Source organism: Impatiens glandulifera, chromosome 1, assembly GCF_907164915.1.
Source record: "Impatiens glandulifera chromosome 1, dImpGla2.1, whole genome shotgun sequence".
Lineage (NCBI taxonomy): Eukaryota > Viridiplantae > Streptophyta > Magnoliopsida > Ericales > Balsaminaceae > Impatiens > Impatiens glandulifera.
The window spans coordinates 111,634,486-111,706,574 of NC_061862.1; the positions used below are offsets into that span (position 1 = coordinate 111,634,486).

The 72,089-nt window shown below is 31.1% G+C and overlaps 4 protein-coding genes across 5 annotated transcripts in view; 3 read left to right on the top strand and 1 right to left on the bottom strand.

The window, feature by feature from the left end:
* Positions 1–6,384: 6,384 nt before the first annotated feature.
* On the bottom strand, positions 6,385–24,883 carry LOC124919575 (probable 1-acyl-sn-glycerol-3-phosphate acyltransferase 5). Of its 2 annotated transcripts, none has more exons than XM_047459844.1 (4): positions 24,747–24,883; positions 21,706–22,490; positions 21,481–21,611; positions 6,385–6,995 (listed from the first exon to the last, which is right to left on the bottom strand). In XM_047459844.1, exons 2-4 carry the CDS (start codon positions 22,299–22,301, stop codon positions 6,610–6,612), a joined length of 1,113 nt encoding a protein of 370 aa, XP_047315800.1. In that variant the 5' UTR covers positions 22,302–22,490; positions 24,747–24,883; the 3' UTR covers positions 6,385–6,609. The 2 variants fall into 2 exon arrangements, with proteins under 2 accessions (XP_047315800.1, XP_047315799.1); XM_047459843.1 differs by lacking the exon at positions 6,385–6,995 and adding an exon at positions 18,297–18,904.
* Positions 24,884–37,899: 13,016 nt separating this feature from the next.
* Positions 37,900–57,078, top strand: LOC124919577 (phospholipase A-2-activating protein). The gene is made up of 23 exons (XM_047459845.1): positions 37,900–38,074; positions 38,270–38,601; positions 39,220–39,323; positions 39,529–39,597; positions 40,861–40,921; positions 42,610–42,749; positions 42,980–43,169; positions 44,545–44,606; positions 44,967–45,055; positions 47,691–47,763; positions 47,838–47,897; positions 48,651–48,797; positions 48,879–48,914; positions 49,031–49,071; positions 49,285–49,371; positions 49,631–49,796; positions 52,673–52,750; positions 52,992–53,128; positions 55,041–55,117; positions 55,221–55,290; positions 56,131–56,196; positions 56,542–56,679; positions 56,768–57,078. Exons 1-22 carry the CDS (start codon positions 38,009–38,011, stop codon positions 56,674–56,676), a joined length of 2,286 nt encoding a protein of 761 aa, XP_047315801.1. The 5' UTR covers positions 37,900–38,008; the 3' UTR covers positions 56,677–56,679; positions 56,768–57,078.
* Positions 57,079–64,234: 7,156 nt separating this feature from the next.
* On the top strand, positions 64,235–66,815 carry LOC124914311 (EEF1A lysine methyltransferase 4). The gene is made up of 7 exons (XM_047455205.1): positions 64,235–64,368; positions 64,446–64,542; positions 64,641–64,782; positions 65,556–65,638; positions 65,727–65,861; positions 66,233–66,337; positions 66,459–66,815. Exons 1-7 carry the CDS (start codon positions 64,280–64,282, stop codon positions 66,588–66,590), a joined length of 783 nt encoding a protein of 260 aa, XP_047311161.1. The 5' UTR covers positions 64,235–64,279; the 3' UTR covers positions 66,591–66,815.
* A 3,950-nt stretch (positions 66,816–70,765) lies between these two features.
* The window catches only part of LOC124919578 (probable E3 ubiquitin-protein ligase ARI2), a 4,594-nt gene continuing 3,270 nt past the window's right edge, over positions 70,766–72,089 (top strand). The window contains exons 1-3 of the mRNA XM_047459846.1: positions 70,766–71,298; positions 71,874–71,906; positions 72,004–72,089. The exon at positions 72,004–72,089 is cut by the window's right edge and continues 194 nt beyond it. Of these exons, the coding sequence (XP_047315802.1) occupies positions 71,185–71,298; positions 71,874–71,906; positions 72,004–72,089 (233 nt within the window). The 5' untranslated portion in view covers positions 70,766–71,184. The remainder of the gene's footprint in view (positions 71,299–71,873; positions 71,907–72,003) is intronic.

A 72,089-nucleotide genomic window follows, 5' to 3' on the forward strand; every position in this document is an offset into this window, starting at 1 on the left:
TATAACCTTCTCCATTTTGAAAGTCCAAAAATTTAATTGTTTGACAATTGCAATCAAATATTTGAGCATCTTTGGTTATCTCATCGGACATTTTATTACTTATATCCCATTCGAGCACGACCAGTCAGTCCTCCTCATACGACCTTTCCTTGAGATGCTTGCTAAAGAAATAGTAGACACTTGTATTTGCAATAAAAGCATAACTGCAAGGATTAAAGCCAAAAACCTTGAAATGATTATAGTAACTAAAAATTGTATTGTTCAAAGATAGTGTATTTTGAGGAATCGTGACTTTACAACAATCTAAACTGTCACACTTTCCTTCTTGAACATCGTGAGATTGGCACGGTAGGAAGTGTAGGCGTTGAAAAACATCGTGTCGTTCTGTTGGTTCACCATTTGACCATAAGTATCGCATAAAAAAATGACAACCATAAGTATCGCATAAAAAAATGTCAACTTGTTTTGGGTGGTTGACACAAAGAATGAACCGTGCTCATTATTTTAGGACGGATTGACTTTTCCCAGACTCATTATAAAAGTCTTCTAAAATGTTTCTCAATAAAACTTTGATATGACCAACAAAAATATTGATTTGACTGAGTTGGCCGATTTGTTGAATTAGTTATATTTTTAGTCCCGAATACAATTTTCCTTGGTCCTTACATGTCAAAAGAAAGTTTTGAGCACGATAGGTGTCGTTAGCTAAAATAGCATCCTTCTAGCAGTGCTAAACAGGTAAGGAATTACTATTTCCCTGCATTACGCAACTAATTCACAATCATATAAGATATTCTAGTTTAACAAATATTATCATCATAATAAATTGGGCTTATTTATTTAATATATTTTGGTGTAGAAATAGGGTGTTTATAGTAAGCAAACGAATAAATTCAAAAGAGATGCAAAGAGGAGTACAAATTTATTACAAATCATACATACAAATATTTGTTGTCTAGATATGAAAACAAGTAATTTTAAATACTTTATCACCTTTATTGACAATTTTTCATAATACATATATCTCTACTTTTATCGTTTTAAGGACGAAGCATTTGATGCCTTTACAGTTTTTAAAGTTGAAATAAAGAATCAATGTGGAAAGAAATTAACATCGTGAGATCAGATAGAGATGCAGAGTATTATGGTAGATACACTAAGAGCGGACAAATACCTTGTCCATTTGCTAAATTTCTTCAAGAACGTGGGATTGTTGTCAGATACACCATTAATTGACATGGTGAGAAGTATGAAGAGTAATTCGAAACTTCAAAAGTTTTTTTGTGGACTATAGCTTTAAAGAAAATTGTGTATATATTGACTAGAGATGGCAATGGGTATCTATGGGTACCCGATAGTAGGGTTCGGGTATTTCAAATCGGGTACGGGGTCGGGCATGGGTATGGGAGAAGGTACCCAATCAGGTACAGGGTCGGAGATGGGGAGTGTGTGAAACCCAAACCCGATACCCGACTATATATAAAAAATAAAATGTTTTTTATTAAAATTTAATGTGACATTTTAAATACATCATCATTACAAATATCATCATAAATATTTTGTTCTTATCCACACTCCACTACATCATTATTTTGTTTATATTCCCAAAAAAATTATGTCTCTTATCATTTTTTAGTTTTGTTTAATAACAAAATATATTTCCCTCTCTAAACTCTTCCTATTCAATCTTTAGATTGTTTGTTCCTTCAACATTCATTCTATATTTTTTTCATTTTAGCACAACAAAGTTGTTATCTTTTTCAAGATATACAGATAAGTAATGTTTTTGTTTATTTTTTAATCTTTCAATATTACTAATTTTATTATGTACTACAATTATGTGTCTTCTTCTTCAACCTTTACAAACTTTTAAGTTTTTAATCGGGTAATGGGGTACCTGTCAGGGATCGGATACCCTATGAATCGGGAATGGAGATAGAAATAGTGATACCCGTCAGGTTCGAGTAGTAAAATAGAAATCGGGTTTGGGGATGGGTACTGTACTACCCGACGGGTAGGGTAACTGTTTTCATCCCTATATTAAACCAAGTTCCATCAAAGGTTGTTCAAAAGATGCTATTTGAGTTATTTAAAGGATAGAAATTGAGTTTACAACATATACATGTTTGGGGTTGCCAATCTAAAATAAGAATTTATAATTCACAAGAAAAGAAACTAGATCCAAGGACCATAAATGGGTATTTCATTGGATATGCATACAGGTCTAAGGGATATAGACTCCATTGTCCGTCTCATACTATTAGAATTGTGGAATTAATAAATGCAAAGTTTTTTTAGAATGACTTGATTAATGGGAATGATCAATTACGAGAAGTAAATGTTGAAAATGATCATTTAGAAAATTTGTCCCATAATCAATTAAGTGTCATCCATACCCCTCAAATTGAAATGAATCTACAAGTTATGATATTGATTATATAGATCAAATTGTTTTAGAGAAACATAAAAAATATTGAACAATCTAATGTATAGTCGGTTGAACAACAAATTTCTCAAAATGATGAAACAATATTAAGAAAAAAAGTTATAAAGAGAAAATGAGCTATACCTAATGATTATGTTATGTTATTTACAAGAATCGGACTTTAACATTGGAGTCAAAAATGATCATGAAATGTTTTCTCAAGCTATAAGTTCTAAAGAATCAGACTTATGGTATAATGTTATGAAAGAAGAGTTGAATTCAATGAAATTTAATGAAGTCTAGGATCTCGTTGAGTTGTCTAATTGTATAAAATCAATTGGATGTAAGTGGTTCTATAAATAAATGAAAGATTCAGTAGGCAACATTGAGCGACATAAAGCAAGGCTCGTTGCTAAAGGGTTTACTCAAAGAGAAGGAGTTGACTATGTATAGACTTTTTCTCCTATATCAAAGAAAGACTCACTTCGAATAATTATGGCATTAATAGCTTATTTTGATTTAGAGTTACATCAAATGGATGTGAAAACGATATTCCTAAATAGTGATCTAGAGGAAAAAGTTTACATTAAATAACATAAACAATTCTTCTCGAGTAAAGGTGGGCATTTTGTTTGCAAGCTTAACAAATCCCTATATGGATTAAAAGAAAGCTCTCGTCAATGGTATTTGAAATTTAATGATGTAATCACTCCATTTGCTTTTGAAGAAAATATCAAGGATCAATGTATATACCAGAAGGTTAGTGGGAGTAGAGTTTATTTTCTCATACTTTATGTAGATGACATATTACTTGCAACCAATGATAAGGGATTTCTATATGACGTGTAAAAAATTCTATTAAATAATTTTGATTTAAAAGATATGGGTGATGCATCTTATCTCATTGGCATCAAGATCCACAGAGATAGATCTCGAGGCATTTTGGGTTTGTCTCAAAATTCTAGAGAAGTTTCAAATGAAAGATTGTTCACAAGTGTAGCACCCATTGTGAAAGGTGAAAATTTTAGTTTGGACCAATATACAAAGTATGACCTTGAACTTGAGCAAATGAGAAATATTCTTTATGCTTCAGTTGTTGGAAGTATATGTATGCTTAAGTTTGCACAAGACTTAGCATTATATTTGTCATCAGAATATTAGGAAGATATCGGAGTAATCCAAGTTTGGATCATTGAAGAGTTGTAAAGAAGGTGTTGAGATGTGTTCAAGGGACTAAAGATTACATGCTCATGTATAGACGAACCGATAATTTAGAAGTGTAAAGTAAACATTAACTACAACTTCCACTATGAAAGTTGAGTTTTTAACCCTGAAAAAACTCTTTTCTCAGTTTCCGTGAAAAGCCCGAGGTTCGAAAATTTCAATCTCGATTTGTGTATTAAAAATCTTCATTTTAAAATAAAACATTATTTTAAAAGATTTTTTAAATGATCCCTGACAGTTTTTGAAATTACTTAGAAATAATTTATTTGGGGTTCAATTTTAAATAATTCGGGGATTTGCGGTAATCAAATTATAATTTGATTTTTTTAAAACTTCGTTGTTTAAATAAATTAAAAATAATTAATTTAAAAAGATTATTTATTTGAAACAGAGTCATCAATTGATTTTTTTTTTAATCAATAAAAAGTGGCATACGTATACAAACGTCTTGGCCGGAGTTTTTTTTTTAATTCGTAGTTTGGTGATACTCGGGAAAATGGTTTTCGCGCTTCATTCTCCGTACCTGTTTTAAAAACGGTCTCTACTTATAAATTTGGCTTTTAAAATCAATTGTATGATGTTTTATTTTAACTAATTATTCTTCTAATCCTAGGCATGTATAAATTTTAACATTTTTTAAAATATTGTAACAATAATATTTAAATGCTACAACTTGTTGCTGATGATGTTAACTATGGAGAAAAATACCTGAAGAACATCAGTTTTTAGAAGCATTAAGGTTTAAACATAAATCCCAAACAGGCCTTTGTCAAAATATTTTTTGTGGAAACATCTCGAAAATATTTTGAAAATATTTTCTAATTTTTCAGTATTTTTAAAAAATGGTTTGAAATTCCAAAATTACTAAAATAAATTGAATTTTGAAAATGGGAACTAAACAGGCCTTAGGACCGGTAGTTCGTTTTCATCGGTCCGGACTAAGAAACCTCAGTTAGGGTGCTAAGGACTCTCGTTCCTTGGTTGGGATTATCAGTTAGACCCATCGGTCCGGGCTAAGAAGCCTCGATCGGGGTGCTAAGAACTCTCGACTTTGGCTGGGATTATTGGTCGGGGTGTAAAAACCACTAGTCCTAGGTTAGCCATATGTTAACTTTATCGGTCATAGGTTTAGGAATTTTTGGTCAGGGTCGAGATTCTTCGGTCCTATGTTTGACCTCTCGGTCCTAAATGAAAGCCATCGATCTTAGGTTCGGGAGTTCTCAGTCCTAGGTCTGAATTGTCGGTATGGTGTAAAAATCATCGGTCGGACCTCTCCGTCCTAGTTGAAAAATATCGGTCGGATCTCTCCATCCTCGATGAAGAACATCGGTCGGACCTCTCAGTCCTAGGTTAGGTTTTCTCGGTCTAGACCGAAGATCCTCGGTCGGATCTCTCGGTCGGTCTTACTAGTCCTCAATAGCATCAAAATTGCAAGTTTTGCAATTTTGATAGAGGCTTGGATTTTTCGATCCAAGGGCCTGAATAGCTTCACATAGCTCCTAAGAACATTTAGAACATCACCCCAAGGTATCAATCGACATGGGTGATGGTCAATTTGTTCAAAATAGTTTGTAACCAAAAATTGGATTTTTAGTTTTAAAGTTGCTTTGAAGTGTAAAGAGCTAATTTGGACAATTCAAAAACTCAAAAAAAAAAATTGAAATTTTTAATTTTAAAAATTTCAATAGATTTAATTTAAAATTTCATTTTTGTTTCATAGCTATTTTTAATCATTAATAAAAAAATTCTTCACCACCAATATATATATATATATATATATATATATATATATATATATATATATATATATATATATATATATATATATATATATATATATATATATATATATATATATATATATTTCTGGGCACATTTATAAAATTCTTGAAATAAATTTGCTGAGAAAAAATTATAAAAAAATCTAAATAATGTTTAATTAAGTTATATTTAACATTATTTAATCTGATCAATATTTATTCGGATAAAAAGAATGGTTATAAGAAAATTTTTCCACTGTATAGGCATTTAAAATATTGATATAAACCAATGTAGGGGTGAGCATTGGGTGGTTTAATCCGAAATTCAATCCAATCCGAATCTTAAATACTAATTCGGATTGGATATTTCGGATTGGACTGAGATCGGATCGGATTGAGTTCGGATTGAATTAAATCGGATTGAATTAGGATTATCCAAATTATCCAAACTATTTAAATAAAAATATATTTTTTAATTAATTTTCTTTAAATTAAATTTCATCTCAATATAATATATATTTTACTTAACATCACTTGACAGCGCGATATTTATTTTTATTTTTATTTGTTTTTATTTTTATTTTTTTTCAGATTCAAATTTAAAAATAATAAAAAATTCGAATTTAAAAAAAAATTAAAAAAAAAATTTTAAAAAAATTTAAAAAAAATTTAAAAAAAATTTTAAAAAAAAATTTTAAAAATTTTAAAAAAAATTGTTGACTAATTTCAAGCTGAAATATATAAATATTTTTTAGTTTGGATTATCCAAACCATTTTCAATTCCAATCCGTATCCGATCCGTATTAATTAGTAAAATGGTTTGAATTACGGATTGGATAAACTTAGTTTGGATTTAATACGGATCGGACAAAACGGATTGGTTTTACCCATTTGCTCACCCCTGAACCAATGTGCTCAAACAAGATTATTAAACACAGCTTATTTCGATAAATAAATTACATCCCATATCAAACCAGAATCTCAAATAAATCCCATACAAGACCTAAGATTACTTATATCATGAAAACTTAATAAAATTAAGGATTGGTGGTGTACATCTTTACAATCTTCAATTAGCAGATTATCATCTTAAGCACACATAACTTAAGTTTCTTCATATAATCCACAAGTACTATATATATATATATATATATATATTATTACATAAATCAATCAGACTACTTGATGAGTGGCACTGGCCTAACATGAAGGAAAGTGGCCGAAGCAAAGTAAGCACAAACCAGCAAGACGTAAATTCTGAACCAAACGGATGAGAAAAAACGTGAAGTATGTACCTATTCCGGTGAAAACAAGCACGATCAAACAGTTTAGTAGGCATGTGGCGGTTGACAAATGATGTTCTTTTGCATCATGGGAGAAATATCCTTGCGAGTAGAAATCCGTGAGCATTCTATCCTTCAGGGAGAATGTATTGACCAACCATGAACCAGTATCGTCTTCAGATATTGGGATTTCATTCACTGGGATTCGTCGAACATGAATGTGTACTTCCGCGGGTTCCACGCCAAATGCGTTGTCCAAGAATGACGGGCATCTATTCTTGTAACCTATTGTTAGGTCGTATACTGCCATAGCCAAAGATAAAGAATACATGGTTTCAATGAAATTTTCATTTTTTTAAAAAAAATCATAATAATCTTTCATAGGCAAAATAAGTCGAGAGATTTGCCTGCTAAAATACTAAAATATCAGGCCAAGGAGTCGAGGAATATTTTTGGGATCCTTTATATCTCTAAAGATTCCACTAGGGCAGTTCCATCAAACTCTTTAAGCCAAAACGATTGGCTTAATAAAAGTATTATTTTTGTTTAGTTTCATTATAAGAAAGGGAACAAGTTATAAGTATTTTATAATTTTAGGTTGATATATGGTACATAAGAATGTAGTATAAACATAAAAAAAAAAAGACAATTTTATCATTTTAATTAATTAAAATAAAAATATGAATTTGAAATTGAATTTTTTTTTTTTAATTATTAATAAGTTTTCTTAATTTATTTATTATTATAAATTATTGTCTCATTAGTACTTTATATTTTAATTATTATATTTAATAACAATGGAATTTTAATTATAATATAACTTTTGTGTTTTTCTTTAATTTTAAGAATTTCCCCTTTTAACTTAGGTAGTTCATAGTGTGACTTGAATTTTTTAACTAAGCCTTTTTTTTAAATTAAACTACCTTAATAGATTTATGTAAATTATATTTATTTAGTTTAAATGTTATTAATTGGTTGTGACAAAATAAAAACAAAATTTATAATATATATATATAAATAGATGATAATAATTAATAAAATTATCATCATTTTTATAAGTATAATTTTTTATAATAATTATATATATATAATAATATTAAAACTAAATAAAATATATGTTTAATATATTGTATAATAATATTATTAATAATGGATATAATAGGAAATTAGAAGTAAAAAGTATTAAAAAAACTTATAATAATAATAATAATGGGTATAATAGGAAATTAGAAGTAAAAGTATAAAAAAAAACTTATAATAGAGACTAGAAAAAAATTTATATCTCAGAACAATAAAATAAATAGTAAAGGTTTATTTAAATAAACTTGAATTTATTTTAAAAAAAATGTTGATGTGTAATAATTTTTAAAAGGTAGATATAATAAAAATTTTAATGATATTAATATATAATAATTTTTAAAAATATAAGTATTTTAATATTTTGATTAATGAAATAAGTGATATGATAAATTTATATTTGATTATGATTGAATTTAGAATAAAAATAACAACTAAACAAGGTTAATAATCATCCTATCAAAAAAAATTGTTTGGTATATAGCTTGTATGTTTTTTTTATTTGAAATAGCTTGTATGCCTTGTACCATACAAATAGGGCTACCCTATCCAAACACTTATAATTAATAGTTTATTTTTCTACGCTAAAAACATTTAATTTAAAATTATTACTAATATAAATAGTCAAATTAAATATTCTTATAATGAGTAAATAAAATAAACAAAAATAACCTTAAAATCATTTCATTTATTATTCTAACAAAAACAACTCATTATTAATAAATTAACTAATCTATTATAATATATAAAGAGTAAAGAAAGAATATTTAGGATAAATAAATATATTTTGATGACATAGTAAATACCATCTATGCCTTTAGCTAAAATTTAAATGTTTTAGCATAAAAAAAACATTCAAAATCGAGATAATGAATATATAATCACTTTAAAACATAAAAATTCATAAATGAAATAGGCTTTATGATTTGATTTTTTTTTTTTAAAGTTTAGTGTCATTTCATTAAAAAAAAAAAAACTCAAAAGTGAGATAATAGTTCCAGAGTTAGGATCAAACCTATAACTCTAGCTTTGACAAATAAACAAATAAAAAACTGGAATATATAATCACTTTAAAACAAAAAAACTCATAAATAAAATCAGAATATATAATCACTTTACAACAGAAAAGCTCATAAATGAAATGGGCTTAATTGATTTGATTTTATTTTTATTTTGAGAAAACATATTGTCATTTTCATTAAAAAAATAAAAAGGTAGGAGAATAGTTCTAGAGTTAAAATAAAAACGTATTAGTTCATAATTACTCAATCCATTGTCCAGCTCTAGTATCTGTCAAGACATTTGCATTTATAACCTTCTCCGTTTTGAATGTCCAAACATTCAATGTTTGACAATTGTAAGCAAATGTTTGAGCATCTTTGGCCGTCTCATCGGACATTTTATTACTTATAGCCCATTCGAGCACGACTAGTCGGTCCTCCTCATACATCAATGGATATCTATCTCGATGCACCAAAATCATATACTGCTACATAATTGTATTCTAAATATGGAAGTTTGAAAAAAAAAATATGTGCAAAATAACATTTAGAGTTGACAGGTCATGTGACTAGTTGTGCTCATTACAATTTGGATTTGTTTGTAGACTTGTGCTCGTGTTGTGTTCGTGTCGTGTCAACTCGTGATTGTTTAATGATCGTGTTAATTTGTAATTATGTCGTACTTGTGTCGTGTCAAACCCACAACCTGAGTGAAATATTATTCAATTGTGATATTCCGTATCAATATCTTGTTGAATTGTGTTGACCCAACTCATTTCCCAATTCTAGTACTCGAGGTCTTATTATCCGAGAGTGCACTGCACCATTGTCGATAATTCCATTGCATCAATGGATACCAATCTCGATGCACCAAAATCTTATACTTTGCGACATAATTTTATTTTAAATATGGAAGTTTGAAAAAAAAGAAATGTGTGCAAAATAAATAGATTTAGGGTTGACATGTAATGTGACTAGTTGTGCTGATTACAATTCAAATTCATTTGCAGACTTGTTCTCGTGTTGTGTTGTGTTGAGTTCGAGTCGTGTCGACTCATCATTGTGTCATGATCGTGTTAATTTGTAATTGTATCATTCTTGTGTCGTGTTCAACCCATAACTTGAGTGAAATATTATAGTATCGTGCAATTTTGTATCAATATCTTTTTGGATTGTGTTGACCCAATTTATTGTCCAACTCTAGTACTCGAGGTCTAGTCATCCGAGAGTGTATTGCACCATTGTCGATAATTCCAGTGCATCAAGGGGAGTCATTAGTGTTCTTGTCCTTGAGATATCATGACAATGGTAGGGAAGGTGGGACTGGTTGTTCAAGGGTTTTCTCATTGGTGGCTATATTTATAACATAAATAAATATAGAGTTGACATGTCATGTGACAAGTTGTTCTTATTTCGATTCATATTCGTTTGCAGACTTGTACTCGTGTTGTGTTCATGTCGTGCCCACTTGTGATCGTGTCATTATCGTGTTAATTTGTAAACATTTCATAATTGTATTGTCTCGAACTTGTGTCGTATCCAACTCACAACCCGAGTGAGATAATATCGTACCGTAGTCTTTTATACCAATATCGTGTTTGATCGTATTGATTCATATTGACCCAACCCATTGTCCAACTCTAGTATTCGTCAAGACATTTGCATTTATAACCTTCTCCATTTTGAAAGTCCAAACATTCAATGTTTTGACAATTGCAAGCAAATGTTTGAGAATCTTTTCCATCTCATTGGACATTTTATTACTTATAGCCCATTCGAGCACGACCAATCGGTCCTTCTCATACATCAATGGATACCAATCTTGATGCACCAAAATCATATACTTTGCAACATAATTTTATTCTAAATATGGAAGTTTGAAAAAAATGTGTGCAAAATAAATAGATTTAGAGTTGACATGTCATGTGACTAGTTGTGCTCATTACAATTTGAATTTGTTTACAAAGTTATGCTCGTGTTGTTTTGTGTAGTGTCGACTCATGACTCGTTCATGATCGTGTTTTTGTGTCGTTCGTGTGTCGTGTCCAACCCACAACTTGAATAAAATATTATCGTATTGTGTTGTTCTGTATCAATATCTTGTTGGATTGTGTTGACCCAACTCATTTCCAAATTTTAGTACTTGAGGTCTAGTTATCCGAGAGTGCACTGCACCATTGTCGATAATTCCATTACATCAATGGATACCAATCTCGATGCACCCAAATATTATACTTAGCGACATAATTTTATTTTAAATATGAAGTTTGAAAAAAAAGAAATGTGGCAAAATAAATAGATTTAGAGTTGACATGTCATGTGACAAATTGTGCTCATTACAATTCAGATTCTTTTGCAGACTTGTGCTTGTTTTGTGTTCGAGTCGTGTCGAATCGTAATTGTGTCATGATCGTGTTAATTTGTAATTGTGTCGTTCTTGTGTCGTGTCCATCCCATAACCTGAGTGAAATATTATCGTATCGTGCAATTCCGTATGAATATCTTTTTGGATTGTGTTGACACAACTCATTGTCCAACTCTAGTACTCGAGGTCTAGTCATCCGAGAGTGCATTGCACTATTGTCGATAATTTTATTGCATCAAGCGGACTTATCAGTGTTCTTGTCCTAGCGATATCATGACAATGGAAGAAATATGGGACTGGTTGTTCAAGTGTTTTCCCATTTGTGGCTATAGTTGTTCTCGGTAAGTTATAATTAACATTTGAAAACAATATTTGTTTGAAAATTAAATTTTATTAGACATATTTGAGTTGGATGCAAGTATTGGGATGGGCTTATTATTCTTATTCACAGTATTTATTTGGTTGTATCATTTGGTAAAAAAAATTAATGAAAATCAGACAAAGTTTCTTTCAACAAAATGGGGACTTCATTATGCGAAATCATCTCTCATCGTGTCAAGGGTCATCTTTTACAGAATCCACAAAGATATTTAGTGCCATGAGTTAGAGGTAGCAACCGAACTATACAACAAAACTAATATCCTCGGAGAAGACGGTTTTGAAACTATTTATAAAGACTTCTAAATAAAATTGTTGTTGTTAAGGTGTCGAAAAACATGCAGAAAGGCCACGTTGAACAATTCATCCCCGGCGAGAAGAAGGGTTAAAGTCAAAGAATTCATAAACATGGTCATTATTTTATCGCAAGTCATTCACCGACACATAGTTAAACTACTTGATGTTGTTAAGAGGAAGTGCCCTTATTTGTTTATGAGTAAATCTCAAACGTAACTTTACACGATCACATACATCCTAAAAACAATAAGACCAGTTCTCACCTCATGTCTTCTTGGGAAACCCGTTTGAGAATAGCCTCAGAAATTCATGTTAAAAAATTATTACTCTTATTTTTATTCATATAATATTTTTTTAATATTTATAAAATATATTTTACATTATTTATACTATTTAAGTTAATTTCTTTTAATCGAAATAGGAAATGTGAGTATAATATAAATAAATTTAGAGTTGACATGTCATGTGACAAGTTGTGCTAATTTTGATTCAAATTCGTTTGTAGACTTGTACTCGTGTTGTGTTCGTGTCGTTCCCACTCGTGATCGTGTCATTATCATGTTAATTTATAATCATTTCGTGATTGTATTGGCTCGAACTTGTGTCGTGTCCAACTCACAACCCGTGTGAGATAATATCGTACCGTAGTCTTTTGTACCAATATCGTGTTTGATCGTATTGGTTCATATTGACTCAACATATTGTCCAAATCTAGTATCCGTCAGACATTTGCATTTATAACCTTCTCCATTTTGAAAGTCCAAACATTCAATGTGTTGACAATTGCAATCAAATATTTGAGCATCTTTGGTTATCTCATCGGACATTTTATTACTTATATCCCATTCGAGCACGACCAGTCAGTCCTCCTCATACGACCTTTCCTTGAGATGCTTGCTAAAGAAATTGTAGACACTTGTATTCGCAATAAAAGCATAACTGCAAAGATTAAAGCCGAAAACCTTGAAATGATTATAGTAACTAAAAATTGTATTGTTCAAAGACAGTGTATTTTGAGGAATCGTGACTTTACAACAATCTAAACCGTCACACTTTCCGTCTTGAACATCGTGAGATTGGCACGGTAGGAAGTATAGGCGTTGAAAAATATCGTGTCGTTCTGTTGGTTCACCATTTGACCATAAGTATCGCATAAAAAAATGTCAACCATAAGTATCGCATAAAAAAAATGTCAACTTGTTTTGGGTGGTTGACACAAAGAATGAACCGTGCACATTATTTTGGGACGGATTGACTTTTCCCAAACTCATTAAATGTTTCTCAATAAAACTTTGATATGAACAACAAAAATATTGATTTGGCTGAGCTGGCCGATTTGTTGAATTAGTTATATTTTTAGTCCCGAATACAATTTTCCATGGTCCTTACATGTCAAAAGAAAGTTTTGAGCACGATAGGTGTCGTTAGCTAAAATAGCATCCTTCGGGCAGTGCTAAACAAGTAAGGAATTACTATTTCCCTGCATTACGCAACTAATTCACAATCATATAAGATATTCCAGTTTAACAAATATTATCATCATAATAAATTGGGCTTATTTATTTAATATATTTTTGTGTAGAAATAGGGTGTTTATAGTAAGCAAACGAATAAATTCAAAAGAGGTGCAAAGAGGAGTACAAATTTATTACAAATCATACATACAAATATTTGTTGTCTGGATATGAAAGCAAGTAATTTTAAATACTTTATCACCTTTATTGATAATTTTTCATAATACATGTATCTCTATTTTTATCGTTTTAAGGACGAAGCATTTGATGCCTTTACAGTTTTTAAAGTTGAAATAAAGAATCAATGTGGAAAGAAATTAACATTGTGAGATCAGATAGAGATGCAGCTAAAGAAAGTTGTGTGTATATATTAACTAGAAATGGCAGTGGGTATCTATGGGTACCCGATAGTAAGGTTCGGGTATTTCAAATAGGGTACGGGGTCGGGGTCGGGCATGGGTATGGGAGAAGGTACCCAATCGGGTACGGGGTCGGAGATGGGGAGTGTGTGAAACCCAAACCCGATACCCGACTATATATAAAAAATAAAATGTTTTTTATTAAAATTTAATGTGACATTTTAAATACATCATTATAAATATTTTGTTCTTATCCACACTCCACTACAACATTATTTTGTTTATATTCCCAAAAATAATATGTCTCTTATCATTTTCGAGTTTTGTTTAATAACAAAATGTACTTCCCTCTCTAAACTCTTCCTATTCAATCTTTAGATTGTTTGTTCCTTCAACATTCATTCTACATTTTTCTTTCACTTTAGCACAACAAAGTTGTTATCTTTTTCAAGATATACAGATAAGTAATGTTTTTGTTTATTTTTTAATCTTTCAATATTACTAATTTTATTATGTACTACAGTTATGTGTTTTCTTCTTCAACCTTTACAATCTTTTAAGTTTTTAATCGGGTAATGGGGTACCTGTCAAGGATCGGATACCCTATGAATCGGGAATGGAGATAGAAATAGTGATACCTGTCAGGTTCAAGTAGTAAAATAGAAATCGGGTTCGGGGATGGGTACTGCACTACCCGACGGGTAGGGTAACTGTTTTCATCCCTATATTAAACCAAGTTCCATCAAAGGTTGTTCAAAAGATGATGCTATTTGAGTTATTTAAAGGATAGAAATCGAGTTTACAACATATACATGTTTAGGGTTGCCCATCTAAAATAAGAATTTATAATTTACAAGAAAAAAAACTAGATCCAAGGACCATAAATGGGTATTTTATTGGATATGCATACAGGTCTAAGGGATATAGACTCCATTGTCCGTCTCATACTATTAGAATTATGGAATTAATAAATGCAAAGTATTTTTAGAATGACTTGATTAATGGGAATGATCAATTACGATAAGTAAATGTTGAAAATGATCATTTAAAAAATTTGTCCCATAATCAATTAAGTGTCATCCATACCCCTAAAATTGAAATGAATCTACAAGTTATGATATTGATTATATAGATCAAATTGTTTTAGAGAAATATAAAAAAAATATTGAACAACCTAATGTATAGTCGGTTGAACAACAAATTTCTCAAAATGATGAAACAATATTAAGAAAAAAAGTTATAAAGAGAAAATGAGCTATACCTAATGATTATGTTATTTACAAGAATCGGACTTCAACATTGGAGTCAAAAATGATCATGAAATGTTTTCTCAAGCTATAAGTTCTAAAGAATCAGACTTATGGTATAATGTTATGAAAGAAGAGTTGAATTCAATGGAATTTAATGAAGTCTAGGATCTCGTTGAGTTGTCTAATTGTATAAAATCAATTGGATGTAAGTGGTTCTATAAGTAAATGAAAGATTCAGTAGGCAACATTGAGCGACATAAAGCAAGGCTCGTTGCTAAAGGGTTTACTCAAAGAGAAGGAGTTGACTATGTATAGACTTTTTCTCATATATCAAAGAAAGACTCACTTCGAATAATTATGGCATTAATAGCTCATTTTGATTTAGAGTTATATCAAATGGATGTGAAAACGATATTCCTAAATAGTGATCTAGAGGAAAAAGTTTACATGAAATAACATAAACAATTCTTCTCAAGTAAAGGTGGGCATTTTGTTTGCAAGCTTAACAAATCCCTATATTTGAAATTTAATGATGTAATCACTCCATTTGCTTTTGAAGAAAATATCAAGGATCAATGTATATACCAGAAGGTTAGTGGGAGTAGAGTTTATTTTCTCATACTTTATGTGGATGACATATTACTTGCAACCAATGATAAGGGATTTCTATATGACGTGTAAAAAATTCTATTAAATAATTTTGATTTAAAAGATATGGGTGATGCATCTTATCTCATTGGCATCAAGATCCACAGAGATAGATCTCGAGGCATTTTGGGTTTGTCTCAAAATTCTAGAGAAGTTTCAAATGAAAGATTGTTCATAAGTGTAGCACCCATTGTGAAAGGTGAAAATTTTAGTTTGGACCAATATCCAAAGTATGACCTTGAACTTGAGTAAATGAGAAATATTCTTTATGCTTCAGTTGTTGGAAGTATATGTATGCTTAAGTTTGCAAAAGACATGGCATTGTATTTGTCATCAGAATATTAAGAAGATATCAGAGTAATCCAAGTTTGGATCATTAAAGAGTTGTAAAGAAGGTGTTGAGATGTGTTCAAGGGACTAAAGATTACATGATCATGTATAGACGAACCGATAATTTAGAAGGGTAAAGTAAACATTAACTACAACTTCCACTATGGAAGTTGAGTTTTTATCCCTGAAAAAACTCTTTTCTCAGTTTCCGTGAAAAGCTCGAGGTTCGAATGAGAAATATTCTTTATGCTTCAGTTGTTGGAAATATATGTATGCTTAAGTTTGCACAAGACATGGCATTGTATTTGTCATCAGAATATTAGGAAGATATCAGAGTAATCCAAGTTTGGATCATTGAAGAGTTGTAAAGAAGATGTTGAGATGTGTTCAAGGGACTAAAGATTACATGCTCATGTATAGACGAACAGATAATTTAGAAGTGTAAAGTAAACATTAACTACAACTTCCACTATGGAAGTTGAGTTTTTAACCCTGAAAAAACTCTTTTCTCAGTTTCCGTGAAAAACTCGAGGTTCGAAAATTTCAATCTCGATTTGCGTATTAGAAATCATCATTTTAAAATAAAACATTATTTTAAAAGATTTTTTAAATGATCCCTGACAGTTTTTGAAATTACTTAGAAATAATTTATTTAGGGTTCAATTTTAAATAATCCGGGGATTTGCGGTAATCAAATTATAATTTGATTTTTTTTAAACTTCGTTGTTTAAATAAATTAAAAATAATTAATTTAAAAAGATTATTTATTTGAAACAGAGTCATCAATTGATTTTTTTTTAAATCAACAAAAAGTGGCATACGTATACAAACGTCTTGCCGGAGTTTTTTTTAATTCGTAGTTTGGTGATACTCGGGAAAATGGTTTTCGCGCTTCATTATCCGTACTTGTTTTAAAAACGGTCCCTACTTATAAATTTGGCTTTTAAAAATCAGTTGTATGATGTTTTATTTTAACTAATTATTCTTCTGATCCTAGGCATGCATAAATTTTAATATTTTTTAAAATATTGTAATAACAATATTTAAATGTTGCAACTTGTTGCTGATGATGTTAACTATGGAGAAAAATACCTGAAAAACTTCAGTTTTTAGAAGCATTAAGGTTTAAACATAAATCCCAAACAGGCCTTTGTCAAAATATTTTTTGTGGAAACATCTCGAAAATATTTTGAAAATATTTTCTAATTTTTCAGTATTTTTAAAAAATGGTTTGAAATTCCAAAATTACTAAAATAATTTGAATTTTGAAAATGGGAACTAAACAGGCCTTAGGACCGGTGGTTCGTTTTCATCGGTCCGGACTAAGAAACCTCAGTCAGGGTGCTAAGGACTCTCGTTCCTTGGCTGGGATTATCAGTCAGACCCATCGGTCCGGGCTAAGAAGCCTCGATCGGGGTTCTAAGAACTCTCGTCTTTGGCTGGGATTATCGGTCGGGGTGTAAAAACCACTAGTCCTAGGTTAGCCATAGGTTAACTTTATCGGTCATAGGTTTGGGAATTTTTGGCCAGGGTCGAGATTCTTCGGTCATAGGTTTGACCTCTCGGTCCTAAATGAAAGCCATCGATCTTAGGTTCGGGAGTTCTCAGTCCTAGATCTAAATTGTCGGTATGGTGTAAAAATCCTCGGTCGGACCTCTCCGTCCTAGTTGAAAAATATCGGTCGGATCTCTCCATCCTCGATGAAGAACATCGGTCGGACCTCTCAGTCCTAGGTTAGGTTTTCTCGGTCTAGACCGAAGATCCTCGGTCGGATCTCTCGGTGGGTCTTACTAGTCCTCAATAGCATCAAAATTGCAAGTTTTGTAATTTTGTTAGAGGCTTGGATTTTTCGATTTTAGAACATCACCCCAAGGTATCAATCGACATGGGTGATGGTCAATTTGTTCAAAATAGTTTGTAAGCAAAAATCGAGTTTTTAGTTTTTAAGTTGCTTGAAGTGTAAAGTGCTAATTGTTAGTTTGGACAATTCAAAAACTCAAAAAAAAATAAAAATTTTAATTTTAAAAATTTCAATAGATTTAATTATTTAATTTAAAATTTCATTTTTGTTTCATAGCTATTTTTAATCATTAATAAAAAAAATTCTTCTCCACCAATAAATATATATATATATATATGGGCACATTTAAAAAATTCTTGAAATAAATTTGCTGAGAAAAAATTATAAAAAAATCTGAATGATGTTTAATTAAGTTATATTTAACATTATTTTGACTGATCAATATCTATTCGGATAAAAAGAATGTTTATAAGAAAATTTATCCACTGTATAGGCATTTAAAATATTGATCTAAACCAATGTGCTCAAACAAGATTATTAAACACAACTTATTTCGATAAATAAATTACATCCCATATCAAACCAGAATCTCAAATAAATCCCATACAAGACCTAAGATTACTTATATCATGAAAACTTAGTAAAATTAAGGATTGGTGGTGTACATCTTTACAATCTTCAATTAGCAGATTATCATCTTAAGCACACATAACTTAAGTTTCTTCATATAATCCACAAGTACTATATATATATATATATATATATTATTACATAAATCAATCAGACTACTTGATGAGTGGCACTGGCCTAACATGAAGGAAAGTGGCCGAAGCAAAGTAAGCACAAACCAGCAAGACGTAAATTCTGAACCAAACGGATGAGAAAAACGTGAAGTATGTACCTATTCCGGTGAAAACAAGCACGATCAAACAGTTTAGTAGGCATGTGGCGGTTGACAAATGGAGTTCTTTTGCATCATGGGAGAAATATCCTTGCGAGTAGAAATCCGTGAGCATTCTATCCTTCAGGGAGAATGTATTGACCAACCATGAACCAGTATCGTCTTCAGATATTGGGATTTCATTCACTGGGATTCGTCGAACATGAATGTGTACTTCCGCGGGCTCCACGCCAAATGCGTTGTCCAAGAATGAGGGGCATCTATTCTTGTAACCTATTGTTAGGTCGTATACTGCCATAGCCAAAGATAAAGAATACATGGTTTCAATGAAATTTTCATTTTTTTAAAAAAAATCATAATAATCTTTCATAGGCAAAATAAGTCGGAGAGATTTGCCTGCTAAACTACTAAAATATCAGGCAAGGAGTCGAGGAATATTTTTGGGATCCTTTATATCTCTAAAGATTCCACTAGGGCAGTCCCATCAAACTCTTTAAGCCAAAACAAATGGCTAAATAAAAGTATTATTTTTGTTTAGTTTGCATTATAAGAAAGGGAACAAGTTATAAATATTTTATAATTTTAGGTGTACATAAGAATGTAGTATAATGTAGTATTAACATAAAAAAGACAATTTTATCATTTTAATTAATTAAAATAAAAATAAAAATAAAAATATGAATTTGAAATTGTTTTTTTTTTGTATTATTAATAAGTTCTCTTAATTTATTTATTATTATAAATTATTGTCTCATTAGTATTTTATATTTTAATCATTATATTTAATAACCATGGAATTTTAATTATAATATAACTTTTGTGTTTTTCTTTAATTTTAAGAATTTCCCCCCACATTTTAACTTGGGTAGTTCATAGTGTGACTTGAATTTTTTAACTAAGCCTTTTTTTTAATTAAACTACCTTAATAGATTTATGTAAATTATATTTATTTAGTTGTGACAAAATAAAAACAAAATTTATAATATATATATATATATAAATAGATGATGATAATTAATAATTTTTTATAATAATTATATATATATATAATAATATTAAAACTAAATAAAATATATGTTTAATATATTATATAATAATATTATTAATAATGGATATAATAGGAAATTAGAAGTAAAAAGTATTAAAAAAACTTATAATAATAATAATAATAATAATAATAATGGGTATAATAGGAAATTAGAAGTAAAAATATAAAAAAAAACTTATAATAGAGACTAGAAAAAATTTATATCTCAATTGTCTGAACAATAAAATAAATAGTAAAGGTTTATTTAAATAAACTTGAATTTATTTTTAAAAAAATGTTGATGTGTAATAATTTTTAAAAGGTAGATATAATAAAAATTTAAATGATATTAATATATAATAATTTTTAAAAATATAAGTATTTTAATATTTTGATTAATGAAATAAGTGATATGATAAATTTATATTTGATTATGATTGAATTTAGAATAAAAATAACAACTAAACAAGGTTAATAATCATCTTATCAAAAAAATTGTTTGGTATATAGCTTGTATGTTTTATTTATTTATTTGAAATAGCTTGTATGCCTTGTACCATACAAATAGGGCTACCCTATCCAAAAAAAATTTATTTGGTATATAGCTTGTATGTTTTTTTTTTATTTGAAATAGCTTGTATGCCTTGTACTATACAAATAGGGCTACCCTATCCAAACACTTATAATTAATAGTTTATTTTTCTACGCTAAAAACATTTAATTTAAAATTATTACTAATATAAATAGTCAAACTAAATATTCTTATAATGATTAAATAAAATAAACAAAAATAACCTTAAAATCATTTCATTTATTATTCTAACAAAAACAACTCATTATTAATAAATTAACTAATCTATTATAATATATATAAAGAGTAAAGAAAGAATATTTAGGATAAATAAATATATTTTGATGACATAGTAAATACCATCTATGCCTTTAGCTAAAATTTAAATGTTTTAGCATAAAAAAACATTCAAAATCGAGATAATGAATATATAATCACTTTAAAACATAAAAACTCATAAATGAAATAGGCTTATGATTTGATTTTTTTTTAACAGTTTAGTGTCATTTTATTAAAAAAAAAAAAAAAAACTCAAAAGTGAGATAATAGTTCAGAGTTAGGATCAAACCTATACTCTAGCTTTGACAAATAAACAAATAAAAAACTGGAATATATAATCACTTTAAAACAAAAAAACTCATAAATAAAATCAGAATATATAATCACTTTACAACAGAAAAGCTCATAAATGAAATGGGCTTAATTGATTTGATTTTATTTTTATTTTGAGAAAACATATTGTCATTTTCATTAAAAAAATAAAAAGGTAGGAGAATAGTTCTAGAGTTAAAAGATCAAATCTAGACAAATTCTAGTTTTAACAAATAAACAAACAACAAACCAGAATTACAAACAACAAAGAAAATTACAACAAACAAAAATTGTTTAAAGCATTTTGAATTGAATCTAATTTTGCCGATGACTATTCCATATGAGATATCACAATTAGACTGTATACACATTTACAAATTGCAAGGCTTGCATCTACAACAACTATGTTGACATGCATGAGATTTTTCAGATCAAATAAAATGTCTGTCACTTGAAACTTTCAAAAGTAGATTTCAAATGTGTCTATTATATAACTTTCATCCAAAAATATAGCACCATTGATCTGATCATCTCAAATTATCTCAAGTAAGAATCTTTGGTTATGTTATAAAAACAATTTTTCTGCCTAATTAGAAATTAACATCCTTATCAACATTTACTGGAATTCAGACCATCATGAAGATTCAGCAAACAAAAGAATTAACAGGAATGACTAACCTGCATCCAGTGAGAAGCTCAGTTCTTCCAAGCATGCCAAGAAACCTTTTGTTTTGGGAAGGAGGACATTCTTGAAGACAGGCAGTCCATTTTCAGCAGCATATTTCTGACTCCTAATGCACTTCTGTTCACTGTATATTAATGGAACAACTTATTGCACATATAATTGGTTTTGACAAACAAAAAAAAATATTTAACATAAAAGGGGAAAAGGGAGAAATTTACGTGAAATCTGTGCCTTCAGGGAAGACTGCAAGCCAAAGAGAATCACGAGGATCCTTAAAAGTCGAAAGAATTTGATGCATGTTTGTTTCATCGACTTCCCATCTCCTTGCCACAGGAATGAATTCCAAGATATGAAATGCCCAACCGAATATAGGCAATTTCATCAAACTGTTCTTAAGAATATACTTGACATATCCGAGTCGTTCTTTGCGAAGGGCAAGGTCCCAGATATACATCCAATCAACCTCGGTTCTATGGTTGGAAATTAGTAACGCTCGCTCTCTTGAGGGAACATCATCTCCAGAGAAGATAACTTTAGTTTTGTTTATCTTTTCAAAGAGGAAAGGCCATAATGCAAGCCAAGTACCAAACAAGAAACATGTACCATTCCTGCTGTGATGTACACTAAAAAAACGTAGAATCACAGCTGAGAAGAAGGCAAAATACACTAACATCATGAATGATGTATACAATAAAACCAGCAGACATAATGCTCCTCTCAATACCCTTAAGGGGCTTAAACCATATTTTATTGGTTTGTCATTTGGATTGTGAGGAACTTCAATTCCTTCGTGCAGAAGCGCATGCTCTGCCATCTGATTGGTTCCTTTTCTATATACCAAGTAAATTCAACAGTCCAGAATGGTAATAATCAATGGCTGATGAGATTTCAGAGCAGAATCTTTTATTTCATTTCTGCCTCTTAAGATAAATTATACACTCTTAATAATAAAGCTTGCATTTGACCTTCCAATTGAGTTTTGCTACAAAACTCAACCTTGTTTCTGCAATTAAAATGTAGACTAAACAAGTAAATCTCAAATACCAGCACAGTACAGCATAACACTAAATAATGCACAAGAAGAGTGTCTCAGACAAGTAAAAGAATTGAATAATGCACAAGAAGAGTGTCTCAGACAATATATACTTAAATCAACACCTGGTGAAGTGAAATGGTATGACAACATCGGAATTTGAGTAAAAGGAAATCTCAGCCTATCAACGAAAACTTTAGTTGAATAAGGAAAAATGAAGCGCCAAATGGAACATGCACGATCATATATTCCTATATGAACAGTGGAGATAATCTACCGACAGTTGATTCACGCAACAGAGAGATGAAAGTTGGAAAAAGAAAAAGAAAACACAGAAGAAGACAGTAAGAACCGAGTGATTGATCGAATTGAAACGAAAATCGATCGTCACAGTCAATAAGATTACTCAACCTGGAAAGTCGTACAGGTGTGCATCAGCAATGTTGTATACAACAGATGATCTGAGGCTTCTTATCTTCTTCTTCTTTTTCGGAGAAGAGAATGAATTAGGGTTCTTTGAAGCTTAGCTGAATTCGTATACTTGGATTCAGAGCTGAGAAACTCACTTTTTTATTCGTACTAGCAGTTTAGATTTCTTAGAAGAGAGAGAACTTTCAAACGGACGTTCTAGATTTATATGTAACGTACGGGTTATTTATTTATTTATTTATTTATTTATTTGTTTTTGCTTAAATATGTAAATAGACATTTCAAAATAAATATAGATATAGTTCTATTTATAATTAAGTTACTTTATTATTTTTAATTTTTTTTTATAGAATTTTATAAAGTCTAATTTAATAAATTAAATTTCTTTAAAATTAGACATTTTCTCCATCAATATCATCTACATTTGTCAAAGTAAAATTTCAAATATTATAAGGCCTTCTTCGTTATAAATTTTTTAAAAAACTCATACAAAATCAAACATCACCCCACCCCTTTTTATTCATTATATCACTTAAATCATTGACTAAAATACTAAAATACCCTCTAATTTAAATTATTATTTTATATTTTATTTATATATATCAATATCTTTTAAGTCTTTTTACCAAAAAATAATCATTACCTTCTCAAAATATCACTATCATTCAATTTTTCTCTCTCTTCATTTTTTACATAACCGAATAGGTCTCGGAATCACTTTATTTCTTAATTAAATTTTATTTGGTAGTACTTATCTCTTTGTATATCATTTTATTTTTTGTGTATTACTTATTTCTTTGTATATCAAATAAAAATATTACACGTTTTGTTTGACAAATCTATTCACCAAAATAAAAGATTAAGATATACACGTATTAATATTAATAAAATATTACTAAAATAGTCAGTAGATTATAAGAAATATTGTAACTTTAAATTAAAATAATTAAAAATATATATTTTTTAAATTTTAATAAATGTTAAAAGTTTTATAAATTTAATTCAATTAAATTTGAATTGTTTAAAAAGCTTATAAGACTTGTAATTTAAAAAAATTGGAAAAAGTTAAATGGGTTACGATGGTGAAATATTCACCTCTCTTACCCACTTTAATGTATAGAAATTGGTGTCTTTTATTTGGTTAATAAAGATAACTTTTTCCACTTAATATTTTTTTTATTTATTTTTTAAAAAGAGTTAAAATCAATAATAGAGTGAAAAAATGTCAATTATTTTTTATGTATTATAATAAAAAAACATTAATAAAATGATGAAAACTACTTTGATATGTTAACATTTTGAATTTATTTTTAAAATATTTTGATTTTATAATTTATTTATTTTTCAATAATTTTTTTGTCTTTAAAGAACTACTATTGTCATTTAAAATAAAAAAAATATATTATTTAAATTTTTAGGATTTTAAATTTAACATAATTTTATAAATTATTTGATTTTATAAAAATAACAAAAATTTTATATTTATAAATTCAAAATTAAGTTATTACTTATTTAAATAAATAATTTTAGTATAATACATTTATAATTATTATTTTTTTCTTACAATAATACAAATAATAATAACAATGTAATTTTGGAGTGATAAAATACATATAACAAGTTAATGAAATTATTCACACTCATAAAGCCTAAATATTGTTAATTTTGAAGCAACATTTTAATTAGGAAAGGAATATGAGATCTGAAAATAAAGAAAACTAAGAAAACATTATATACAAATATCATCACTTGGGCAAGAGAAAGAACATAAGAAACATGAAAATGTTTTGCATGTACCTGGTGTTCTAAGATGGGTGTTGCCGGCGATGGTGGTCTATGGAAGAAGATGAAGTTCTCTCTCTAGAATTGATCTCTCTCCATTGTATTATAAATAATGATATGAAGGGAAGTGATTCATGTTCTCAATAAGCAAGTGTGAATTAAGTTGCAGGAAACTTCCTTGGGAGAAGCATCCTAGTTTGGACATTTGTATGAGTATTATTTACAAATGGGGTGCATAATAGTACTACTCTCTTGAACTTGACTATTAATTAATTAAACTTATTAATATTCTAAATTTATAATACAATTGGGAAAAATAATTATCATTACATAAAGCACTGGAATGCATTTTGATCCCAAATGGGTTATTGGGCTGAAAAGGAATATAATAACTTTAATTAAAAATTGGGCAAGAATGAAATAAAATATAAAGAATTCAATCTTAATATTTTGGTTGATGTAGTCTATAGACTAAAGGGTCTATGAACCTTTTATATGCAATTTTAACAAAGTGACCAAATCATGCTAAAAACAAAGAAGATATTATTTTAACAAATTTATTAATATATATTAGACGTCTATTTAGCATATTTGAGTTGAGAAATAATTTTTGAATGTTAGTAGAAAATTTTAGTTGGATGAGATATATATATCTTTAAAATTAATTTTTAATTTATATATTTTTAATATAGGAAGACAATATAATCTTACCTTAGTAATAATTTAAAATATTTTATGTTTTAAGTGAAAGTTGAACTGACATTCAAAAGTATTTTCAATTAAATTAACTTAGTAAGCTTTATATTTATATATTATTATTATTTATTCTTTTATTCAATAAACTTATATCAAATAATATAGACATTTTATTTTGTGTACTGAGAATAGGGAGCATGAAACATTAGTAGCAGAGAAACTCATCTCCAATTCTTATAGTATTAAATGTTTATATATATATATATTACTTTGAAACTCATTATTATTATTATTATTATCAAAAATTAAAAATATATTTTTTTTTAATATAAGAAGTTAGTATGATTTTTATAGTGATGATTTTTAATTTCATTTAAAATATTCAGAGTGAAATTTGAATTTGTAATAATTAATTTTTAGAAATCACTCTTTATCACTTATAATACATACATTTTTCACTTGTATAAATATTTTGTTTTTGTTAATAAAATTATTTCTTAAGTTTATTTTTTTTAAACGTTTAATTTTTAATTAAACTATTTTTTAAACATTTCATATTAACCTATATATTATTTTAAAACTCATTATCATTATTATTATTATTATTATTATCATTAAAATTTAATTTTTATTTTAATATAGAAAGTTAGCAAGATCCTCATAGTCATGATTTTTACTTTTATTTGTTTGAGAATTGTCGTAATTTTTTGCCTCTAAGAAACAATTATTGTCACTTAAAATACATATTATAACGTCTAAAAACGGTTGACATCTTAAAGCGTTTATTCGACTTGATAATTTTCTTCTCATAACTTACTTTCCTCTCAAATTCTGAGTGGGATGAGAAACCAAAATGATGGGTTAAACTAGAGTCTCTAACGTAATGTTGATTTCATTAAATCTTGTGCCTTATCTTTCTCTCGAACCTCGTAAAACGAAATGAGAGTATGACTTTCTCAAAAATCGTCAAGTATAAAATGAGGTGAGGAACCGATATATGATTTGTAACCCCCAGAAAAACTCTTTGGTTCCGTGGCAAGCTTGAGGTTTGAGAAATTTCAACCTCGGTTTGTGTGTCATAAATCTTTTTAAAACAAAACATTATTTTAAAAGATTTTCAAATGATCTCTGACAAATTTTGAAATTAATTATAAAAATAATTAATTTTGTTCAAATTTAAATAATTCGTGGATTTACATTTAATGACAATTTGATTTTTTTTAAAATTCGTTGTTTAAATTAATTTAAAAGATTATTTATTTGAAATATAATCGGCAATAAAAAATGGCATACGTATACAAACGTATTGTCTAGAGTTTATTTTAGTTTGTAGTTTGGTGATACTCGAGAAAAGGCTTTCGTGGTTCATCCTCTGTACTCGTTTTGAAAATAGTCTCTACTTATAAATTTGACTTTCGAAAATCGATTGTATAAAATTTTATTTTTACCGATTATTCTTCCAGTTCTAAGCATGCATAAGGTTTGTGCGTTATTTAAAAAATTGTAAAACAATTATTTAAATACTAGTACGTGTTAATGATAATAACTTAGGGAGGAAAGTACCTGAAGAACATCAATCATTTATAGGCATTAAGGTTTAAACATAAATCCAAACAAGTCTTTATCAAAATATTATTTTGTAGAAATATCCCAAAAATGTTTTTAAATTATTTTCTAATTTTTTGAGATTTTTAGAAAATGTTTTGAGTTTCTAAAATTATAAAAATAATTTTTGAATTTTAAAATGGGAACCAAACAGGCCTTAGGACCGGTGTCCTAGGTCTTGGATTCATTTTAATCGGTCATGGTCCAAGACCCTCGGTTGGACCCATCTGTCCGGGCTAAGAAGCCACGTTCGAGATGCTAAGGACTCTTGGTCCTTGACTAGGATTATCGGTTAGGGTGTAAAAACCACCGGTCCTATATTATCCCTAGGTTAAATTTATCGGTCTTAGGTTTGAGAATTATTGTTCGGGGTCGAGACTCCTCGGTCCTAAGTATGACCTCTTGGTCGAACCTCTCGATCATGGGTGGAATCCATCGGTTCTAAGTTCTGGAGTTCTTGGTCATAGGTTTGACATTTCGGTCGGATATAAAAATCTCCGGTTAGACATCTCGGTCCTAGTTGAAGAATATCGGCCGGACCTCTTGGTTCTGGCTAACAAGCCTTGGTCGGATCTATCAGACATGTTTTAAGTTTCTCGGTCGGATCTCTCGGTCATGTGTTAAGTTTTTCAGTCGGACATTTCGGTCCTAGGTTGGACCTACCGATCTTCAAGAATATCAAAATGGAAGGTTTTGCAATTTTGACGAAGGCTTTGATTCTTCAATCCAAGGGTCTAGGTAGCTTCACAAAGCTCCTAGGAACATTTAAAACATCACTCCAATGTATCAATCGAACTAGGTGATGATCAATATTCAAAACAGTTTGTAGCCAAAAATCGGGTTTTTGATTTTAAAGTTGTTTTGAAGTGTAAGGAGTTAGCCAATAACTTTCTTATACTCCATATACTTGATTGGTATCAAAACAAGAACAATGACCGTTCGTTTGGACCAATTCAAGAACTAAAATATTTCAATTATTTTGAAAATTTTGATTTTGATAAAAAAATGATCGGGATGGATCAAACATGATCCAAATAGTTGTCCAACATCATTAAATCATATTGAAAAACTTTCTGGGTAACTGCTCTTGAGGAATAACCCAAGAACAAAAAACTCGATTTTTTTATTTTTTAAAATTCAAATTTGGGTTTTTCTGTTTAAGGTTGATTGATTGATTCTAACATAAATAGAAAGTTTGGAAATGATCTTATGATCAATTTTCGATCCTAAAATTCAATAACTAGACAACATACAAACTTATAAAAACTGAAATATAATTTTTTTTTAAATTCAAACTGGAAGTATGAATTAAATGATTATTAAAAACATACCAAGGATTGGAGAAACACTCCTTAGACCTTAGAGAAGCTTTTGGAATGCCTAGATCCAAGATTTATAGCCTTATACGAAATTTCGAAAAATCCAGAAGTTTAAAACTTCAATGGCGGATTTTCTGTAAATTTTGATTTGGAGCTTGAGATGTTATTTCTGGCTTTCGAATTTGTTCAGGGAGGCTATTTATAACCTTCTTAAGTCGATGGAGGCTTCAAGTGGATCAAATCAGTCAAAAGTCATTAATAGCATTTTGACTGTTCTTTATCCCACTTGTTGGAATACACTTTGATTGTGCCTAATTGTGTAGGGGAAATGATCATCATTTCACTTGTTGAATCAACTAATTTGGTTGACTAACAATTGTATTTTAATTTGGAAAATCAAAGGATGAGACATCATCCTTATCTCTCTGGTGTCGCGATGAGGAAGACGGTGGCGGTCAAAATGACGTTGGTTCATGCATGTTAGCGCGTTCTGTCAGCGATCCTTCAAGCGTAGTTGGCGATCGGGCGCTCCGTTAGCATTCCAACTAACGGGCGTTAGCTGATCTGGTGAGACACTAACGCTCTCCTTTGGTTACAACTGGTTACGCGGGCGTGTCTGGAGCCATGGATGAAAATTCAACACTGATCCAATGGGCATGGTTGCGGCTCTAACTTTATCTTCAGATTTCGTCTACACCCGATTACTAATTTTATTTTTATTTTAAAACCTTAAAGGTTTGTTTAAAATTGATTTTTCTTTCACCTTTTGGCTTAATTTTGATCATTTTAAAATACATAAAATATTAAAATAAATATGACAAATATTTTGCCAATTTTTTATTTATTTGTTTTTTGTGTGTGTATATTTTAGAGTTAAATAAATAATTTTTGGGATGAAATGAGTACCTCATTTCATCCTAAATTATTTGTTTTAATCACTTGATTTTTTCTAAAATTATTTGAAGATAAAATGAGTACAACATTTATCTCAAATAATTTTAATTTTTTTGTTTTGACCATTTTCCTTGATTAATTAGGCTTTAATTATCAATAAGTAATCTAATTAATTATTTTAATTAGGTTTTGACCTTGTGATTAATTATTTTGATTTTATTTATTCGAAAATAAATCAAAATAATTATTTTAATTTATAAATTGAGTGTGTAGATTTTAAAACGGGTACGAAGGATGAAGCGCAAAAACCCTTTCTCGAGTATCACTAAACTACAAACTAAAAGAAACTATAGTAAATACATTTGTACAAGTACGCTACTTTTATTGATTTTCAAAAACTAATTGACGATTCTATTTTTGAATAAATAATCTTCTTCAAATTAATTATTTTTAATTAATTTAAACAACGAATTTAAAAAAAAATTAAATTGTCATTTGATTAAAAGCAATTATTCAAATTTGAAAGAAATTAATTATTTTCATAACTAATTTCAAAAGCTATCAGGAATTATCAAAATCTTTTAAAATAATTTTTTATTTTAAAAAGATTCCTAACACGCAAACCGATGTTGAAATTCTCGAATCTCGAGCTTTTCCAAGGAACCAAAACTTGAGGGTTTTTCCAGGGTTACAACTTTCTGACGACTCTACTGTGAATCAAATGCTTAACTCGAAAATATAAAATTGGTTTTTGAAACATTTGTATCACGTTTTCAACTTAATAGACTTGTCTCAAAAGGTATAACACCTAGAGACGCATACATTATACTCCATTAAATATTTTTTGTAAAGAAGTACACGGCCGGATTCAGTACTTCTACACATGTGTGCAAAGATTATCAATGAAGAATTAAAACTTATTAAAATACGAGTGATGTTGCAAGAGGAAAAACTAGAATGCACGAGATCGACCCCACCCTTTGGTGATGAGCCGTACGATAGGACATAGGTATTGTAGAGGCGGGAGAAATTCCTAGATGAGTTGTTATTCCCTGGTTTATGATGGCAGTTTTATCCCCTCCACTATCGACGAATGATACACTCTTATGATTTCTCTTAAAACAAAAAATCTGGATACTATCACCAAGCCAGTTGTTTGTCGTGTCTAGACAACCAAAACCTTGTCACTACGACCCTTATGTGACTACTATACATGTATTATGTGTATACATTTATAGTCTAAGTGAGTATCTCAAACATGTTCCCTATTTTCAAAACAAACGCATTTTGTTAAATGTTGTGAATTTCCAATCATAAACGATGTCCATGTTGACGAATGTTGAGCTGGTTTTGTGAATTGATGCTTTCCACGAAAACGAGTGGAATTATCGATCATATGAACTCATTCCCATCATGAGGTTCATAAAATTCAAGATAAACCCCACCTTCATGATGAAAATTCAAAGAAGGTGGAACCCCGTAAAACGGGCCTACTTCATGGGAGAAAGGCATATGTGCCCGATCATAAAAAATTCCGATCAATCTTAATGATGGACAATAAGAACGTTCTACATCTAAAACTATTTGTAGAATCAATGTCCTTGAGGAAACTCTTGCAATAAGAGTACGGATATGCCAAGACAATATCCAATATTATCCTTGCAAATACATACATCGACTTCCAGAAATGGAGCAAGATGGAAGTAAGAAATGGAGAAGTCCCTTTGACTTTAGGATTGTCCATGATGATAGTAACGATCCTACTAGCTCACTTCTTCCTAACGCCAGCAAATGGTAAACCCTCCTCAAGAATCTTGGAGGTAGCATACCACATGGGTCGAAGGAACAATGACCCCTTATGTATCATTTTGACTGAAAACGTTGATGGGTTTGAATAATTCATGCCTAGCTTCTATTTTGAGCAAAAGTGGTTCACCCTTGATTCTCTACATCTAGCTACTCAACAAGCTTAAACGTTTTCCGCCAGTATGTCCTAAAGACATCTTGTCCCCTTCTCTTCAGTATCGAAGAATGAAGAAAGCTTCGCCTAGACCTCTTGTACAGAGTGACAACGAAATCAAGGGAATACTCACATGGTATCCCATCAAGAAAATGACATTCATGATGGATGACATGATTATTCTTATGTCTTTGGAGTGGGTTACTTGTTATTACACTCATAGTATGTTCAAGCAATTCAGCTATAGTTTCATAGAGGCTGTTTTCGCTATAGATATGCCAATCGACCACAAGGCCTATGTGGGATATCTCGAGAAATGGGACTACGCCTTCCAAATAAATATCCTAGAAAAGCAAAGAAAGTACCTGACTTTCATTCTCCAAGAATACGAGTAGGTCCAGGAAAGTGAAGAGGAGGAAGTTTTCAGTGTGGAAATAGGCTACAGTTGGACCTAAAGCATGTGACATTCATCAACACTTTTTCCCTTTTAGACTCTCTTTATAAAATATCAACAAGAGAACTATGTTTGTAACAAACTTAATGAGTATGTTTATATAACAACTCTATCTTTTATTGATGTTCACTCTCTATGATTCATCTTATGTGCATTTGCATTGTACTTTGTTACAATTACAAATTCTCACCTCTTTCTCTTTGCAACATTCCACAACTGCGACAACTGACACGACCCCCAGAAAGAGAGACCCAAAAATCGGACGTTTTATACGCCATCAAATGGCCGAAGAACTCTAGTACCTAAAATGGTCTCTACTACCGAATTCAGGGAAATGAAGGTAGCTTTGCAACATGTGACGGAACAACTCACGTTGATCATATCTTATTTAACTAATTAGCAAATCCTGTCTACAACTCAAAACGTGCCTTCTTCCTCTCGATTTCCTAACAAGCATATCCCAGTTATGTTCACCCCCATTAACCCCCATCCTACTAGTCAACAAGTTCAAGATGAAGTCTCTCTCTATGAAGACTCCGAAGAGTATATCGACCAAACCACACGGGCATAACATGAGGAGGTACTCAACCCCTTAGGATCACAAGAAAAACCAATTATAGTGTCTGATCAACCACCGTTAACGGAATATGAATGACATATGGCTCAAGTTCAAGCCATACATGAAGAAATGCAAGCCCAGCTAAACAAAATGGCTAAGGGAAAAAGCATTGAGGAACACTATGAATGGAAAGATACTATGAAAGTTGTAGAACGAGCAGCCATTCCATTACACGTCAAGCTTCCATCCATATCCAAGTACATAAGAAAAAGTGACCCGTTAGTCTTTCTTAAAATGTACACTTATACAATTACCCCATTGCGACTCGGAGAACCGACCATTCTCTATTTATTCCTTTAGTACCTCGATGACATTGATCTACGTTAGTATCACCAATAAAAGATATTATATTTACATAGCACATAGGAACTAGCTACATCGTTCATAGAACGTTTCTCAATGCATCTCAACCTCGAACGACCAGAAAAGAGGTTGAAGAACATCAAACAAGGAGAAAATGAGAAATTCTTTGTGTTTATCGAAAGATAAAAAGATGTCGCCAAGGAAATCAATTCCCACTTGAGCAAACATCGACATATCGCTATGATCTTGGAAAGCATTAACGGATGATATTCTATTGAATTTTCCGTCAAAATCTTTCAAAATATAAAGAAATTACTGGAAAATGGCAATAACCTTGATGACGCCATCGAAAAAGAAGGTAGAGAGGGAAAAGTAGTCAAAGTTACCCCACCTCCAAGTTTTTTTCGAAGAAAGGAAAAGATAGAAGTACACTAGGTAATCACTGCTTCGTAGGAATGTCCTTCTCAAAAGGCGAGCCCAAGCAAGCCTTCGTAGGATAAGGTAGTTACAACCACTCCTACCAAAATCACACCTCCAAAGGCACCTAGACCTTCTAAAGTCTTTGACGACCTAGGAATGCTTTTAAGTCAAATGATGAATACTTTTTAAGAAAAGAATCTTATCAAACCCTCTCCCCAATAACAGACAGACCATTCTTGGGAAAGTATGAGAACGTTTGGTGCGACTACGTCCAAGAAAAGGGCCACACTACCGATAGTTGTAGATCCCTCAAACATCTGTTCTCAAACTTGATTGATCTGAATGTGATCTTCAAGCCGAAAATAGAAAAGAATCTACTACCAGATCATCAAGTCAACATGCTCACAACCGACGAACCATCCTTTGATGCTGACGCGTTACTAGACCTGATCCATGATATTGAACCAAAAATCAACATGATTGATCCATGGCCCAAAAAGAAGTCCAAAACCTATGCTGGTAAAACTTTTGAATTGTGAAAGTCAAAGACGACATCCCACATTTACGCTCCGATAGACATCGCAACAACACGTGGTGGAACGTATTTTCAACCCAATTCATTAAAACTACACCGGCCAATGTGCCATCCATGTCCCAACCACCAGTAAGGACCAACAGGGAAAATGAGCCCAAAGCTTTTAAATTAAAAAGGACAAATACTAATATTTCCATCAAGTAAATCCTAATGTACTCCATTGAGTACAAGAAAGTAGTCCTCAATGAGTTAATCAAGGTTAATGTCTCTACTAACACTACCCTCGAAGAACTAGTAGGGATCATATCCTCTAATTCGCAACATATCATGATCGACTTTGAAGACAAGGATTTTCTATCAGTCAAATCAAACCATGATAAATCCCTTTACATTTATGTGCATATGGAAGTAAGATTGTTTTAATGGTCTTAATAGACGATGGATCCACCCTCAACATATTGTCCTTAGATGACTTTTGAGAAAATATGTGTATCTTGAGACAAGATCATACCATCTAACTTGTGTGTTAGAGGCTTCAACAACTCTTGCTGGGAGATAATGGGTTGCCTCAAGTGCACTGTCCATGTGGCTGACATACTCTTTCAAGTTGACTTTTATGTCATCATCATGCAACCTTCCTATAACTTGATCTTATGAAGACCATGGTTGAATCAAGACAAGACTTTATCCTCTACATTGCACCAAAAGTTTTCATCGCCAACGACTAAGTTATCACAGTCAACGGTGAAATTGACACTACATTAGGTCATTGGGTCTACCCATATTGATACCCCTAAAGTTGAACTAAGCGGGTTTGAGATATGTCCAATCCTCTCGAAAGATATAGGCTCTTCCAAACACCATGACTTTAGTATGTTTAGCCTCCCCTCCATTAGAATGATGCACAAACATGGGATATTTCTGTGGCATGGATTTAGGCCCAAACGCCAATGGCATTCCATCATTCCTGCAACCATATTGTAACATAAATCGCCATAGTCTAGGATACATCCCTACATGATTTGAAAAAATCCAGAAGGAAAGGATATCCAAACAACGCATAATTGTTCCACCAACTTTGAATGGACAGTTCATTCGCGAGGGACAAAGCACTTTATGTTTTGACTTCCCCCAAACCCTTTACCAATCTAGATTTACAAAGACATTTTACAGGCCTCTAAATCTTTTCATATTGTCCTCATAATCCTAACCCTTCTGTTTGCATGATTAGGAAAAGAACGGACTATAAATGCAACTCCCTGGAAAACTTGGCTCAGATTCCCAAGACAGCTAATCTAGCTTAAGAACCCAACTCTCTCGGTTCCCTATAAATCGATTCCATTTCATCCATCGATATTGTGATCGACGAAAGTAAACTCTTTCTCCTCTTATATGTAGAGAGATATTAAATAATGTAATTGTAAGAAATTAAGAACAATGATCTTGTTAGATCATCTTTTTCTTACATGTAATAAATCCCTCGATGTAACACAAGATATTGACTTCGAATCTATGAGTAAAAAAGATCTTTCATTTTACTATAACTTAAACTTTGAAACCAAACACTTCTTAGAAACTAAGGACGAGATTGTCTCCGCATTGGAATAGACAATCAAACCAATTTAAACACGGTCAACGACCTCATATCATATTGAACGACCAAAGTTTAAACTCATGAGAACGTCTAGAGTTAGTTGAGTTATTAAAGGCCAACAAAGACGTCTTCGCCTGGTCATACAAGGACATGCCATACATTGATCCAAATATCACACGATATCACATTTCTCTATATCTTGATGCTAAGCCAATAAAGCAAAAGCTCAAATTGATGAAAGAGGAAGTCGTGAATAAAATTCGAGAAGAAGTTTAAAAGCAACTCGAAGCTGGATTTCTCGAGGTAGTGGAATATTCCACTTAGATAGCTAATGTAGTCCCCGTCCTAAAGAAAGACGAGAAAATATGTGTGTGCGTAGATTGTCGGGATTTGAATAAGGACATCCGTAAAGATCACTTCCCGCTACCACACATCAACATACGGGTCGATCATGTTGTCGGTCATGAACTGTTATTATTCATGGACCGATTTACAGGATACAACCAAATCCTGATACCCCCGCAAGATAAGGAAAAAACCATGTTTATAATAGAAGTATGAAACTTCTGTTATAGGGTCATGTCTTTTGGTTTTAAGAACACGGGAGCCACCTATCAAAGGAAACCACCATGATTCTTCACGACATGATCCATAAGGAATTAGAAGTATATGTCGACGACATGATTGTCAAATCGAAGGATCAAGAAGGGCATGTCCTAAACCTCAAGAAATTCCTACAAAGAATCATGAAATATCAGCTACGACTCAACCCAAAGAAATGTACCTTCAGAGAATTATCATCGTCTACAATTAGAGAATTATGCCGAAGCTCCCATTAAGACTATAATAGTTTTCCACTCAATGGAGTACATCAACTCTCGGTTTTTTGTACCGAGTTAGCATTTTCCGCATGCTTATTTATCTATAATCCATTGATCCATTGCTGCATATTTAACTTTTATAATCGTCTCTCTTGTTCCGCTAAATTACAAGATTATTCAAGAAGGAATTTATTCGAGTCTTTGTTGAACATGTTGGCATGTAAGACTTTGAGGAATCATGTTCGTTCTCATCTTTGTGTTCCTTTCAATTATTGAGTGGGTCAAAGAATGTCCTCATCTTGACAATGTGAATGTCGCAACCCCGAAGTGAAAGAAAAATTGTCATGTATGCACCTTCCAAGGTAATGACCCTTCGATGCCTAATGTACAATGTGACATGAATCTTGATCTAAATGATGCACATGCGTTCTCCCAAGATTTGTCATCTCGTCTCTAGCTCGTTGCATGAGACTTCAAGAATCGATAATGGGGAACAAAAGAAGTGGATTTCACAATTAAAGAATAACATGTGTTATCCTTATGCATGTACGTGTTCGTAAGAGATGAGTGCCCATTTTCCATTTGTCATTTTTTTATTCAAGAATGCATTGAACGCGGGGTTAGTAATAAACAAGATAAAATATTTTCAAGCCTCGTATCCCTCTTTTCCTCACTTACAAATGCACACATTCGTTTGTAGAATATAAGCAAGGAAATTACATTCAACACATTACAAAGAAAATAAAAAAAAAATCAGAATCTTTTTTCCTTGTCCTTCGGACTTTCATCATTCTCATTTGTGTTAACTCGTCTTTCATAGGTGTTTATCCATAAAAAAGATCGACACCTGTCTCGGTCGAGGTCTTCACTTTCTTCATGTCGTTCCACTTGGCAAAGTAGGAGACGTACAATTCGTCTTCGATCACGACCTTTATGGCTAAGACTTGTCTCTCAGAGGAAGGAATCTTGTCCAACCCAATTTTTTTTGGTTCTACCCACACTTTGGCAATGAGATGTCCAAATGGTAGAGATTGTGGTATCGAATATAGACCTACATACATGACAAACACTAAAGATAAGCAAATTTGTGTCGTTTATTTTTCATTTTTTTTCAAAATGTACTCATGAGCGTCTATATAACTATAAGACATACACTTATTTACATAAGTATAGTAGGCACGTAAACAAACCTCCGGCATGACAATCAATGAATAGAAGTGATCTGGGTTTTTCATCTAATTAATTAAATCTTAAGAGAATGTTAGCTCTCTGACATCTCAAGAAGCCTATGATGTAAGAAAGCATACCACAAATTGAGAATTTCACCCCCTGTTAGCACTACCTCTAAAAGGTAAACACACTTGGAAGAGGGGATCGATCCTGAAACTGAAGTCAAAACTCACAGAACATCACTCAAGTATTTGGAACAAATCGACATTTCTCATTGGTTAATTTTTGCACATAATATTATAGGTGTACATATGATGTCGCACAACACACATCATGTAATACTTTAAAACAAAGGGCAGTATGCTCAAGATTAGAACTAATGCACGTAAAAAGGGCGAAGGTGGATGATGTACCCTTTTTTGCCCTTATTATTTTTTGTTAGGATTGTTTTTGGTCTTTTAGAAAAAAATTTAAAGTGTAAAAGAATATTTTAAAATGTCTAAGAGTTTATTTAGAGAAGAATTTGGATACATTTTGTTGATTTTTTTTTTAATTAACAGTGAATTATTATTGTATTTTCTCACCTGTAATAAATATATATCATTTTGACTAAAATAAAAAACTAAACCTAAAAATCAAATAATTTTCCTGAAAAAAATGAAATAATTTTCAAAGGCAGTTAGGTTTAAGGAAAATTTAACTCCTAATAGAGTTTGAGGGTAAAATATCAAAATATTCTATATTTGACTACATTTCTGACTCGACTTCTGATATTTCAGGATCGATTCAGCTGCCGCTTCTTTTATACATTCATTTCTTTGAAGTTACGCCAAACTCTTGTATTCCATTCTTCTCTCTCCCCTCCGAATCCCCACTCTTGCTCGCCAATGGCAATGGACATTGATTTCACAGAGTACAGATTGAGCCGTGAACTTCGAGGTCACGAAGACGATGTAAGATCTTTAACTTCTCACTTATCATCTCGATGTTCAATTTTATTGTCGGATTTTCCCTAGTTCCCTAGGTTCGCTTTTTCTTCTTCTTACATGCTTTTACTTGATTATCAGCTTTGAACATTGTTGGACTTTATAGTAGTGAATGATTCTATCCCTTAACCCCTAACATTCATGTCGTGATTGATATAATAGGTTCGTGGCATATGCGTTTGTGGAAATGTTGGAATAGCGACTTCCTCCAGGGACAAAACTGTTAGGTTTTGGCAATTCGATCCTTCAGACAGTCGCAATTATGCTTCTTCAAAGATTTTGTTGGGGCATACTAGCTTTGTGGGACCACTGGCTTGGATTTCACCCAATGAGAAGTTTCCAGAAGGTGGGATTGTGTCGGGTGGGATGGACACACTTGTTATTGTTTGGGACCTTAGGACTGGTGAGGCAATACAGAAGCTAAAGGGTCATAAGCTGCAAGTTACTGGCATTGTGCTTGACGATTCTGATATTGTGTCATCATCTGTTGATTGGTGAGTTTGCTATTTTCTCTTGATTATGGGGAGTTTGGAAATAACACATTGGGAGCTGATTTTACCGTCATATCTGAAAATAATTCACCTGGAATTGTAGCATGCTAGTGTAAGGTTGCATTTCCAAAAAGAGCAGCATCTATCACTTGAACTTCAAGTTGAATGCTGAAACACAGTTTCCTATAGAGTACAGGAAATGGTAGAAACAAGTGTTCTGATTTCTTTCTGTACCATGTGTAATTGTTCTCGACATAGTTGATTTTGGTATGGAGTGGATGCAGATTCCATTTTCTGTCACTCTCAACAGTGTTGTATTTTCATAAATTAAGAATTTTCAACTTCTCTGGTTGGTTGTGCTCTTGTGGATTGATATTTCCCATTTATTTCACATCTACTTTTTGGTTGACAAAATTAAATCATGCCCTGTGAAAGAACAATCATGAGTACATAAAAACAGTGAAGAATAGGATAATGAGTTAATGTAAAATAATTCCTGTTGCACTGCAGCAGGATTAAGGTTTACATAGCTCCTTCTTTTGGATGCTTAACAATTGGTGCTATTTACTTTGTCCTGTTGGACACTACATGTTCTCTTTACAATTCCCATCCTTGTTATAGCACGCTAAGAAGATGGAGAAATGGTCAAGTTGTTGAAGAATGGGAGGCTCATAACATCGCAATACAAGCTGTTATAAAATTGCCGTCAGGGGAACTTGTCACAGGTTAGCTTATAACACTTTTTTTGAATTATATGCTATGGTTTGATCACATTGTGGAATCACAGAGAAGACATTGCTTCTCCCTTTTTACTCCATCATTATCATATAAACCTTATGATATTTTTATCGCTCTGTTTTAATACAACATTGCCTTTAAGATGAAGAAATCATCTTATTACAATCTTATGTTTTTTTCTCTGCAATTGAGGTTCAAGTGACGCCACACTGAAGCTTTGGAAAGGAAAGACACATGTACATACTTTTTCTGGGCATACAGGTGTGCTTCTTTCTCGCTCTTTATATATGGTTGTCACCCTGGATAGTTTTGAACATTAGTTTGGATTTTAGTAGATGTGCCGTGCTTTTTTCTTAGTGTTTTGTTTGTAATGATGGGCGGGTTGCTATTATATCTGCTTGGTCATATTTTGGCCTTTTCTACTGCCAAATGATCATGCAAGCTTCTTAGCTTTCAAAGTGGCAAGAATTTGCAGATTTAATAGTGCTCAGGGCGGAAGTTTGGGTTTCAAATTTCAATAGCCTAAGACAGATCGTTTTGCTATTTAAATACATATTTTGAGAAAAATTAATTAAGTTGTCATGTAAATATCTAGAGTAAAAGTAGAATCATCTTGTTGCAAAAAAGTTATGAGAAGTGGGTTACTGGGATAAACTGAATGGTTGACCTACAATTGGCAAACTTCTCTATACTGGAAACCACATTGGCCTATGATCTGCGAGAAATTAAATGAAGCAATTAATTTCATCCAAAAACATTTCCTTCAACAATAAAAAAAGTTACTGAAATGTGAGCAAAAGAAGAAAAAAAGTTACTGAAGAATTCCAGCTGTGACTCTTAAATCTATTAATACCCACACCAGGATTATGCAACCTAAATATGTATTCTATAGATTCTTTCTCATAGTCAAAGCTTTTTGAATTATCCAACAATTGGATCTCTTGCTGTATCATTTATTCATGAATTGAAGATAGTTACTGATCAGATAAATTGTCCAATAAGTTCAAGCTAGCAAGTCATATTATTGCTTGTGGATCTTTGATGTTATGTCTTGAAATCTATATGTAGATGCAATGAGAAATTCTGTAAATCAGTATTACAAAGCCTCTCAACATACAATATTATCTGGAAAAGTTCCTTTATCAAATTCATGATCCTCATTGAGAATTCAAACAGTAAGCAAAAAGCAACAAGTTGCTGAATTTAGAAACTAGAAAACTAATTGGCACTAAATAGGCTAAGTTGTAGTGGCTGTTCACGCTAGGTTGGCTCTGTGATCCTTAATTGTCACATGTTTTGTATCACCTATATGGTAATCTACTATTTGCTAATGATCATTTTAAAGGGGTTTTGTTCATTTTCTATCTCTTAGCTTTCACCAACTCATGATTCACATTCCTTTGTTATGCTTGTATTAATAGTAGTCATGCCAGGCTTGTGTTTTTCTCACAACTTCTCCTTCTCTTCTAAAATGATTTGCGGGGTCCTCTTCACTATGACAATGTGCTTCTGGCAAACCTGCAGATACAGTTCGAGGTTTGGCTGTGATCCCTGATCTTGGAATCCTTTCTGCTTCACATGATGGGTAAGTTGTTTTACTGTCTTTATATCATATTTGTTTTGTTAAAGATCATTATATTATTGTTATGCTGCATTAATGGTCTCTGTGATGCTTTTTCTGTTCCACTTTGGGTTTTTGTTTGAACCCATCTTTGCTCGAAGTGTTATTCCTATTTTTCATTTCCTAACTCGAAATAAGCAACGGCTATCATTGTACTAATTTCAAGAATTCATATATATGTTGATGTTCCTGATAATTGACAGAAGATATTTCTTTGATGTTTTTATTTTTTGCATATAGATGAACAAAAGAAAAAACTGCTATGGCGGATAGTTATTGTTTTTGCTATCTGCCTAGTTAAAAAGCAACAAGTACAATCCATATATTGTGAATAGTAGACCACAACTTTCTCTCTTAATATTGACGTATTATGATGCCTGTGTGCCTCTACCATAAATAACTTCCATCACCTCCATAACCATTAACTTTCACATCATTACCGCCTACTTCAACCGCCATACAAATGTCAATATTCACACCTGCTAAAACTATTCCTATACACCATGGCATCATTTTGTGTTTCCAAGATATTAATTCATTTAACAACAAATTATTAGCCACGTACCACCATAATTATGTTTTGGATAACACATGAAGCTCCCACAGACATCAACAGTTATGGTCATAAGTAGTGGCCAATAGTTGATTCCAAATGAAACCCTACTTTAAGCACCTATTAATGTACATACTATATCAAATCCCTAAGCCTTTATTTTAATGTTCAATCAGGAGAAATAGTTATTAGCTTCCTCGTGTAATATTTAGTCTCTCTACATATTTTCTTGTAGAACCAAGATGGGAGGTGGAAAAATATTTTCTGAAGTAAAATACAACCTCATTAATATAAAGATATGAGAATTGCCTATATACAATATTAGATGGATGCTACCTTTAATGATGTTGCAAAATATCTCTATCGTGTTTTTTCCCAATATCATAGAACTTTTTATAATTTATTTATCATCTATTTATTATATACGTGTGAATTGGTTTGGAGGCAAAATTAAATAGTAAGTGGACACAAGAGGTCTTGCTACTTTGTCCTTTTTAAAGCTACAGCATTGGTAATTATGAATTCTACTACCGATGAGTTTGTTTGCAAATGCAGAGTATAACATAAAAGAGTCTGCTAATGCTTTCTTCTGATATATTTAAATCTTAAGTCTAGACTCTAGAGTTGGTTATTGTACTTCATAATATCACAAGTTTTAACAAAAAAAGAGCTGATGATGGTTGATTTTCTTTATTATTGTGAAAATTGCAGACATAATTGTTTGAGTGGGTTAGCTTGGTTTATGATCCTCTTAGCTTAGATTTGCTCTTGAGCTCTATACATTTGCGTTGGCTCTTTGGAATTTTTGGAATTTTTTATTCTCTTATGATGTCATGGTACTTGTGGACAATTCTGATCTGTTTCCTGGTATTGGTCGATAAAAAAAAGTTTACTAGTGCTTATGTTTAAATTTTATAATAATGTTTAATTATCCATGTTGGTTATTGACAAAGTGATGATGGTCATCCATTGTGCATAATGCCCATTTCTGTAACACTTCATTATTTTTGTTGGAGAATTTCTGTATTTCTGGGCCTTTCAACATTGTTTTCTCCGATCCATTTAGTTTAAACTATTGCATGTGGTTTTATGATGACAGCTCCTTAAGGTTATGGGCACTTGGTGGTGAAGTTTTAGTAGAGATGGTTGGTCACACATCTATTGTTTATTCAGTTGATTCACATATTTCTGGGCTAATAGTCAGTGGCAGTGAGGACTGTTCTGCCAAGATATGGAAAGGTACTTCTTCTCTGAAATGTTTTCACATCCTTAAACTTCATGTTTCTATATCCATACAAACTCTATTTTTATGCCAGAGGCACCAAAAATCTGAAATCTTACTGTTACTACTACTTGTAAACATAAGCCTATAAGTGGCAGTTACGTCTCACCTTAAATCTTTCTTTACTGGCTGGGATTTATTTGTTGCGTCCATTCCATTCTCTTAATCAGAAAATGTTGTCTTCCAGATGGGGTTTGTATACAGAGCATAGATCATCCTGGCTGTGTTTGGGATGCTAAGTTCTTGGAAAATGGTGACATTGTCACTGCATGTTCTGATGGAGCTGTGCGTATTTGGACAACACATAAAGATAAAATAGCTGATCCACAGGAGCTTGAATCATTTTCTGCCCAACTTTCTCACTACAAGGGTAGTAGGTAAAACTTCATACATGACTTGTTCAAAGAGTGTGTTTTGATAACTGTTTTATGGAGCATATGTAGTTTATAAGTGACATTTCAACAATAATTGATCATACCCAGAAGCCTGACACCTCTCTTTTTGTTGTGTATCTTTGTGATTTGCTTCTATGCCTACTTGAAAGTACTAAGGGACTGTGTGAGTAGCTGCTTACATATATGAGTTCATAGCAATAAGAATCTAGGCTAACTTAATGTTGAATTACTGGTGTCCATGGAAGCTACAACGAGGTGGAGAGATTAAATGTTAGAAGCATGACTCCAAAGAGAGTTAATTTGCATGGATGTATGACTGGATGAAAGGCCACATAAATCTTGTTTCAATGCACAACAATATGTCAGGACTTTTAGTCTTTCAGATACACATACTATCTATTTAATGAGCATTTGAGACTATTAACAGGCTCAACTTAAGTGCATAACTAGATGATCCTCATGCAAGGGTTGTGGGAGGGCTAGGATAGTTCTCTGAGGTCATGTTAAAATAAGATGCATTGAAGGTGTGTTATTGATCATGTGGCGTAGATCTCATGTATAGGATATAAAAGTTTGGTTATATTGTTCTTCAAATTCAAACTACTCTCTGGAATTTAACTTCTGGACCTTGAAAAAGAGTTAGAATTCATAAAAGAAATGTATTGGAAACTGGATGTGATAAAATGCAAAAATATCTAATTGGCGCTATAATGTCGCTGCTTCAACTCGGAACTGGAAACCTAGATTAAGACCTTGTTTGATAGTGGGTTATCTAAATAATCAAATTAAGTATTGAGTTATTTTGATTGATGGATGTTGTTTGGTGAAAAATGTCCAAAATACCGTTCTATTTATTTTTTTTTCATTTTTAGAAGGGAAGATTTTTGTAATTTTTCAATTTTAAAAGTTTTAAAGAATAAAAAGATATTTTGGTATTTTAATTGATGGTATGCTGGATTATCTAGGCATTGCTTGATCTGTAGTTATTTGAATAACCAAGTCTGTTTCATATAGGTTATTTGAGTAAAAAGACATAAGGGTATAATTGTGTGTATATATATATATGATGTAATATATATAATAAAGGGTATTTTGGTTGATGATTTGGATAATGTAATTGGCGAGTAGATTGTTGTTTGGATAGTTTCTTACAAATAACCCACATCATTTAAAGCCTTGGATAATTGATTTGAATCCAATTGATACATATAAAAACAAGGCCGAAGTAATGAAATTCATTAGGTATTCTATAAGTTCCATATCAACAATATGACTTATTAATCTCTAATTCAAACTATCATGGACTCATTGGTTGTTAATGTATAGAACAATATTGAATTATTGTTGGTTGTCTCAGGAAGAAAGTAGGTGGACTGAAACTAGAAGAATTGCCAGGTCTAGATGCATTAAACGTTCCAGGTTCGTTCTTATTTTATATCCACATTCTATTCGAGGTCATTTTGATGCAAGGATGCAATATGCCCATTTATAAATGGATGTTTGTATTTTCACTCATTGCTAGAGTGCTTTAAAACTGTTGAGGATTTATTAAAATTTCTCAGAAAAGTAAACAATGTAGTTCTTTTTGTGTGATTCCAACCCGTCATGAGTATCCAGAATAAAATTTACACTAAATGTTTTGCCTTGGTTATGAGATTGAAAATAAAACTACTAGTCAAAACAACAATAATATGGAACATAAATTGGAGGAAGAATAGACTGGGAAAAATATGAAATAAGCTTTTACTACTATTGACTGGCTACTGTTTTATTGATAAGGGACTAGCGATGGTGAGACAAAGGTGATAAGGGAAGGGGACAATGGCATGGCATATGGATGGAATATGAGAGAACAAAGATGGGATAAGGTAACAATCGTTTGCATATTGCAATCCATTACCTTTTTGCCTAATCCACTTTTATCCTTCATTTCCTACGTATTCCTTCTATGCTTTGCTTGGCTTTCAAGTGCTGTTTGTCTTTTAGATTCACTTAATCGCATCTTGCGTTTTCTTTCTAATGAAAAGTTGACATTTTTCAAAAGAAAAAGATATCTATCTGGTGTAGTCATGTAAATCATATTGGGACAAAGGGCATATTTATACATGAAAACTTTTCCAATATGGGCAAAAAATTACCCATGAATGCCTAGAGGAACATACACATCCATCAATTTCTTTAATTAGGTGCAACATTGCACTATCGTAATTTAAATATCATTTTGTCTCATGTAATAATAGGAGAGGTACACCATAAGGGCATAAACTAGTAAGTAGGGATAGATACAGTGTAACTTCTATTGGTATATAATAAGCTAGCTGAGACAGTTAGGAGTTGTGGATGTGAAATGTCTAGTCTTTCTCCTCCTCTAGGTCTCATCCCCTTCTATATTGTAAATCCTAACCATTAAGTATTTTATTGATGACGGCTAGGGTTTACAATATAGAAGGGGATGCGACCTAGAGAAGGGGGAGAGAGACTGCATATTTCACTAAAAAATTCATCCACAACTCCTAACTATCTCAGCTAGCTTATTATATACTCATAGAAGTTACATTGTATTTATTACCTACTTGCTATCCTATGCCCTTACAGTCTACCTCTCCTACTATTACTCGTGTGACATGACACATTTCCCGGTGACATATATTTCTGTTATGTTAACTGTTCATTTTTGCTGTTAACAATTCTCACTATTTCCTACATATGCACGCCCCTCCCAGGGTTAATGTTTCCTTTACATTATGTAAATATTTTTCAATGGCGTAAATGGAAATAATAGAAAGAATATTTAATTTAACGTTTGGACATTGTTGCACCAAATTTTTAAACGTTTGAGGGCATTTATGCTCCTTAAGGTGTTCATGGGTATATTTGACCCTATTGAATAAGTTCATGTATAATGTCATGTTTCAATCATATTAGTAATTTCACTGTGATAATAAAATTGTGAAACTCACCAGAGTAGTTCAAGTGAAAGAATCTTGCATAAGAGACGAACAGTCTCATGTTTGATTCCTATTAAGAACGCCCTGATTGAAGTGAGGGTTCATGTCTCTGGTTCTTGTTAGCTTCCTCCAGGGAATAAACCCCGGTTTGCAAAAATAAAATAAAAAAATTGTGAATATTTTTCTCTTAATTTTAGTAGATAGCAGTGTTTAGGAAATAGATAATGAGGAAATTACATTCAAGCTAGTAAATTGATATCTTAGGATAGTTTGACTAGATTTAGTTTATAAATAGTGATTATTTTGATTACAGGTATTTGTGTTTTTGGAGGGTTAGGTAGGCATCCACCTCTAGCAATTAATTCCCTTCCTGTCATCTATTCATTTACATCAAAGTTTTTTACTCAAAATGTTTTTGCTTGTGTCAAATGGTTGAAATTCCTCATGATGCTCCTGATTGAATTATTTATTTGTATTTAATTTCCAATGTGATTGTCTGTCTCCTTGGGAGAGATGTATGTATTCGCTTTCAGTTGCTAGAGTTGACTCTACTATAGATTGATCTTTTTAGTTATTTAGGGTTTTCTTGTTTGAATTTTGTAAAGGTTCTCATGAAGTCTAATTTTTGAGATTATCAGCTTCTAGTGTTGGCTTATAACTAAATTGCTGTACTGGTGTGCTGCAATTTCTTAGAGTAATAGGATTTTTTGGGGTGCATCCCTTTTAGGATGTGGGTTTGGTGCTTAATTCTGTATACTTGTAGTTTTTATTTGCTTCTTCATTCCCCTGCATCTTTTACAATTATACTATTGCACCCTTTTCCAACTTTGTGTTAATTTATTTCTTAAGAGTTATAGTGTCTCTTTGGGTTTCAATACTTTTAGGACGTGGGTTTGGTGCTTAATGTTGTATCCTTGTAATTTTTCTTTGCTTCTTCAACACCCTGTTTCTTTTGTGTTGTACTATAGGGCCCTTTGCTTACCTCTGGTTACCACATCTGTGTTGATTTAAATGATGATTGTTTTGAGAATTATACAAGTCTAGCAGGTTTGAATTAGTTTCTTGTTAGAAGTGATTTCCTTTGTTCTTAGGGTTATGCAGGATGATGGGTAACTGAAGTTACATTCTTGAAGTTGTTTGTCGTCAATTGATGACCCAGTTAGAGTAGCAAAATGAATGGTCACTTTGCATTAGTGGTACCCTTAGATGACATGCTTGTTTTTTGAACTGGTTAAGATTGTTTTTTTCCTTCCCTCGGAACAAAAATAAGTCCAGCATTAAGTCCCTATCTACTGCCTGTTAAGGATAAGTCAAAAGAATAATCTAGTTATGACATGCAAATCTTCCAGAATCCATCATAGTTTATTGAGGAATTCTGTGTACTGAAAATTTGCAGATATCTTCCAATTTTGTCATCTGAATTCAACTGAAGTATTCTGATATGCTTTGTGTTTACTTCCCTCCTCATGCTTCTGTAATTTGTTTCAGTAATTTGGGCCTCCAACTTTCTCCTAAGAAGTCCTATCTGATATTCTGTTGCTCTTTGTCCCTTCAGATTGGTGAAGTAGTTGATGGGCCTGATGATAGCATGTCACGTACTACTCTTGATGGGGTTCAGTATGATTATGGTTAGTTTTTATCTTTCTTACAATGCTTCCTACCCTGCATTTTCACAAATATAAGATTTATTATGTCTTTTCAGTGTTTGATGTTGATATTGGAGATGGTGAACCTATCCGCAAATTGCCATACAACCGATCAGGTACATTGCGTTAATATTGGTGCTGCTCTTTTGTCATGTTGCATTTTTTTTAAAGATCAACTTTCATTAAAAGGAATCATGTTGCAATGTAAACCATGCTCTGTCTACTAATCTGAACTCGACACGTATATATTAGACCACTTAAAACTGGGATTCAAGTTCTGAACAAGGATCACATCTTGGCATTTCCAAATCTTTTGTACCTGTGATAACCTCAGAAATAAAGACTCCAATTCAGAACTGTAATTATAGAATAATCAGATGTTGAACCATTTTGTAAACATGTATTTTGTCACAACATTTGCAATAATCATGATCATGATCCAGATTATAGTGTTCGTTTTGGCTTCATTTGGTATATAAGTCATTATCCCTGGATCATGATCCAATTTCTTATTTAGATCATTGTAATTTTTGGAAAATATAACAAATATAGATGTTCTGGATCATGATTCGGATAATAAAACGTGATAACAAATAGGCTCATATTATTGTTGCCTGTAATATATAGCTCGATTGTTTCCTATGTGACGCAAAATATTTTCTTTGTAGTATGTGAACTTCTAGAAGACTTGACCTCCTAACATCTGATATGACACCATATTATAACATAGATCCTTATACTTGGAATGGATAGCAGGGGATATTTGAAGTGAAAATTGTGTCCCTCAACTTCTTATGTCTTTATTTTTCCAATTCATGATGAAGAACGTGTTTCTACAACACAAATAGCTAATTACTAGTTCTTTCCAGATAATCCTTATGATGCAGCTGATAAATGGCTTATCAAGGAGAATCTTCCTCTTTCATATCGCCAACAAATTGTTGAGTTTATACATCAAAATACTGGACAGAATAATTTTATTCCTGATCCTAATTTCCGTGATCCTTATACTGGTGGTAAGTAACATCTATTTTTCATTCCTCTGTTTCATGGTTTTATTGTTATATGTTTGCCTGATAATTTATTTTGTATGTCAGCAAGTGCTTACACACCTAGGAATTCAAGCAGTTTAGGTGGTGTATTCTTTTCTTAAATATCTCTTGTAAATTTCATTACTGAAAAATATGTATTATAGCTAGCAAGACAAGACTGAGCCTGACTAGTATAATTCCCATGTTTATTTGAGCAGCTTCTGTTTCTGCAAAGCCTACTTTCAAGCATATTCCTAAGGTATGATCATTAAATTTTCTTTTGCGTTTGTTATTCGACTTTGGAATCTCTTTTGCGGGGGTATGGTGCCATACTTGAATAATGAGTTTGAGATGGTTTGATCATTTGGAATAGATAGTAACTGTTCTATTGGAGATAAACCACATAAGTATTATTCTCCTATTATGTATGGTATTCCTGCTCAATAGCCTAGAAAATTTTGTCTGTCTCCAGAAAGGAATGCTCGTCTTTGACATTGCTCAGTTTGATGGGATTCTCAAAAAAATTTCAGAATTCAGCTCTTCTCTGCTATGTGATCCGGTAGGTTTTCATCAACATCATTAGTTTCTCCATTTAGCTCTTATCTTTTTTTTTCTATATTTAAACACCATGTCTATTTACTCCTTGCGGATCGACCATTTATCTCCAGGCTTCTTTGTAATATTAAACTCCTCCCAAATCCCTTGTCCTGTACCATTTTACTCATTTTTTAAATTTGGTCTATTGCTTCCTTGAACATTATAAAACTACTTTTGCACTTTAGTTCCTCAATTGATGACTTTGTTAAAACCTTCTTAAGGATAAAATTACATTATCGTTGACTGATGCCGAAGTGTCGAGACTGGGTACCATGACTAAAGTTTTAAAGGATACATCACATTACCACAGTACTCGCTTTTCAGAAGATGACATTTTGTTGTTGCTGAAATTGCTCAAATCCTGGCCGATTCCAATGTTATTTCCAGGTGAGAATGAGTACTATGTGCTTCTTTTAGTGGCATACAAAATTATTCAGAATAATTTTTTTTTTCTATGCTGAAAATGAGTTTGTGGAATTACTTCACATTTTAGAGACTGCAATATAGGCATGCATATACAATTATTTCTTATTCTCTTATGAAAGGGGACAGATTCATAAAAAAAATAAAGAAAGAAGCTTCTAGAAGTCTCTGAAGATTTTTCTGTGAATATTATTTTTATCAGTTTTACAGCCATGATGATATGTACACACATACTTTCAATATCTAATCATATCTTTAGGGTCAGATTCAATCATTCAGAATAATTATTCAAATCCTATAATATAGGATATGGATCTGATTAAGGTGAAATTATCCCTAAAATCTAGGGATCTTCATAGTTTTCTACATTCCCTTGAATATAAATCCTTCATTCTCAGCTTGGTGAAAGGAGAAATACATCAGTACTTAAATCCTTTTGTTAAAACATCGTCTAGTTGATCTCCGTGGGAACATGAGTACAAATTAACCCACTTTCTAGCTTCTTTTTAATGAAGTGCCATTCTATTTCATTAAGCTTGGTTCGACCATGTTGAATCGGATTGTGGACTACAGTTATGGGAGATTTATTCTCCCAGTATTCTCATAGGTCTTCAAGTCTTCCAATATGGTTTTAACCCATAGTAGTTCACACACCTGTGCTGTCATTCCTCTAAATTCTGCTCTTGCACTCCACCTTGCTACCATGACACTAAGGCATTATTTGTGTTGGAATGATTTTAATTAAAATATCCAAATAATCTCAAATTTCATCAACACAATTAGAAGACACACTCCATTCATACGTCCTTCATCTTTGATTTTGTTGGCATTAGAACCCCATGGCAAATAACACATAAAAATTTTCATTCTTCTATAGTTTGCCATTGTCAAGGAAAAAAGACTAGTATTTTGGTCTCTCAACTTGATCCAAAGAACTTTAGATTTTTGTCTAACATCAATCTCCTCTAGTTTTAGTAAAAAATTCAGCTTCACCCTTTTAATTCAGCTCCACATCTGAATGAGCACAACCCTTTATTTTAGGTCCAAATCAAGATAAACTATTTTGCTTCTTTGCATTCAACTTGCAACTTTCTCTTCTCATAATTACTCCATTACTTGATTTTCTTTTCAGTTGAAGCCCTTCTTCAATGTTCTGGAGTTTCCCTAACTCTCACATTTGGAATTAGACATCTTCCTTTTCTTTTTTTTTTCCTTTCCTTGTCCACTGCTCCAGTGGCACTACTCCCTCTTCAAAACAACTTTCTTTTGAAAAGAAAGGTTGGGTATGCCATTTCATCACAGAGCTGAAATGATCATTCACAATGTTTACATGTTGCCCAAATCCTCGATTTGAGATTGCTTGGGATTCTTCTCATTGTCTGGCTTATCTGTCCCTTGGGATTCTCATGCATCTTGGTTGCCGCTGACGACGACTTGCACCCCTGTTTCCATGGTTGTGAGCACAAAGAGACAAAGAGCACAAAGAGAAAGTAGAGGATTTAGTAATTTAAATCTGTTAGGTCATTATATATATTTAACATAAATAAAAAAGTAAAAAATTGACATGTTATTAAATTTGCCATGAAATATTACGTCATGATCATAAGTCGTGAAGTCAAACTCATTTTCATCATATTGTCAAAGTTTATACAAGTATTTTAAACTTTAAGTCACATTTGAAAATAAAACATTACTTAATTTCCCATTTTGATATTCCAGACATCTTTTTATCTGAGAATAGTTCTCTATTATCAACCCCACCATAGTGACCCGGTAGAAAGAGTTGACCTAAGAGGCCAAAATGTCACGGGTTTGATTCTCACCAGAAGTGCTTTGAATGGAAGCGGTGGTTCATGACGGTTGGGTGTCATACTAGTTCTCCTTAATTCAAAAATAAATAAATAAGAAATCTCCATTATGTACATCAATGAATTTTTTTTGCCTAAATCGAATTGAAAACCAATCAAAGCGAATGATTTACGGTTTATAAAACCACTATGCCGAATCCAACAGTTCGGTTGGTCGGTTTAGTGGCGGTCGAACTGCAAATTGACCTACCGATTATGGTTAAAATTGAAAAAATATACATAATTTGGTTACAACTTATAGTTTATACTTAAACATTTCTCTTAATTATTAAGTTTTCAACCATGAAACTACAATATTCATAGTTGTTATTTGTTTTTCTAAGCAAATATACATAGTTTTTCAAAGTAGATTTTAGGTATAGCTGTATTATTTAGCAAACGAATATAACTGATTGAACTGATGGAGTTGACCAAACCGATCTTCTAATCAACCAATAAACAGAAATCGACGGTTTGAAATTTTCTAAAACTGACTTCAACGGTTTGGTTTTGCATTTCGGTGTATAAAAAATCGCTGACACCCCTAGTTTTTTTGTACAAAAATACATTCAAAATGTGCAATATCCTAATCAAATATTACTATTTTCAGACATTATATTATAAGCTACTACTCTAATCGTTTTTTTAGGAGTTACTATTCTATTCTTATAAGATGATATAATATCTAATATTCCAAGATTTTCTCTTTTGATGTCCACTACCTTTTTTTACAATTTGTGGAAGTTATTTGATGGTATCAAGAACTCACTCAAATATTCAAGTCTATCCTTTTACCTCTAGTAGTTTGAGAGAGTGATGACATGTTTTTCAATGGTTACTACATGGCTTTAGGCGTGTCTCAAGATTCTAGTATCCATGGTTTTGATGCTTAAGATAATGATAAACTGACACTACTTCTTAGTATTTTATACTTGTTTCTTGTTTGCATTATACTATTAATTATTGCTAATACCAGTATTTACTTATGTGCAGCTATAGACTTATTGAGGATGACTCTCCTTCATCCAGATGGAGCAACCAGACTATTTAACCTTGTAGATGTTGAAAATGGTATTTGTGATATGTATCATGTACATGTTTGTCTTTTTCTTTTTACATGTTTTCAATAGGCAAGCCCATGCCATTTTTGCCATCAATCCTTAATTCGAAATTGAGGAGTTACATTGACACCTTATGTGAATGTCTTGAGCATGACATGCTGCAGATAATATCATCTAGATTGTCAAACTATTTTAAGTGTGAAATGTCTCCTTTAGGTCTGGTATTTACTTGAGAATCTCTTCTTGACCAGACATACTTATTGGACTGATTAGGAGCGTTACTGCAACCCCCGCCTTACCAGCAAATCTTTTGACAAGCATCCGTGCTGTGACAAACCTCTTCAAGAGCTCATGCTGCCACAATTGGTTGCAGAAGCACCGGTCTGAGGTTAGTCTTTTCATGTATGATGCTGAAGTGAAAACAACATGACCTACTTAATGAATTGATTTAGGAAATTGCAAAATTCATTTGTTTAAGAAAGTTCTATGTTGCTTAGACAATTGTAGTTCTCTTTCAACTGTGTAGTGCATAGGAAGGTCTCTTGGGGAAAATAGGGTTAAATTTTAGGTTCAATGATTTTCTCGTACTGCAAACTTCTAGATATGTTCCTAGGATGATTTTGCACTATTGTTTTGTATGGCATAGTTATGGTGTCCTATTCGAACATGAGACATCAACCTCTCAAGTCCAAATCCTTCAAACTAGGGTCGACTCTTCCTTACAATGAGAATTGTGAAGATCGTTGGCCATTGGAACATTGAAATAATCAACAAATTCTCCACCTTTAAGGCTTGAAATTTTACTAGGAGGAACGAGGATGTGAGATGGTGGAAACTTGTTTGGGGTAAGGAAAGTTTCCTAGGCACAAGATCGTACTTTAGCACACTATGCATACCCGTTTGCTCATTAGAGACGAACTGAGAAGATCCATGGATCAATAACCCTGTTGTCCCTCTTTGCAGAAGTGATAAGGAGAGTTTGGGCAATTATTCATTGAATGCAGGGTTCTTCAACGCCTAGGACAAAACTGTGAAATGGATGATGATAAGGAGAACTTCATCCCCTTGGAGTAATCTTATCTTCATAGGGTGTTGTGTGGTTAAAAGAAGTTGCGGAATATTTCCCAACTATCAATATTGTCTCGTGTTAAAAGTGGGGAGTCTGCGATGAATTGGTGTTCTTTTTCTATGTAAATTATGACAAAGGATAGAGTGGTGTGTATATACTAGTGAGATGAAAACAGTTTCCATAGACAATTCATTTATATTTATCTGCGAAAAGAGAAAAAAAAACCTTGTACTATTAATGAAAGGATTTACAGAGTTTTAACAAGAGGTTGAACAAGCTCAGTTTTCATTTTCAAAGCAAAAATATACATCATAAATTCCATCCAGTTAAATTGACCTAATTAGCCATATTGCTATCAACCTGGATAACATCTGATCATGATTAATCCTCATTCTTTGCACAACTAGCAATTGATGAGGTTGTTCTGACTCTGATTCCACACTCTACTCTGAATCAATACATGTGAGTAAATTTCTTTCCATACTTCATTATTTTGCCTTTGTGTCTTTTCGAAGTGTCTAGCATTTCGTTCCCACTATATCTCGTAGATCATTGCCCCCAAAACGCATCCGTAAATCTTCGAGTAAAGGCTCTTTTCCATAGAGAATTCTGTTGTTCAGCTAAAAAATAAAAGGGATAAAGTGGTGTTCATCTATATAATAGTGAGAAATTAGTTTCATTATATGATAATGTGGTTCAGCTATAAAATTGAGGCCACCGTCCTATTGGGACCCATTATGAGCGATAATGACACTTGTTATTGATCCTAGTTCAAGTGACCAGGATTTCTTTCTGGGGGAATCCTGAGCTACCTGAGGACCCTCATTCTTATTTGTATTTTGCTTATTGTGGGGTCTTCTTTGCCTTTTGATTTTCTTTTAAAACTTTAGAATGTCTTTCATCTACTGTGTTACAGAGTTTCCTCAATATTTTGGAGCCATTTCATTAATAGGTCTTTCATGATGATTTTGTTTTCTCTTGTTTCATGGTCTGAAGGTTGGTTATGTTAACCTGTATAGTTGCATCTTCAAATGTTTCCTTTAAATTGGATAAATAAAAGCAGACTACTTTGAATTCTTTTGAATAGACAATATATTTATTTGCTTGTGTAAACATGTCTGGAAATAAGCATGTTCACTTCTTCTTGCTTGCTCTTTTTTCCATCTGTACAGAAATGTTTTTTCTTGTATAAGCCCTTATCTTTTCCTTTTTGTCCTTTGTTGTAATTTAGATTCTGGATGCCTTTTCAAGTTGCTATTCATCTTCTAACAAGAACGTGCAGGTGTCATATGCAACCCTCATTCTTAAGTAAGTATTTTTCATGACTATTTTGTTATCTGTGTGAATCTCCTGCATGTATCCCCATCCACAAGTAGTTGTCAGTTAGCACCTTGTTTGTTTTATGGAACAGTTATGCTGTCCTATTGGTTGAAAGCAAGGACCAGGATGGCCAATCTCAAGTTCTTTCAGCAGCTATTGGGGTATTCTTATTTAAGTTGAAGCTTTGAGAATTTCCTCTTCAAGTCTCTTTTACTGTCTTCTTTATAAAACTGCCAATCAATTCTTAGGCAGTGTTTGGATAACACATTCATCACTTGATCTAAATAATTATTTAAAACCACTTAATTATTTAAATTCAGCTCAAATTAAGCTAAAGATATAGGCTTCATTTGGTAAGCTAGGAATGTCTTAACTTGGCAATATAGTAAGATCTTACAAAATACAACTTTATTAACCTTTGGAAATTAATCAGATTCACTATAAGGGTAAAGTTGTATTAAGTGCTTTCTTGACACTAGTTCCACGTCTTATCAAAGCATCTTACATATAAGTACTTAAAATTCATTTGTTTTATTTTCTTGAGGCACTTAACTAATTTGCCACTTAAGTATTCAACATTCAACTAGTATTGTCAATTTTAGGTACTATATTTTTTAGAGTTTATTCTCTGGAAGAGGCTAGCACATGTAATTAGTTACTGAGAATTAAGTTAACTGAGAAAGTGGGGTTACATTATCAAACTAATTAAACAGATGAAAAATATAGTACCCCACTCAAACTAATTAAGTGGGGTACTATATTTTTTAGAGTTTATTCTCTGGAAGAGTCTAGCACATGTAATTAGTTACTATGTTGATGAAACATCTAGAATTAAGTTATATGAGTAAGTGGGGTTACATTGTCAAACTAATTAAACAGATGAAAAAAAATCAACATGCTTGACATAGTTGGTTATCAAACATATTCTCAATTTCCTTCTAAGGAAGGGGTTCTTAAAGTGACAAATATGATACTTGACCTATTTATTGTGTTTTTCGCAGATTGCAGAAGAAGAGAATCTTGAAACAGACTCGAAATACCGTGCTTTAGTTGCCATTGGAACAATGGTACATTTGATTACTTAAATTTGCTTACAGATGATGTACATTCATTAACCATTAAGCCTAAACTCCTTATTCTTGATACCCATTACCATCCCTAGATTTGTTTTTAAGAAAAGAAAAATCCTTCTACTAATAAGGAAAAGATTTAGAGTAGATGCTGAACAAAAATATTCAACATAAATTCCATCAAGTATTATTCCCATTCCTAGATTTTTACTTTACGTTGTTTTTATTTCACTGTTTGGCAGCCTATGTTAGTGTGTGTGTCTATGAGAGTTTTCATTACAGTGTGATTCTAAGTGATTTGGTTCCTAAAAGTTTGTTGTTATGTTATTATGTCTCTATTAGATGCTTGAAGGCCTCGTACTCAAAATAGCATTGGATTTTGATGTTGAAAACATTGCCAAATTAGCCAAGGCTTCTAAAGATGCTAAGATTGCTGAAGTCGGAAATGACATCTTGTTGTTAGTAAAACAAACCTAAAAGGTACGTCCATTTTCCGCCAGTTATCAATATCTGTCACGGAACCTTCTTTTTAACACCATACTCGTTTCTCTTTTAAACATGGCAACAGAAAGAACCGCGAAGGTTGGCCTCTTATTTGGTTACTTATGCTGGTACCATTTTTTTGATTTAATCTCTTATCGTTGTTCACTTCTAAAGAACTTAAAAAAGATTTTGAGCTCAACAGAATTCCATTTGTAGCACTTTTAACTTGGCAGCAATGATTTACAAGATTATGGTCCGATATTCTTCTTTATTAGCTGCAGAGTGATGGTTTATTTAATGTGTTTTGGTCAGGATTATAAAAAGTTGTTTTTATGGTAGCTTAAATGTTGAAGAATGACATTTTATAAGCCAATATGGCTTAATAAGTAAGATATATTATTGACAATATTTTATATTAAAAAAAAGAAAGAAATGTGGAAGTATCAAATTGAGACTCCTTATTTGTGGTTAATTGAGAGTTCGGATTTTTTTTTTAAACCTCACAATTTGTTGACTTTCTATTGTTAAAGTTATACAAAATTTAATTTTTTTCTTAATGGTTTCAAACACTGTTAATTTATGGGTGTTTGGTTCAAATAATGGAATGAGAATATTAATAGGATTGATAAACGTGGATGATGAGAATATTAATAGGATTGATAGACGTGAATGAGAATGATTAATAGAATTGCAACAATTTGTAATTATGTAATCATTTTAATTGATAATGTTTGATTTACTAGAGATAAATTATTATTTTTATTTTGAAATCGAAACTAAGTATTAAAATCTCAATCTTATTTTTTATTATATTTTATTTAATTAAAAAAAAAATATTATTTCTTTTTACATTAGAATTTTTTTTAAATATTAATTTAATAAAATATAAACTTAATGGTTGATCATACTAATTATATATTCTCACACAAAAGAATATTTACCACTCATGATTCAATTTTTTTTATGAATTACAAATACAAAATTTTCCATCAAATTAATATGGTAGTATCTTATAAGATTTCATTCTATTTTAGTATCGGATAATTAAATCAAATCAAAACACTTTAATTTATTCTTTTTCTCATTTTTAGTATAAAATATCTATATCACTAATTTAATGACACGTCACGTTTTTTTTTAACTAGTTAGTAGTTAATATATCTATGAACTAGAACAAAGTTTTGGATAACTTTCGTTGCTGAACCAATCGGGATTGAACCAGGAGAAGGAAATTAGTAGCACTAAACGATTCTAGTGGAGTTAAGCTTGCTAATGCATCGATAGCGAATTGAGGGTTTTGACTAGCGAATTGAGGGTTTTGACTATCAATTAATGTCCGTTTAAATCCTGAAATATTGATCCCAACGACATGGTCTTTCCGTCAAAGAATGTCTGGTCCAGTTTGAGCAAGGGTTTAAATTATTATTTTTTATTTTATTAATATATATTAATACATTTTAAGTTTTTTTACCAAAAATAATCATCACTTCTTTAAAATCATCACTCATCATTACTTTTTTCCCTCTATAGGTTTTTTCAATCCGGCCTTACATGTTTTCCCTAGTATTGATAATTAGTTGGCTCAGATTCTTTGAGGGTAGATTCGAGGTCAGATCCTGCATTTTTCAACAAATGCAAGTGTACTATCCAAAATTCAGCAATTTTTTCAAAAACCTCAATCTTACGTGTTTTCCCTAGTATTGATAATTAGTTGGCTCAGATTCTTTGAGGGTAGATTCCAGGTCAGATCCTGCATGATGGCACTCTGTTTTCAACAAACAAATGCAAGCGTACTATCCAAAATTCAGCTATCATTGAAAGTAACTGATTAAATAAACTTAAAAGCCGAAATGGTGAACACAAATTTGCTAGGAAGAAAGAGTTCACCTACGTTAAATAGATTGATTGGATATATAATAAGTTAATGACGTTTAAAATTGTTAATATAAAATATTGTTTTTGCATAATTTTAACAATTGAAAACCCCAAATTGTGAGATATGAAAGAAAAAGTTTAAAATCTCAATAAATTCTCAAAATTTGACAATTTTATAAAAAAAATGTAAATATTTTCCAATAATAGGTCCTTGTTTAATGTGAAAAATTATTATAATGGGCTTTTTATAAACAACTTATGGGTCTGGAGCAAGAGTTTGATTTGGATTGATTGAGAAATAAAAAAATAATTTTTAAATATATTTTTGGTTACATTTGATATTAATAATGTACCTGAATAAGATATAGTTTTTTTTTTTAAATATTTGTTTAATTTAAATATATATACTTATTTTTTAACTAAACTTTTTAAGAAATTAATTGTTAATATTATTTAATATACCCATAACAAAAGGACAATTTATACTAATTTTTTTCTTCTAAGTAACCCAATTAAATAATGTCGTTTATTTTGTTTGTTAGGTTAATATGTGACCAAATTTATAAGTTTTAAAATAATTATTTTAAATAAATAAATTTAAATAATTAAAATTAAGGTCAAAGAATGATTAAATTAAAATAATTATTAAAATAATTATTAAAATAATTAAATTCATTTAAATTGTGTAAGAAAAATAAAATAAAAATAATTTAAAATAAATATTGTATTTATTTCGTATCAAATTAATTTCAAAGGGGTCAAAAGAAATTAAAATAAATAATTTAGAATAAATGTTATCCATTATATCTCAAATAAATTATTTATTAAACCTAAAAAATATAAAAATAAATAAATAAATAGGCAAAAATAAATGTCATATTTATAAAAAAATATTTTATAAATTTGTAGGTTGAAAATAAAGGTAAAGGGATGAAAGAAAAATCAATTACAAACAAGCCCTAAGGCTAAAATTGGAGTGTGATCTGGTGCAGTCGAAATTAGGAAATTCATTGTAGCAGACCCTACAGTCATTGGATGCATTGGAAACTCATCCAACGCACGAGAGTCAGTCGCGTCGTCCGCTTCAACGGAAGAGACGCGCGTTTTCAAAACAGCGAAACAACTAATGCATGCCTCAATGTCGTTAGCCCAAATGTAGTGGAACGTCCAGATGCTGACGAAACGCGAAAAAAACTCCTAAACGTTTGCATTTCAGTCTGAAACGTTATCGTTTTGCCCCTAGTTTGTCTTCTTACTCGCAACGAAATACATGATGAACAACCGAAATCTTTTATTTCTCAAAGATGGAACTCCGATGTTAGTCAACCAAATCGACTAATTCGAAAGCTGAAATAATCACCCTACCGCGGTGATCATTTCACCTACGATCATAGGCCTCATCATGGCCTAAACGATTGAGTTGGATGAAGAACAAACAAAACACCATGATGGCTTTTAACCGAAATTCGATCCACTTGGTCGATCAACCGACCTAAGGAGGCTATAAATAGCTTCCTCTAGGCACATTAAAGGCAAGGAATCCAATCCCAAGCCCTCAATCAATCCCGAACGAAATCTGCCATTCAAATTTTCAAGTTTCTCTTGAAAATTTTATCTTTGAGTAAGGATGTAAAGCTCGAATCTGGACATTCATAAAACTTCTAAAAGAGTTCAGGGGTAGCTTCTAATTGTACTATAATTTGATTTACAAGTTCAAATTAAAAAATTTATATTTATGTTCGACCGATCTTATATATTGTCTGATTATTCGCTTTTTTAATTGGAAAACGATCCTAAGAACATTTGTAAACTTCTATCGAAACAAATCTGAATCAATTGATCGAAATCAAAAGTACCCAAATTTGATTTTGAAAATTTTCAAAATCGGGTTTCTGTTATTGAGTGATAACTCACGAACATCGACCCAAAACCTTTGTAACACGTTTCTATGGATGCTATGAACATATCCAAACCAATTCCAAGTTATCCCGATCATATTTGTTAAAAAACTAAAATTTTCTGTTAAAATAAAAAAAATTCAATTCTTGAATTGGTTAAAACGAACAGTAAGTGTTCAAGTTTTGGTTTCATTCGATCTTATAAGGTATAAGGAAGTTATTGACAAGCTCTTTACTCTTCATCAAACTTTAAAAATAAAAAACCCGTTTTTTACATCAAAACTGTTTGAGTTGAATGGAACATCATCGTGATCGAATGATGCATTGGGATGATGTTATAAATGATCCATGAGATTAGTCGAAGCTCCCCATGCCATTAGATCAACAGATCAAGGCCTTAGTCAAAATAATCAAACATGTAGTTTGATGTTCTTGATGACTGACCTAGGGTCTAACCTGGGTTCGATTTCCGATCGAGAGAATCGAACCCTCCCCTACACTCGACCGAGAATTTATGATCCCAACAGAGGATTCCTAGCCCATGATCGAGAGCTCCTCGCACCATGACCGATGAATCTCGCACCTGACCGATGAATCTCGCACCTGACCGAGGATTCCCAGCCTAGGACCAAGAGCTCATCGCACCCCGATCGAATAATCTCGCACACGATCGAGGATTCCTAGCCCAAGATTGAGAGCTCCTCGCGTCCCGACTAGAGAACCTCACACCTGACTAAGGATTCTTAGCCTAGGATCGAGAGTTCCTCGCACCCCGACCGAGAATCCCTAACTAGGACCGAGAGCCTTCCACACCCGATCAAGATCTTCCGCACCATGATCGAGAGGTCTTGATCTAGGACCGAGGGTTTTAGCCCGAGACCAAGGGATCGACACCCTCGACCGAGAGAGCTGATCCTCAGGGCTGTTTGGTTGAAATGTTAAATTTTAATTTTTTAATTTGGTGCCTTCAACTATTTTCTAAAAATCTGAAGAAAAAAAATATAAAACAATTTTAAAATATTTTCATAAAAAATAATTTAATAAGGGCCTGTTTGAGATTTATTTTTAGATCCTAATACCTTAAACTGATATTTTTAAGGTACTTTTTCAATAACCATCGACATCAATATCATGTATCAACATTTAAATATCATTATATAATTTTAAACACAAGAAAAATTTGTGTATGCCTAAGACTTGAAAAATAATGATTAAATAAAACGTAATAAAAGTAATCAAAAGTTAATATTTTATAAAGTAAAAACTGTTTTTTAACATGTACAAAGGATATAGCGTGAAATTCTTTCTCGAGTATTACCAAATATCAAATTCAAAAGAATTTCTAGTAAATATACGTTTGTATATGTAAACAAAATATTTTATTAATTTTAAATTAAAAATTAATTGACGACTCTTTAATCAAATGAATAATGTTCTAAATTAATTTTTTTTAATTAATTTAAAATACATATTTCTCTTAATCAAATAATGATTTGATTAACCTAAATTTAAAATATTGTTTAAAATTTAATCAGAAATTAATTATGGGTATAATTAATTTCAAAATGTCAGAACATATTTTAATAAATTTTTTAAAATAATATTTTATTAAAAAAAAATTAAAATGCAAATCGATATTAGAATTTTAGAGTTACAATATGTATACATTCTTTTGTAAAATATTATTTTTATCATTAAGATTGAGATATAGTTATACAATTTTGATTAAATATATTATATAAAAATTAATTTTAAAAAATATTATCTTTATCATTAAGATTGAGATATAGCTATACAATTTTGATTAAATATGTTATATAAAAATTAATTTTAAAAATATTTAATTCATAATAAATGAAATAAAAATTTCAAATTGAGTATATTGAATTATTTTAAACTAAGAGAAATCAATTAAGATAATAAATTGTGGAGGCATAAATTAAATAACATTATAATAATTAAACTATGACTAAAACATTATTCTTATATTAAATAATAAAATTTACTTTGAGAATTAAAACATTATAAATTATAACAATTTTGAAATAAGACAGGATCAATTAGATAGAAACAATAAAACATTTGAAATAAACACAAAATTAAACAAACCTAAGATTAGTAAAAAAAAAAGTTTAATTGAGATGAGTTGGTGCTGATCGAGCAGCCCGACCACCAATTAGTATTTGGTGTTTCCAAACAAGCCATGATTTAGAAATGGCATCTAAATTGAGCACTATTTAAAAACATAGTTCAATAAACTTCAAAATCGACCAACCCAAACTTTATGTTCGGTTTTAACGGTTTTATAAACCGTTGGTCAATTGGTTTGGTTAGTTTAGTTGGTTTTCGTTCGATTTAGAGCAGTTCAGTTTAAACATAACCAATTTGATTCGGTTAAACCGTTCGATCGATATTCTTACTTACACATATGCTACATCATTTCAAAAACATACTATTTCCAAAAGAATGATCAAGTATACATGTGTTGCTACCTCATAGAATCATTAGGTCATTTTTTAATGTAGAAAATGACTATAATATGATTTAGAAATGCATATAGATTGACCACCATTTAAAAACATGGTTCAACTAAACTTCCAAATGTTCAAATCTTGCCTTCTTTTCTCACATTCCAAAGGATTTCCAAGCATAAGGGAGTTTGCATCCCACAAGTCTCCATATTTGATGTTCCTTGTTGTGGTTCAATGCTTGACTCAACAACTTTTTTTTGTATGTTCCTATGTTTAAGGCATAATAATGATTAAATCGTGAGAACAATATCTGTTAATCCTTTGAACACCCTTGATCATATTTGAATCCTTCGTTCCGTCAATAATATTTGTCTTGGACTTGTTTACAATTTCTTTTGCATATGCAACACCAATTCCCGAATTTGGATAAGGATTTTGTTGTTCACTAAGAATTTTCACACGAATTCTTCCAAACTTCCTTTTTTTAAAGATGTTTTCAACATCATTAACCAAGTTCATTGATTGGGAGTTTTTTTTTTTTTTTAGAGTGGTTCATATTCAAACTAGATGACTATTTCTATTCCTGAATCTTTCTTTAGTTGCTTGAAGTGTTATATTTGTTTCCTTCTTTTATACTAAAAATACTTTTATAAGCTTATTTTTATTACCTCTTAACTAGGCAACACAATAACAGGTGGACTAATCCAATTTTATGTATGCATACCAAAATATCTTTCAATTAAGAATAATCATATTGATTCTCTCAAAGTATTCATAGCAACTTCTTATTATTTTTTTTAAAGATATTTTATTTCATTTTAGAGATCTTTAAAACTATAAGATTATGTTTATTACATTAAGAATACTTTGTTGTGGCGTCTAAGATAATCAACTATTCTCATATTTGAATATGTAAAATTTCTTATTTTTATAGGCGGGGTGTGATATTAATAACAAAATAATTACGAATTTCTTAATATCGAATGAGTGACATTATAGACCATTCTAAAGTCTAAAATAATATATCATTAACTCAATTACCATATGTGAAACGATTTATCTTACTAACGATGAACTCAGTTTTTATCTAATTGAAATAGTCTCGGGTTTAAATAAAAGAAAAGTTTTATAATTTTTTTTTTTTCTTTCAAACATCAAATTTTGTTATAATTATATTAGTAAATTGTCCAAATGAGAAAAAGTAAGTGATTTTAAACCTTTTTTTTTTCTCAATTTAAAATGTATGAATAATTTTTTTTTTCCAAATATATTTCAATATTAATTAGTAAAGGGTTAGTTATCCGCCGCCATTGACGAACTTAGGGTAGTGCTGAGAGAAGGCACAAAGAGACTATGACCGAGGAAGACCGGACGAATCCGCCTAATTACGTCGCCGGCGAAGAACCCTCCTCTGCTTTGGCATACCTGGACCCTCATTACTGGTAAATTCCTCGCCTTGATGATGCATGCTCTTCCAATCCAAGAATTTTCCCTAAATCCGCCTTTTTCAATTTTGTAGGAATGAAAGGTTTGCTCATGAGGAGCATTATGAATGGTTCAAAGACTATTCCCATTTCCGTCATCTTATTAAGCAGAATATTAAACCCAACTCATCAGTACGACCCATCTCTCTCTTTTGTATGCGCGTTTGAATGAGTTAATGGGTTACCTTCAAATTTGGAGTGTTGTTGAATCAGCAGTTTAAGAAATGCAGGTGTTGGAGTTGGGATGTGGTAATTCACAGTTATCTGAAGAAATATATAAAGAAGGAGCTACTAATATAACTTGTATAGATTTGTCTTCTGTTGCTGTGGAGAAGATGAAGAGCAGGCTACTGTCTAATGGAGGCTACAAAGGTTTGTTGCCTATTTCCCCCATTGTTGTTTAGAAATCTGAATTAGTGGTTCCTATTCATGTTCTTAGATGCCCTTATTTAGAAATAGTTTTGTTTTTGAATCTGAATTTGGATCTTAGCCAACAATGAATTTCTAGATATAGTAAACTGAAAATCTTGTCACTTTCAAATGACTCTCTCCATTGATCCAACCGTCCAGATTATCATGGAAATTGGACAGTTTGTAGATCTCTTGACTATTTGTTTGAGCCACATCACTGAGCGTAATCAGACACCGCCTCTATCTGGAAGCAATTCTATCGCCAACGCCTTTTTTTAGGTGTATTTGGATTTGGACCAGACTAAGTTGAGATGCACATGTTTCCAATCGTGATCCAATCTGAATCCTAGACCAAAGTTCTGATTGAAATAGTGTTTTCAAATGAAGTGTAATGTCTATTCTTCTTAAATAGCTTTCAAAATATAGTTTCTTTCTTCTTCCTTTTTTGTAGAAGAACCCAAGGAATTGCTTGAAGTGGGATTATTTCGAAAAAGAAAATCTTGTTGGATGAAAAGAAACTAGATATTTTTGTTGATGATTGGAATGATTTGATTGAAAAAGGGAATGATGATGGGGAATTGATTTTTATTTGGATTTAATCCACATGAAAAAACCAGAAATGTATTGCCATGATGAACAATTGAAATCGTATTTTTGTTCCAAATATTTGATGTTCGAACCAATTAAGAGCTTCTTTTTCTAAAGAGTTCTAATTGTTTACAATAATTTTGCAGAAATTAAGGTTATGGAGGCCGACATGCTTGATCTACCATTTAGTGACGAGTCATTTGATGTTGTTATAGAGAAAGGAACCATGGTAGTAAACTAATTAACTTTCATTGTCAGTTTCTTCTCAATATCATTCATACAATAGTCAATAATTCTAACAATCAATGAGTTTGAAGGATGTATTATTCGTGGACAGTGGCGACCCATGGAATCCACGACCAGCAACTGTAAAGAAGGTAATGGAAATGCTTCGAGGCATTCATAGAGTTCTCAAACCAGATGGAATTTTCATCTCGATCACTTTTGGCCAGGTAAAAATGTTGGCTCTTACATTTAGTGTAACTCAGTGGTTAGAGTGTCTTCTTCTTAGAGCTTGTTTAATCTTGGGTTATTTTAAAGAAAAAACATTTTATATCACATCACATATTCTTTCAACTATCAAATCAGTTAATTCATCAAAAATATATATACTAAAATACCCTTAGTTTATCCCTAATTTTAGTAATTTAACCCAAAAATATCACTTTTTCATTATTATAACCTAGATTTTCCCCAAATAATCCCACATCAAACAAGCTTTTTAAGCAGCAGGTCATAGGTTGGACTCTTCTACTTGTTCAAAATAATGTTACTACCTATTTTTTCGAGTAGAAACAGGACTAATTCTAGTCGTTATTTGCAGCCCCATTTTAGGCGTCCTTTGTTTAATGCTCGCGAATTCACATGGTCTATTGATTTTGAGACATTTGGAGATGGATTCCATTATTTCTTTTACATCTTGAAGAAGGTTTGTCATTTGAAGTCTCCCAAATATGCAATAATTTGTCTGAAATTCTCACACTTTTTTTTCATTGTCTTTCCAAGCTTTATTGATTGATTATGGCGTTTTCTTCTTTCGAAAATTGTAGGGGCAGAGATCAAATGATAGTGAAGGATCTCTTGAGGAGACTGCAGAAAAACCAACCATTTCTCTATTTCAGGATGAGATGGAAGATGAAGACTATATTTTCAGAACAAACATAGATGATTTGGACGATTAAAACTAATTGTGTGCCCATTTCTGTCATTTGAATTTTAGTTCATTTTCTTGGACACAAATGACTTCAATTTTAGTGGTCAAGTTGGGTTGGTGTAGCCCTTTAGTTCTCAAGCTTAAGGCGGTGTTTAATATTTTTTTTTGTGATAATTGAATAGTTTGTTTTCTTCTACATAGCCTCTATTCCTTCTATGACAATTGCTCGATTTAGTGCATTTTTTCCAATTCTTGATTTAGTGCATTTTGTTAGTTTGTAAATGAAGATCATAATTGACATACATTGTATAAAATGGGTGAAATGATAGATGTTCATAAATTACTTAAGATTTTGAGAATGGTTGTTACTTTCTAATGTGAATATTTTTAAGGTTAGTATGAATATGAGTTTTAACCAAAATGAAGATCATAACTGACATACATGGTATAAAAATGGTGAAATGATAGTTGAACTATGATTTTGTAATTAACAACCACACGCTCTAACCAACCAACTGAGCTATTCCAACAATTGTTTATATTTTTAAAATTTTGATTTATATTATAATAACTAATTATCATAAATAAAATAATTTAATAAAAAAAATTATAATTTAAAATCTATAAGCTTTCATGATTAAGGTCATTTTCAACCCATAAATTCATTTTCAAACTCAAAATCTAATAAATGTTTCATCAAATAATAATTAATCTTTATGTCAAAACCTTATTCTCAAAACATAATATTTCTTTTTACACCAACTTTTTTACCGTTTTTAATAATACTTATATATTTATCTAATATTACAAATTAAACACTCTAAGTTATTAACTTTTAATATTACAAATTAAACACTCTAAGTTATTAACTTTTAAATTATCATTAATTATAGAAAAATGACCAAATTATTAATTATATTTTTATTATTTATCTTTGTATTTTAAATTATGGTGAAAAATCTAATTTATATTTGTGAGTATTGATTTAGTAATTGTAATGTCTTTTTTTATTTTTTTAGTCGGTAACGGAATATTATTTTTGGTTTTTTTTATTTATGTGTTTAATTTTTTTTAATTGTTTGTATTTTTTTTACCATTGTTGCTTATTATTATAAATTTATGATACTTAAAAAATATCAATATAAAATATAGGATAAAAATATAAATATAAATAATTTATATAAATTAATTAAAATATAAATTAATCAAAATATAAATAGATTATATAAATAGATTATATAAATAAATTAAAATAAATTTAATATATAAAATATACCTAATTTAAATATATGAACTAATTTATATAATTAAAAAAATTTTGAGGATCAGTATCAACCCAAATTTAGGTTTCCAAGAAAATGTGATTTGAGTTTATGTTTAACATTGAATTGGAGAAGGCTTAAAATAATGACTTAAAAAAAAGGTAAGAGACAAATTCACTAAAACCTTTAAAAGATTTTATTATAAAGTATGGATTAGTTTTAAGAATATATTCTTTATTGCATCATTGGTTAGATGTTCCATTTTTTAGAATTATGTTTGAAATATCATTCATCAAGAATCTCTATTTGTAATACTAAATATTTTGGAATTTGCACTTCAAGACTTCACACCACGACATTACTCTTATCCTCGGTGACTTTAGCGACTCGATTTTCTTCATGGACAGTGATTTCAACAACTATGTCACAACATTAGTTCTCATTGTTTGCAATCATAAGGAGTGAAATTTTGGCCACAAAAACTTCCACTCAAACTTCCTTGAAAATGTTGATCCAAGTCATTCAATATGAAATTTATACTTCATTGGCATGAATGTAACTTATTCAATATGTTTACTCTCGGGTCAGAAAAAAAATAGAATTTAATTTAAGCCAAAGTAATACAATTCCATTATTTTCTTCCAAATTGTTTTTGCTCTAAATTGCACAACCTTTAAGTTTTTAATCTAGATAAATGTTTAAATGAAAGAAAGTGTAACTGAATACAATAATTATAATATCTTAAGGGTTAGCAAAAAAAATTAAGAAATTAAACTTATAATATCTTAAGTGACAATGTTATAGCATTTGATTATTCTATTCAATCATTATATCATGTAATACATTATATGTTTTTCTTTACTCGTTTTATCATATTAATATAAAATTATTATTTTTAATGTAAATTGAACTGCTTGCTCGAGAGCCCGGGTCGGGGCGGGGAGATTTTGTTCAAAGTGTCTTGTTTGGTTTCGGAGTTCTCCGCGGCATCAATGTATATTCTCTAAAAATAAATATAATAAATTTCTTTAATAAAATTATATAAACGGAAATTTTAATATTAAATATGTATAATTATTTCTCTATCTCCTTGAAAGGAAATATAGAAAATTAAACGATTTCAAGAATAGAAGGTTATCCGTAACAAACTTATTTGACTAATTGATTGAATATTTGCGGCTGATTTTGAAATCAATTATAATTCACATGATTTGAATTTAAATCATTTTATTTCTGCAAATATAATTTTCATTATTTAATACTAGACTTTTTATGTACTGAAAACAAGTAATACAATCCTCTACATATTTTCTCTCTCAAAGTTTTCAATCAGAAAATGAAATAATTTAAACACAAATCATATAAATTATAATTAATTTGACAATCAACATCAAATTTTCAATCAATTAGCAAATCAATTAGTCCCATAGATTTCTTACTGTATTCGATTTTCGGAATCGTTTGACTTTCCATATTTCCTTCCAAAAAGATAGAAATAATTCTACAAAATATATTAAAATTTTATAATACTATACAAAAATAAACTTAAAATTTTTATAAATACAAAATATATATATATATATATATATATTAGTTTTCGGAACAAAATCAATAAAAAATTAGGGGCGACGACACAAATATCATACCCACTAAGTTAAAATGGTTAGAATTGACATCAAAATTACTAAGATTGTATAGACATATGAAAATACTTTTAAACGAATAAATATTATTAAATTTGTTAATATATATATATATATATATATATATATATATATATATATATAATTAAAATATATTTTAAAAATTTTCATTTCATTTAAATCAACACTTTAATAAAATATTATAAAAAAAATATAATTTTGAAATAAATCTGAAACCCAAATTTAGATCAGCTACCCAGACCAAACCAAACCAATAAGCAAACATTGTATTATATTAGATGCAAATGTCAAATAGTAATGCTTTGGCAAACTAAAAATCATATAACTTAAATTTAATATTTCATTCCAGCTATTAAATATAATATAGTTCTAGATCAATTAAAATAGAAATCATCAAAGTTAAAAAGTATGTGTAGTAAAAATTCAACTAACATATTCACAAAAGGCTTATAAACATACTAAATTTTATTATACTCATATAAGTGACACAAATATTTTCTTAAAAATTTAAAGTTTCAAAGTCAATTTTTACTTAAACACACCTTAAATGGCAGCCATACAAGATTTCGAGATCATACTACCTTCTTAAAATAAGACTTTTATCTTAATAGAAAATGCAAAAAGATTAAAACTTTTGGATGTCAAATTTATAACAAAAATAGTTGAAGTATCCATTTTAATATATTAAAATAGATAAAAAGATCTTGTATATCTATTTTTTAAAGTTACAATCATTTTATTAATCTATATTTTTACAACTATTAAAATCAATCAATAAAAATATCCCGCTCAATAAAATTCCATTTCTCTAAAATAAAATAAAAAAAATATATATATATATATACCCTAAAAATTAGGTTATTCTCAAGTTTGGCTTGTCTCCAATACGATAGGTTGCCAACATAAAAGTTTTTTCTTCTATTTTGCTTGAAAATTATGGTAAAAATGAATAAAATTACTTATTCATTTTAAAGTGTTTTATGGTGATATAATATATTTTCAATCAAATAATGCAAGAAATCGTGGAGAATCTGAATCATCCGGTCAAATCAAAACATAAGACAAATTAACGCTACGATTTGATTTGTTAAAGAAAAGTGTAAAAATCTATTTTTTTTTAATATACAGGAGACGAGTAAGTATCAAGATTTATTCAAATTTATTCTATTATTGTCTTTATTTGTTATTAATTTTTACTATATTTGCATTTCATTTTAAATATGTTACATAATATATATTAGATGAAATAAGTTGTTCCAAAAATGATATAATTAGAGGGAGCAAATTGGCTGGTTGTGATACGACGTCGTATCGCCGAGTTTTTACAGTTCCGATCATCTCTTTCCTCACCGCACAAGGCAAGAAATAGTCGTCGGCTCCTCTCTCTCTCTCTCCTCTGCTCTATTTGAATAGTCGGAAAATTCTGTTATCATTTATCGGCGACGGCGAGTTGCCGGAGTTCGCAAATCGCAACGATCTTTCCGTTCATTGGCGTCCGTTCTATTTCCTCCACATCTGCTGCCTCCCGCTCTCCGAATATTGCGCCTGTCAATCAATCAATCAATCAATCAATACAGCCAGCCACGGTTCTTTGCCTGGTGATCAGCTGATACATTCATAAATTGCATATTTGTAGCTTTTTCTATCTACCTGTTCAATCGTTTGGGATTGATCATCGGCTTCTGTTTGAACGTCAATGGATGATTATGTTACTAGTGAGGAAGATCACTATTACTCTGATCGAGACTCTCTCAACGGACTCGAGAACGAAGAGTCTGAGTGGGCCACTTCTAAAGGCCCTTCCAGCAAGGTAAGCAACTTACTATGATAATAATAAATATGCAAGGTTTTCCTGATCGTATTTAGCAGAATCATATGTGATGGATTCTTATTTCTTTTCTTCCGTTTGGTTCTATATAGAAGCAGGTTTGTGAGATTTAGTTGTTCAATTTTGATTTATATACATATATCCTATGAGTTTCCGTTGGATTCTGTGTGACATTGTGTTCTAAGATTTTGCTTTTGTTGGGAATTTCCGACGAACTATCTCCTTGTGAAGCAGTTTTCATATTTCTAGGAAGCTGAAGATGAGTTGAAATCTCATGGGAAAGCTCATCCTTAGATTCAAATATGAACCACTGTCTCTATCAATTTCTTTATTGCCTGTAGTGAGTTATAATATGGCTTCCAAGTGTGTTTACAGGGAGAGTATCTTGTTTGATGAATTTCAATTTTAGATTCTTATACAAATTCTAGTAAGCATGTTTATATACCCAGTTTTGGAGTTCATGTTCATCAGTTTCAGGTCTTACTGCCTAGTTATGTCTAATTATCTTCTCTTCTGGTAACATTCTGTTTTTTTATACTTGTTATGATGTTATACAGGTAATTAAACAGGAGTCGCTTTTGGCTGTACAGGTAAATGAAAAAATAGCATATTGTAACCCACTTCCTTAACTCTGAAAAGGTATAATGTCTGAATGAAGATTGTTCATGTTCAATTGCATTTATATAGAGGCAAAGTTTGCACCAAGTGATGGAGATGGTATCAGTAAGAGAACACCACGCGAGGACTCTTCTCATTCATTACCGGTGGGACGT

Coding starts and splice junctions, on each gene's coding strand:
- LOC124919577 (XM_047459845.1), top strand. CDS start 38,009: ATGGCAATGGACATTGATTTCACAGAGTACAGATTGAGCCGTGAACTT. Junction 39,324..39,528: donor GTCAGGGGAACTTGTCACAG/GTTAGCTTATAA, acceptor TCTGCAATTGAG/GTTCAAGTGACGCCACACTG. Junction 49,372..49,630: donor CTTCTCTGCTATGTGATCCG/GTAGGTTTTCAT, acceptor AACCTTCTTAAG/GATAAAATTACATTATCGTT.
- LOC124919575 (XM_047459843.1), bottom strand. CDS start 22,301: ATGGCAGAGCATGCGCTTCTGCACGAAGGAATTGAAGTTCCTCACAAT. Junction 21,612..21,705: donor CCTGAAGGCACAGATTTCAC/GTAAATTTCTCC, acceptor ATTAATATACAG/TGAACAGAAGTGCATTAGGA. Junction 18,905..21,480: donor GAGCTTCTCACTGGATGCAG/GTTAGTCATTCC, acceptor TGGCTATGGCAG/TATACGACCTAACAATAGGT.
- LOC124914311 (XM_047455205.1), top strand. CDS start 64,280: ATGACCGAGGAAGACCGGACGAATCCGCCTAATTACGTCGCCGGCGAA. Junction 64,369..64,445: donor TACCTGGACCCTCATTACTG/GTAAATTCCTCG, acceptor TCAATTTTGTAG/GAATGAAAGGTTTGCTCATG. Junction 65,862..66,232: donor TCTCGATCACTTTTGGCCAG/GTAAAAATGTTG, acceptor CGTTATTTGCAG/CCCCATTTTAGGCGTCCTTT.